This window comes from Glycine soja, chromosome 4 (genome assembly GCF_004193775.1).
Source record: "Glycine soja cultivar W05 chromosome 4, ASM419377v2, whole genome shotgun sequence".
NCBI lineage: Eukaryota > Viridiplantae > Streptophyta > Magnoliopsida > Fabales > Fabaceae > Glycine > Glycine soja.
The window spans coordinates 14,507,277-14,579,365 of record NC_041005.1 but is presented as its reverse complement, the minus strand read 5'-3'; the positions used below and the strand labels follow the sequence as shown (position 1 = coordinate 14,579,365).

The following is a 72,089-nucleotide window of genomic DNA, read 5'->3' as shown; positions in this document are numbered from 1 at the left end:
AATTTCACATAATAGACACAATTTTATTAATTTTGTGCAGGAGTTTTTTCTTCATTGTCTAATTATACCTACATTGAGGTACTTGTAATACACAATATCCATGTTCCATCATCAACCTTACTTTATCTAAAGTTTCAAATCAATCATAGTAAATAAAACATTAAGTTGACTGTTTCAACTTCCACACAAACACTATAATAGTATGTCTTTTGTGTGTTTGCATGAACACACTCCATTGAATACTATCGAATCATTTCATTTGATGATAATATTTTCTTACTTCTTGACGTTTCTTGATGGAGATTTGTTGTTGGTAGTTTGTATCAATGGATATTCCTGAGAATCAAAGGTGGATGTAACAGATGTTGGATGGTAATAAACGTTGGACAAATGAGTTTAGAGAAGGAGTGTTTGAATTTGTACAATTTGTTACTAGTCAGGACATGTTTCAAATGCAAGAAGAACAAACAAGGTGTCCTTGCAAGAAATGCAAATGTAAAGTTTTCAAGTTTGTGGATGATGTGATGAGGGATCTTTATGAGGAAGGGTTCATGCCAAATTATTATTGGTGGACAAACCACGGTGAAGAGTTACCACAATTTCCTCCCATAGTGTTGCAAGGTTCCTACTACGAAAGTGGTAGGAAAAGGAAAGAATTGAATCCTTATGAGCAAATGATCATGGATCATGCTGGACCATCAATTGGCCAATACATAGAACAACAGGGTGTAATTGAGACAAAATGCATGGAGGAGAATCCTAATCCTGAAGCTCAAAAGTTCTTTGATATGCTTGCAACTGCTCAAGCACCATTGTGGAAAGGATGCGAGCATCATTCAGAATTGTCAGCTTCTTTGGCCTGTCTTAGATTGAAATCTGATTATAATATGTCAGAAGGGTGTTTTAATTGTATTGTTCAACTTATGGGTGACACCATGCCAAAAAACAATACTATGGTTAGTAATTTTTATCAAGCTAAAAGGTCAGTGCAGAAATTGGGTCTCGGTTGTTTGAAAATTGATTGTAGCCCGAACGGATGCATGTTGTATTACAAAGAAAATTCAGATAAGAGTATAACCAATTGCTTTTTTTGTAAAAGTGATCGGTATTTGACGGTTAATAGGAGAGGGATTGAAAAGAAGTTTTCTGTTAAAAAAATGTGGCATTTTCCACTCATTCCAAGACTAAAAAGATTGTACTCTTTAATGGCCACTGCATCTCACATGAGATGGCATAGTGAAAATCAGAGGGACCCGAATGTCATGTGTCATCCATTTGATGGTGAAGCGTGGAAACATTTTGATAGAATGCATCCAGAATTTAGTCATGACCCTAGGAATGTCAGATTGGGATTATGTTTAGATGGATTTAGTCCTTTTGGTCAATTTGGGAAGACTTACTCTTGTTGGCCGATTATCTTAACTCCATACAATCTTCCTCCTGGTAGGTGCATGAAGAGAGAATTTATGTTTTTAACTGTCTTAATTCCAGGTCCATCAGATCCAAGGCACAAGATTGATGTGTACTTGCAACCACTCATAGATGACTTATGCACCTTATGGAATGATGGCATACCAACTTTTGATGTGTCATTGAAGCAAAATTTTTTGATGAAGGCTACTTTGATGTGGAAAATCAATGACTTCCCAGCTTATGGGATGTTGTCAGGTTGGACAACTGCTGGTAGACTTGGTTGTCCCATATGTATGGAATGATCAAAGGCATTCACAACTTTAAATTTTCACAAGGTTTGTTATTTTGATTGTCATCGCCAATTTCTTCCGCTTAATCATGCATATAGGAGGAATAAAAAGTCATTCAAGAAGGGTCGCGTTGAGACCTCACCCCCTCCTCCACGTTTGTCTAGTCTTGATGTTTGGAATAGAGTTGCACATTTATCGCTCTGCCTTGAGTCGCAAGAAGAAAAAGATTTTCCTAGTTATGATGTTGAACATAATTGGAAAAACAAAGTATATTTTGGTTGTTACCATATTTGAAAACCTAGCTTCTGCGTCATAACATTGATGTCATGCACACAGAAAGAAATGTGTTTATGAATGTCTTTAACATTGTGATGGACATCAATGGCAAAAGCAAGGATAAACACAATGCTCGAATGGATTTAGCAGAAATATGTAATCGGAAGGAGCTTGAGCTGGTAGATGTTGGTCGTGGAAAGTTCTTTACACCAAAGGCAGCTTATGCAATGACCAAATCCCAGAGACTCGCTGTTCTTAAATAGGTCAAAGAACTAAAGTTACCAGATGGCTATGCCTCCAATTTAGGTCGGTGTGTGGATCTTAACAAGGGAAAAATTCATGGAATGAAAAGTCATGATTGTCATGTTTTCATGCAACAGTTGCTTCCAATTGCATTTGACTCATTACCAAAATCTATTTGGAAGCCACTTGTTGAACTTAGCCAATTTTTTAGAGAACTAACTTCGACAACTTTAAATGTTGAGCAACTAAGAATTATGGAAAATAACATACATGTGTTGTTGTGTAAGTTAGAACAAATATTCCCTCCAAGCTTCTTTGATTCAATGGAGCATCTTCCAGTTCATTTACCTTATGAGGCAAGACTTGGTGGTCCAGTCCAATATCGTTGGATGTATCCTTTTGAGAGGTATAAAATGAGTAATCATTTATACACCATTGTATTATATACATATAGTCATTTAAAAAAAAATAATTATTCATATTAATTTTAGGTTTTTACACTCCCTCAAAAATAAAGTCAAGAATAAAGCTAGAGTTGAGGGATCGATTTGTGAAGCGTACTTAGTGGAGGAGACATCTACCTTTGCCTCGTTTTACTATCCTGATCAAATTGCAACAAGAAGGACAAGGATGCCTCGAAATGTTGATGTAGATGAAGGTTCTTCATCTTCTCCTCCTATATCAATTTTCAATTATCCAGGAAGAGCGAGTGGTAAATCCAAAACATATTTTTTGGACCAAGTTGATGTTCATGTTGCTCACTTGTACGTTCTTCAAAATTGTCCAGAGATTGAGCCATATTTAGAGTATGATGATTTTAATACTTTTATAACTCTAATTAATATTTTAAATGATGTTATGTTTTTTACGTTGACTAATTTGTTTTCTCTTTTCCAGTATTTATGAGAATTTTTTAAGGGAGTTGAATCCCACTACTTCAGATGCTCAACTTAACCAAGACATTTCATCCAACTTTCCTGCATGGTTCAAGCAATATGTAGGTTAACACCTTATATATTATTGAAATAACATTTCTTCCATAATGATATGGTGTTATATATGGTATTAATTTTTAAATTTTTTAGGTTCTAAATCTAGAAAATAATATTCAAGATTCAATATTGGTTAATTTGGCATGGGGACCTAAGAGAAAAGTTGAATCATGGCCTATCTACATTATAAATGGATACAAATTTGAAACAGTTAGTTGGAATGAAGACATGAATTCTTCTAATTATGGTGTTCACGTACGGGGAACTGATGACCAACTAGAATCTGATTTTTATGGAATGTTGTATGATATTATTCAATTGGAGTATACTGGCATCCCATTGATGAAGTTAGTTCTATTCAAGTGTGATTGGTTAGATAATACTCCTTATATAGGGACACGAGTAGATAAAAAGTATGACATTGTTGAAGTAAGACAATAAAAAAGATATACTAAAGCATATGACCCATTCATATTTGCACAACAAGCAGAACAAGTTTATTACACAACATATCCTGAGGGACATCGAGGATGGTTAGCCATAATGAAGACAAAAGCTCACAACAGAATCACTGACAATATAGTAAGTGAAATTGAACAAGAGGCTCCATACCAAGATGATGAGCTTGTAGGGCTTCAAGAAGTGTTGGAACTTGACCCTGATGTCATTAATGAATCTCTTGCGGATGTTGATGGAGGTGGAGAAGAGATAGATGTAGACTTACTCAAACAACTAGACTTGATTGAACCAAACGAGGATGAATGCATGTTAAGTGAGAATGACATTGAGAGTGATTTTGATGATACAGATACTTCTTAGGTAATTTATAGATTAAAGTTGATTTCATATTTTTTACTCTTGTAGTGAATATGAAAGAGAAGATAAGTGACATATTTTGGTGTAGAAAACATTTTTATGTGAGCTTTCATTAACAAGTTGGATTTATTTGTTTACTAAAGTGTATTGCTTGTGGCACTTCACTTTTTATTTATTGTTCTTAAATATATTGCATGCCTTATGTTCAGTGTGTGTGTGTGTAGTTTTACATTTGTATGACTGTGGTTTGTGATAATTATTACTTTTACTCTTGTAGCGAATATGAAAGAGAAGATAAGTGACATATTTTGGTGTAGAAAACATGTTTCTATGAGTTTTCATTAACAAGTTGGATTTATTTGTTTACTAAAGTGTATTGCTTGCGATACTTCATTTTTTATTTATTTGTTCTTAAAAAGATATATATATATATATATGTGTGTGTGTGTGTGTGTGTGTGTGTGTGTGTGTGTGTGTGCGTGTGTAAATCAAACATGTAGATGGCAGACAGAGGTAGAGGTGGTGGTCGTGGAACATTTAATCGTGGTACAAGACGTGGTACCCACAGTTTGAGAGCTCCAATTACCACCAACCCTTCCCCCTCATCCATTCACATATCAACCTCAGAGTTGGTGATTCATGTTGTTGCACAATGATGTGCCATTATTTTCTCCTATTTCTTAACCCTTTTTGCACCATTTTAATTATTGATTAGTCTTAATTGTCAAATTAATTAGGCAGTTTTATTACTTGGGCTCATTAAGCTAATTTGATGTTTTCAATCTAATTTCAGGAATTAATGAAGCATTGGGCTTAATCCGGATTTTGGTCGTGGACTTAAAGAGGACAAATAAAGCAACATTTACCTTAGTTAATTTTTAATTAGGAGATTGCAATTTTATTTTATGTTGTTCAATGTTTATTTCGTTTTGGGCCAGAATAATGTAATAGGGCCCAATGACTTTGAGTGACCCTTATAAATAGTAGCCTTGGGATTCGTGTAAAGGCTATTCTGTTAGGCTATTATTTAGAGCATAGGGTTTAGGGTTTTACGTTTTTGAGCTTATTGTTACTGTTCACGTAATGCACTTTTCGATTCTCTACTTCTAATTGCAATTTCATTTTTATTTCTTCTTCTGCATTTAGTTTCATTTACGTTCTGCTTTAGTTTCATTCTCATTTCTATTTCCAGTTTCATTTATGTTTCTGTCTTTAGTTTCAATTGCATTTTATGTTTTTGGTTGAAATTATGGAAGGCTAAATTTTTGGTGTTGTTTCCTTCTGAGGGCGAAGCTTAACTCTCTTCGAGGTTCTGTTTATAATGTAGCTTCCTGGCAGTTTTCCCTTCACCAATTAACCCACATGAATTCTGTTAATCTGTGCACGCTTCATGTTCAATTAATTGCTTCTGTGCTTAAATTGCGTTCGTGCTTAATGAACAAGGGGTTAATTGGTGTATGTGTTACTTAATCACATATTGACAACCCTAAATTGATTTTCGCTTAGTAAATTAAAATAGGGTTGGATTAAGTGGTTAATTGTTAGGGACGAATTCTTCATAACCTAAAACAAGAGAATGGCTTCTGAATCAGAGGAAATAACACGTTTTTACTATTATTAATTTCATATTCCAGTTTGCTTGTTCTTTAATTCACACAACAAACAACCCCCCCATTGTTACTGTTACTGCAAGTATATTATGAACATTTGGTTTATCATAGCTCGTTGGGAAACGACCTAGGATCACTTCCTAGTTACTGCATGTTAATGTTTATTTGATTTGGGTATGGCCTTGATCACACAGACTCCAAACACACTTCCTACAGCTCAAGACCAACCAAATCCTACCTTTGTAAGGGAGTCAATTCCCACTACCCCTGTTAGAGATGCTTCACCTTCAACACCAGATGATTCTGTTACACCTGAGTACCCAACAGATCCAAATTGTGAACATATTGTTGATGAAAGACCTTTCATTCGTGCATATAAAAGAGAGTAAGTGCATTTTATTTAACTAATAATTTTCTTAAAATGTTTTTTAAATATGGTATTGACAATGTCTTTGTACATAGGTTTCAACCAACATATGGGTGTTCTAATATCATATCAAATATCATTAGGGCAAAATTTGATGAACCAACTCCAAGTTGGTTGAAGGTGTCAGTTGACCTTCGTGATAGGTGGTTTGGAGAGTTTAAGGTAACTTGAATTATGGTGTAATTTAAAATTTATTGTTTCTTGTATGATTTCTAATTTAGTTCTTGTTTCATATTTTATGCAGAAAGAGTATAGGTGGCACCCACAAGAAGAGCGAGCCATTAGAGCTATTTTTGAGACAAAAGGTTCACGTATTTTAAAAAGTGCAATGAACAAGATTAGAAATGGTCAAGATAAAGGAAAGTGGATAACAACTAATGTTCGAGCAGCCTTGGACGAACATTGGGGTTCTACAAATTTCCTAAACAAGAGCTCCACTGCCAAGGCGAATCGATCTGTTGATAGAGGAGCCTCAGCATACTGTGGTGGTTCCATATCTATTGCAGCTCACTTTTAAAAGCTGGTAATTTTACTTCATATGTATGTATGTATGTATGTATGTATGTATATATGTATGCATGCATGCATGCATGCATGTATGTATGTATACCTCATTGATTTTCAATTCAATGAAATTAATTAAATGTTTTACAATTTTAATTTCTTAAATTTATCTAGTCAAAGGAGTTTCAAAGACCACCAACTGCTTGGGAGGTGATGGAGAAAACTAAGAAATTGAAGTCGGGAGAATGGGTCAATGACAAGTCCCGCGAATTTGCTGTAAGTTGTTTCTTCTAATCCTATCACTTTATTAGATATATAGTGCCTGGTATTATAAATGAAATCTTACCTTTGATGAACATCTCTTGAACCTATTTACACATCTTGATTTGCTTTTTTTTAGTTAGTGTTAAATGTTTGTGATTGGCTAGTATAAACTTTGAAGCCTACTATAGTAGATTAAAGTCAAATTTTTTTCTTGTATTAGTGATGGTTTTCTTGAATATTAATCCTTATATGTCTATATATTTAACAATTTATCTTCATACCTTACTTTATATTGAAGGAGAAATATCAACATCGTCGAGATGAAATCTTACAACGTTTGATAGAGGAAGACACATCTACACAGGATTCCCCTAACACTGCTACTTCTGTTAATGATAATGAAATATATTTGAATGTTGTTGGAGGTCCAAATTACAAGGGGAACATGTACGGCCTAGGTACTTTGAGCAAAAGGTTTAGTTGCTCAAAATCAGCTCCATCAACTTCTATTACTCCTGTGGAAGACCAAATAGAGGAAATGCGTGAGACAATTAATAAATGGAATGCTGAGCTTTTGGCAAAGGCAAATAAGGAGAAGATACTTGAGGAAAAGATGTTGCAGATGATGGAGAATCATGATCACCAAAGTCAGGAGATGCGACAATAGATGCAACAACAAAATGAGCAAATGCAACGTATACTACAACACTTGCATATTCAGCCTATCATACCAGCTCCTAGTCTATCACCTACCATAGCAAATGGAACAGATCACCATGTTAATGATGCTCAGGTTGATCGTCCTCATGAGATGGAAAATGATCATTGACTCTAGTTATTGTTTACTTTACTTTGATTAGGCCACGTTAGTTATGAATTTGAACTTTATTAACTTTTACGTTGCATTTGATTAAACTTTGAAAACTTTGAATTTGCACTTTATGAATCTTTAAAATAGAACTTTGTTATAAGATATATATTTACTCATTATGAATGTCTAATTTTATTTATAATTTTGATTATACAATTTAATTAAAATTTATGTTTATAGTTGATAATTATTAAGTAGGTCAAAACGTAACTGGAAAAACAAAACATACAACATAATTTTGCATTAAAAAATTAATATTAAATAGCGACCAAATTAGTAACCGATATCCATTAAATTATGAAATAAATTATATACTAGCGACCTCATTAGCGACCAAAATATATTTTATTGCAAATTCAGCCACCGAATTCGTGACCGAATGGCTTTTTTAAAAAAAATTATATATTAAAATTGATTATTCAACAGTGACCGAAATAGCGACCGAACTCCTTTTGAATTTAGTTTATATTTAAGTTTAATTATATGATAGCGACTGAAATAGCGACCGAATATTTTTTGATTTTATTTTAAATTTAAAATATAACTACATATTAGCGACCGAATTAGCGATAGACAATGTCGGTTACAAAACTGGTCCCAAGCAAAATAGCAACCAACTACACATTGACCAAAATTATTATTTTAGTGCGTCGCTAGTTCGGTCGCTAAATAGCAATCGAAAATAAATTCGATTACAACAGACTTAGTGACTTGGGTTTTTGCAACGTAATGGCTTCGGTTGCTATTTTGGTTACTAATACTAATAGCGACCGAATTTAATGATTTAGCGACGGAGTTTGTCGGTCGCTAAAGCGCTATTTTTTAGTAGTGAAGAAGACCGTTGGAGTGGGCTCCACATAGCTGACAAGCTTTTGGAGTAAGTAGAGGCACTTTCTAGCTGTCAAGATGTGATAGGAGACAAAACTATTATGAGGTTCCATTCTGAGGTTCTCATTTTGAAGATCCTTTCTAATGGACATTTTGAAGAACCATCAGAATAATCATTCTAATGTTTGCTGAGAATGAATCCATACTTTGATGAATTCCCTTGATGAAGTTCACATTGATATTTCATTTTGATGTAGTGCAGCTTCAACACTCTTAACACTTCTCACAACATCAAAGCATTCTAAAGTTGATTACTTCAGACAAATTTAATAGAAGTTATGTTGTTGGTGTGTTAGTATTATGTCCAAGGTCAGATTGAGTAGTATTCTTCAGTCTTCCATTTTGATGTTTGTCATCAGTGTTTCTCATGGACAACTTCATTCAATAATCTAGCACTTCTTATGCAGCTGGTTCTTCCTTTTTGATGTGCCTACAGTGATTGGCAACATATGGAAATTGACGAATTGTCAGACTTTAGTCTTTTGATTTTGTTCAAGTGATGCATTTTGAGTCTTCTTGAATCATTCTAATGTTTAGAAACTCAAAGTCAAAGTCTTCATCATTTTGATGTAGACTCTACATAGCTTCATTCTGATTGATGATGCTCTTCATGTAGCCTCTGATGAATCTTCTATGTAAAGCCTTGTTGTTTAGTATCTTGCCAAGAACTAAGTACTCAGAAGGAAAGCACACTCCATCATTCTGATGGGCTTCAATAACTCTTATGAGTTCTCAACTTTGTCAGTTGTTCTCTAAACCTTTATGAGTATCTTAGAATGAAAAAATATTTCTACTTCTTAAAGTAATAAACACCGAAACACTTAAGCAGAATGCTAATTCCATCTTCCTTTCAATTTACATTGCTAATGGTTTGTCATAATTAAAACCAAAGACGTGGATTCAACAAAGTATCCAATGCGACTTCAAATGTTAATTACAAGAAAGTTTTTCAAAATTTGAGATAAGTAAGGCTTAATTAATCTATTATATATCTGAGCTAACATTATCTCATATTGTTATTAAAAATCTTTTTATTGTTTTGAAATTCATTTTTTATCCATTCTCATATTGTCATGCTTAATTTTATAGATTTGTTTTTATGTTTATAGTGAAAATGTTAACCAAAACAAAGAAGCAATGTAACATCCTGTTTTTTAGGAGTTAGCTTATAAGTTCATATATGGTACAGTTTCATAATTGCATGTGCTTAATTTTTTTTTATTTCGTAAGTTTAATAAAATTAAAAGTTTTATTTTATTATTGTTATTAATGTAGGATGATAGTCATGATACATGACCACAGAGTAGTCAAGGTCTTAGTTGCACATGCTCAAAATGAGTGATTTAGTAATCACTAATATCTACCTTAGGACCAAATAATTTGATGCTCATCTAAAGCTAAAGTGGTTAAGTTAAGAGCACAACTTTTATTCCGTTGGTTATCCTAAAATGATCAAATTGAAATCCTTGTACCATCTCAATATTTGAAAGAATTATATTTATATTTATATTCATTTCAAACTAAATTTCAATGTCTTCAAGGTTGCTATAACAATATAAATGACATGTTTCCTTGATTTAATTCCTAAGTCAATTTCTATAGCTATTCATACCAATTTAAATTTCTATTCTCGTAGCTTTATTCATTGAACATATATCCCTTCTATTTTATTGATTATACTTGTTATTCTATTTGCATATATTTATATAACCCAAGTTTAAATTCATTTTAGTTTTTATAAAACCACCTTATATCTCCAACAGACTAAACGGTATTTGTCTGCCATTTTTTTTTCTTCTATTTTCATCCTCCAAAACTTTGATTGAATCAACCTAACGAGACCAGTTAGCAACAAAGCCACCCACTTGCTCTTTAATTATTTTCTTCTCAAACCCGCAAGCTAGTAACATGGAGGTCATATGCATCAATCGGAGAGAAAAGTTAAACCACTTGAAAGATGAAGGGCACTACGCGCAAGGAGATCAAAAGGATCCCTACAATCCGTAGGTAAGTGGGGAGTGAGGGGTAGCATAGAGATCGACATTAGGAGAGAGTTTGGGGTTCTCTACTTCTAAATTCTTTTGGGGTTCGATGCCAACGAGTCGATATGCGTTTCATAGTTTAGTGTTTTGGGATTTTCTTTAACTAATGCCCTGTGTATTGTTTTTGTGCTTAGTTATATATGTACCTAACGTCATCAAGAGATAGTGTGAATCTCTCATGAATCGGCGAACCCCAACTTAAAGCAATTAGTGTAATTGCTTAAGGAACACCTTAATTACCTTGATATGTGTGAATGTATGTGTATCGTAATGATTGATTCTGTATATGCTTTAATTCTCTTTATTCAGATCTGACTCGTGAATCTTTGATGATCTAAATGGTTTTATTTAAGTGTTAAGTGATTAAATTGAAGTTAGATATGTCAAGGATATAAATTATGCTTAAAAGTTATGTTTGAGATGAAAACTACTTGGGATTGTTCACGGATCGCGGATCTAAATTAAGGATCTGCAATTGTATGAATTACATGTCTTATACTCTTATTATAACCTGTTTTAAGTGAGGTTAGACTTATGTTTGGATTTTTAGAGGTTATACATTTGAAAAGAGAAAGTTAGAATGCAACATGATAAGTCATATATTGAAATTTGCCTAGAATCAAACATGTTTTCATAATTGATATATAAGCGATCTATTTTGAACCTGACTTGGCATTTTAAACCATTCAAGAGTTAAGCCTTAACTTTATAATCTAAGTGGTCTCACCCTAATCTGATTCCTATGAATTATAGCAATATTCATCTTGATAGTTTCAAAACAGTATTTGTAAAGATTGGATTGTGTGTAAAGTGTAATTAGCGGAATGGTGAATTGTGCAAATTAATCTTAGATATTTTTGAGTTTTTTTCCCATCCAACTATGTAATTGAAACTTATAAACAATTTTAAGCTAGAATATGTAATTGTTTAAGTTGAGTTTCTAAAGGCTAGAATCCAAAATCCTTGTGCCTTGGTACTTTTTAAAATGTAGTTAAGGTACACTTATTATTATTAGATGTACTCGTTTTGAATTCCAAAAACTTGTAACCAAAGTCCTAGTTATTCACTATACTAATAATAGTTGTGATTTTATGTCAAATGAGTTGAAACAATGCTATTACAAACCCTATATTTCTAACTTTATATTCATACTCCTTCAAAGGATAACCTAAATCTTCTTCTAAAGTAAATTCCAATGCTTGCCTAGAGCCTATGCCAAGTTATGTCTGAGTGGGTGAAGAAATTAATACTTGAAATGGTGTATGAGGGCATGATGCCTAAGTGTATTTAAGAGCATGCACTTGTATTTTTTGCAATGCTAGGACGTAATGATGTAGCTCCATGTGAAGCTTGTAGGTCTTGAATCTTCTTCATCAATGGAGTCATTTACTTCTTGAAGATCAATTGCAGCGGAATGGAAATGGAAGAAAGATGATTGGAGACGCCACTTCAAGGAGAAGATGAGTCAAGAAGAAGCTCACCACCATAGGAAGCCATGAATAAGAGCTTGAAGGTAGGAGAAGATGAGTGGAGGGAGAGGGAGAGAAGGAGCACGAAATTTTGTGCCTCAAATGAGGTCTGAACTTTGAAGTGTAATTCTCAAATGATCAAAGTTAAAAAAAATGCACACACATGGCCTCTATTTATAGCCTAAGTGTTACACAAAATTGGAGGGAAATTTGAATTTCTATTCAAATTTCACTTGAATTTGAAATTAAATTTGTGGAGCCAAAATTTCACTAACTATGATTAGTGAATTTTAGCTATGGTTCAGCCCACTAATCCAAGATCAAGTCCAAGATTCTCCACTAAGTGTGCTTAGGTGTCATGAGGCATGTAAAGCATGAAGGACATACACAAAGTGTGACTATATGATGTGACAATCGGGTGTATCAAGCAAATGCTCACCTCCCCCTTAGGATGATCCAAAATTTAATTGGATTGGGCTTCTCCCAATTCAATTAAATTTCTCTCCCAACACACACACATCAAATAGTGCACTTAATGCATGTGAAATTATGAAATTATCCCTAATACAAAAACTAGTCTAGGTACCCTAAAATACAAGGGCTGAAAAATCCTACATTACTAGGGTACCCTCCCTACACTATGGAGCCCTAAATACAAGGCCCAAAAATAATGAAATCTTAATCTAATATGTATAAAGATAAGTGGGCTCATACTTAGCCCATGGGCACAAAATCTACCCTAAGGCTCATGAGAATCCTAGGGCCTTCTCTTGCATCTCTGGCCCAATCTTCTTAGAATCTTCTATCCAATGCCCTTGGGGAGTAGGATTACATCATTCTCTCCCCCTTGAAAAGGATTTGACCTCAAATCCAGAGGTTCTTCAAACTCTGGGCTTCTTCCCTCAACACCTGTAAAAAGAATAAAAACATATATATTAGTGGTGTTTGGTATGTTAGATTTGCTTGGAAATTCTAATGAATGATATCCTGTAGTATATCCTATATGATTGATTCTATATACAATTACTATAATTATATGCTTTTCTTTTACTCCTAAATGTTGTAGTGCTTTCCCTATACTATTAGACTTGTAAATACATCCAAGGTTTAGGGCCACTTATATGGTTTTTGGAAAGGGTTAAGGCTTAGGAAGAGACAACAAACCCTTACAAAGGTGTTAGGTATTAGGTAAGGTAGGAATGGCTTGCTCTTTATGAGTTTCAAGAATGACTGACTCTTTATGAGTTTTGAGAATGGTTGGATCTTTATGAGTTGCAAGAATGGTAGACTTAATACGAGTTTTAGGAATGAATGCCTCTTTATAAGTTACAACAATGGCTGTCTCAATATGAGTTTCAAGAATGACTGGCTATTTATGTGTCGCAAGAATGGCTGGCTCAATATGAGTTTTTGGAATGGCTGACTCTGTATGAGTTTCAGGAATGACTGACTCTTCTTGAGTTGCAGGATTAGTTGGCTCAATATGAATTCCATAAATGTTTGATTCTTCATGAGTTACGAGATGGTTGATTCCTTCAGTAGTTACAAGATAATCTTTCGAATACAAATACATACATAAAATGCCTTAGCATGAAGCTATAACAATTCCTTGTTTATTATTGTAGGTACCAATGCTATGTTGTGAATATTGTCGATGACTATGATGAGAAAAAATTCTTAAGAATCCTTATGCATAATGTCATTGTCCCTGAATCTATAAACATGTGGTTGACCTATGAGTCACTTGTCTTTGAATTCTTAATTGTGCATTCCCACCGGTTATACTTGATCTTGTGTTAGTATGCGTGTAAGGCTAGTTGTATATATGTGTAATGATCTCATATTTGTATTCATGTGGTTTATCACTCCTCCTTCTTTTTTGTTGTTGCATGGATTACTTCTTGATGAACAACAGGAGGAGTAGACAAGGATCGAGAGTTATAGTCTAGTGTAGCAAGAGAATACTAGACCCGGAGACAAAATCAATTTCCTTGGGGACTATCCCCATTTATGTTGTTGTATCTATGTATACTACTTTTAGTAAGGGAGCCCTATCGGAGGCGGTTTAGTATAATAAGTATGTTTTATGTTAGTAATACTAATCTCCATGACTTGTGGTCTTTGAACAACTTGTTTTACGTTTTGGGATATATAACTTGAACCTTATGTTTATTAATATGCACTAGATATCCTCTTACCTCATATGCCTTCATGTTGACCGCGAATGACATATCTAGATTTAAGAGTATACCACAACTATGTGAGAGCCAGAGGTTGATGTTCTGTGCGAACTATATTTCAAATTATTGAAGTAATTTATTACTAGATTGTAGTTATATAGATTTAGCAATTGTTAAAACAGGTTTATGTTGATTCTCATCCGCTTCAATCCTTGCTGCAAAAGCTTCAAAAAAATATAATATCACTATTTTCTATAATATTTATCTTAAGTTGTTCAAAATTATTAATCCAATTTTACCAAAGTAAATCTCTGCTCCCACATGGTGGGTCCTTATAAGCAACTTATCGACTTTACTAATGAATTAATCAAGCAAGCTTTTGAGTTTCTTATATTGGAGAATCAATTTTCAAAAACTTGCTATATAGATATATAAAATAACGTCGTTGTATTTTGGTGTTGTAAATGAAGTATTTATCTTAAAATGCATTTCGACAATGTTGGTTTAATCAAATAGATTATTTAAATATGAGGAATTTGATTTATAGTCTTTACAATTTTTAATTTACAAAAAAAATATTATTTCATAAAAATACATCAAGTTATATTTTCATAAATTTATATCCTTTGCATGTATGAGTACATTATCACTGCAACAAAACAGTGATTTAGCGTTGATTATAGAGGTAACTTACGGGTGGTTTAAACCGACGCTAATCGGAATTTCAGCGATTGCAAAACTGTCGTTGAATATACAAACTCAAAGATTATTATTGTCAGTTTGCCACAAGCGTTGGCATAATTAACTATCACTAATTTCCTTAGCAGTGGTCAGAACTAACGTGAAATTAGTGCTTCAAATGCTACTAGCTAGTTACCTGTGCGTTCCCTTCACTCCGCTGTATTTTTTACTGAAATTGTGCCCAAATCAAAAAGTAAAATATTTTTTTTTGCATGTTTGAAAAATAAAAATTTGAGATAAATAAATAGACCTTAGTTCGGGTGCATGCAATTTAAATTTAAAACTAATTTTAAATATGATGAAATTGAATGTCATAAAATTACAATCTTAAGTCATTTAAAACTAATTTTAAATATAATTAAATTGTTATTGTAAATTGTAGTAAACAATATATATTTATAGGAAAAAATATAAAAAAAATATCTTTGATAGGGAGAACAAGTAATTTTCTGTATTTGAATTAAATGATAAAAATATCTTTACTTGAGCTATAGATCTACATAGATTCCTACCAAAAGCTAAAGAAGTAGCTCATGTCTTTGTTTCTACCTAGCAACAACATATCCCTCACCAAAGAAAAAACAATAGCTAAGAAAATTACACTTTACCCATGATATTATATGTAAGTAAACTTGACATTTAATCGTTATAGAACAAGTTCAATCATTTTGTTTGCTAAATACTTAGTAGCTTACTCTTTTTCGTTTTCTTGAAACATGTCTCACTACTAGAAAATAAGGTTTCAACATCGGTTATTTAAGACTTTCAACATCGGTTATTAATTGATGTTGAAAGTACCGATGTGGAAAGTAGTATCGTTAACATCAGTTTTTCAAAACCGATGTTAACTAATAAATACAACATTGATTATTTAAATAAGCGATGTTATATGATAAAAATTATAAAAAAAAGTTATAAATCTATATATCAAGTGACATTTAACATCGGTTTTTTAAATAACCGATGTTAAATATGACATGTGACATCGGTTTTTAAAAAACTGAAGTTGTAGGTGACATTTCACATCGGTTTTTTAAAAAGCTGATGTTGTAAATCATATTTAACATCGGTTATTTAAATAGGCGATGTTATATGATATGAATTATGAAAAAAAAAGTTATAAATCTATAAATCAACATCGGTTTTTTTAGAAACCGATGTTGTAAGTGACATTTAACATCGATTCTTAAAATAACCGATGTTAAATGTGACATTTGACATCGGTTTTTAAAATAATCGATGTTGTCGGTGACATTTCACATCAGTTTTTAAAAAATTGATGTTGTACGTGACATTTCACATCGGTTTTTAAAAAAACTGATATGAAATTAAAAATCGATGTGAAATGTTACTTACAACATCGGTTTTTTTAAAAACCGATGTTAAATGTTATTTACAACATCAGTTTTTTAAAAAACCGATGTTAAAAAATGTTGAGGTAGGTGACATTTAACATCAGTTTTTTAAAAAACTGATGTTGTAAGTAACATTTCACATCAGTTTTTTTAAAAACCGATGTTGTTTTAGAATTTTTTTTTAACATTATGTTTGTTTTTCCAATAAATCCCAAAAATAACTTGTAAATTTTAAAATCAGACCACACAACATATACTTTTCATTCCGTTTTGAAACAGTTTTTACCAAAAAATTTAATGAGAAATTTACTAATTACTATGAATTTAAAACATATTTAATGTTGAGACATGAATTGTAAATTAAGTAAGTAAATATAAACTACAATTACAAAATTGTCTAAACATCCTAAGTTTCATTTTTCACTTTCAAATAGTTCTTTGCCCATTGGTTGCGAAGCGCCTTTAATCTTTCTGGTTCCAATGGTCTAGGATCAGTGAAATACTGCATGATATAATAAAACATAAGTTAATAATATATTAGCAATCATAATAATATGAAATTTGGTGAATTAAAAATTACCATTTCCCAATTATTCTGGAAATTTCCTAAGATTATAGTTGACATCCAGTGCATGACGTAATACCCAATTATAGTTGTCTATTACACTAAATACATTATGAAATTTAGATATGCAACGATCAGTACAAATTAGTCTACACAGTACTAAAATATAAGTAAAAACATATTGTTTAAATAACTTACTTTAACAACAATCCACCTAGCAGGAGACTTGGATTTACTTTGTTGAGTATCGTCAAGTCCTTTCAAAGCACTATTGAATACAAACATAGATTCTTATTGTACATTCAAAATTTTGATTTACCTGACTAATGCTAATGCAAATATATTGAAAAACAACACTGACCTATTAATTATGCCTTTGAGGTAGTTGTCTGGCTTATTATGCAACGAACAAAACCAAATGACAACATTTTCCTTAGGCAAAATGACGGCCATTTGCCAATGTGCACTGCAGTGGAGACCAATATATGTTATTATACTATTATACATTATTTAAATTCATTTGTTGGGTTTAAGTTACCCATTCAGGTAGGCTCCAAGGTACACATCCCGTTTTGAATTTTGCATCCAGTTCTTCATGTAATTTTCTGATTCAAATTGTGATTGGCCAGATCTCTGGATAGACTGTGGCTCGAGGAATCCATACACATCGATATTCCCGGCTCGCATACTTGTCTCAGTCATATGCCTATTGTTGTTAACACAAAGTAAATTATGCATAAAGGTAAAACAATAAATTAGGTAATTAACAATAATCTAAATTGACTTACAGAATCCACAACTGTATAACAGATATGCTGAGACATTGACCACCGTGTGCAATTTCAGACAGATCTTCATGCTTTATGTACAAGGGGAAGTTTTCATTAAACAGGCCAAACAAGGTAGCATCCCACATAACCTGCAATGGCTTCAAAAAAAGCTGTGGGATGGTCAATGTCATTAGATATAGCGGATCATCGACCTCATCAATCTCAAGAATTGTCTGTAATTTATTCTAAAATACAATAAATAAGGTGGAATATACTTAATTTAACACATTAATTAGAGTGAAAATTAATAGTTAAAATAATAAATTAAGGAGATAAAAACTTTATCTTCTAAAAACCAAGCAAATGTAACGCTTAGAATTTTTCAAGAAATCCACATGCATTAGAATCTTGGAAAACATCAGAGCTTTAATTTATTATTTACCGTATTATTTATCATCAAAGACTTTAGGTCACAAAGCAGGAATTTTAAAATCAATTAAGTCAATGGCTTCAATTACTAAAAGAATATTGGATGACGTACAGAGACCTTTTCTTCTTCTTTTTTAACCCTTAGCTTGGTTCAATGGTTTTATGATCATCTTATTAATAAAAAAAAAGATATTGATTATGTAACAGTAAATTCTTATTGGATACTTACACTTGCATATAAATTAAATTCAGTTTTAAATTGAAGATTCCACGACATCTAGGAAATAAATATAATACGACATCTAGGAAATAAATATAAAAAATTAATCAATACATTCAACTTCATATAATAAAATAATAAATTAAAATACTAATTTTTCAAAAGTTGCACATGTGTCATGTGAAAAGAACAGCTGACATCCAAGGTTAGCGTCAGATTATTAAGGTCATATTAGGGGTGATTTTTCATTTATATTTAAAAAAAAAAATTAAAATCAAAATTATATTTTGTTAAAAGAAATAATGACAAAGGACTTAAAAAAAGACAGAATTAGAACTAATGATTTCAAAAGGCAAACACTATTTTTTATTAGGTCCTATCACGCATTTAGTGACTCCGAACCAGCAAAAAACTCACTAGAATAGCATGTAAGGCTAGGAGTACATAATATTTAAAAATCACAAAATTAAAAAAGGTGTTGTTTTATTTGTCATGAAATTAAATAGGAGTTCAAATCACAACCACGACCAAGATTCAAAGTCCTAATTCAAAGCATGAAAATAAAAACAAAAAGGAAAATATGAGAACAAGGTACACGGATAATAGCGACAGTGAAACCAAAAGAAAATAGAGCATTGAAAATAAAAAAACAAAAATAGCATACCAGAAATACCAAACGATTCCAGCCACAGGTTCCGCTGACGAGGCCACGAACCAGTGCGACGGTGACGGCGGTGGCCACAGCGCGATGACGACAAGGGTTTACGCAAATGAGGGACTGATGACTAGGCTGAGGTCGTTTTATTTTGGGGAAATGCTACTTACGTATACGTACCTCTGACGCTTCACAATATAAATGGGCCCTTGGACAAAATGCATTTGGCAAAATGGAAATGCATTTTAGTTTTGATAAAATGGAAATGCATTTTAGTGGGCCCTTGGACAAAATGCATTTGGCAAAATGGAAATGCATTTTAGTTCTGACGCTTCACAATATAATATTATTTGGAAAAATGGAAATACAATATTATTTTTGTTTTGATAGGAAATGCTTCACAATATAAATTATAATATTATCTTAAAAAAGTGGGCCCTTGGACAAAATGTATCACGTTTTGCAAATAAAGATACATGAAGCTTAAAAAATGCATTTGGCATAATTTAATTTTTATAAAGATACACTGTTCTTATTTTTATAAATCCATAATTTAATTTTTATTTTTTAATTAAGATATTTTATTTTTAAAAAATTTGTAATTTTAATCATTGATCATTTCATTTAATTAAGATAGTTCGTCTTTTACTTCTAAAAAATTAAAATTAAAATTAAATTTTTTTAATAAAATAAAAAATGAAATATCTCAATTAAATAATAAAAGAGTTAAAATTATGAATTTTTAAAAATAAAAGATAAAATATTTTAATTAAATATCGTAAATTTCTGTAATAATTATATTAAAAATTATATCAAAATATTTTTTAATTAATTGATATTATAAAAAAATTGTAACAATTTTTGTTTGCTACTAAGTATATAAATCAATTGATAAGATTGTTTTAATTTAACTAGTGATTTTAAATTTAAGTTTTAATACAATATTAAATATTAATAAGGATGACTTTTTTTATAATAAGAACTCGGTGATAATCATTTTATAAATGATAATCATACTAAATTTAACTATGACTTTTTTGACCGTAAGTTATAGTATCGTAAATTTCTGTAATAATTATATTAAAAATTATATCAAAATATTTTTCAATTAATTGATATTATAAAAAAATTGTAACAATTTTTGTTTGCTACTAAGTATATAAATCAATTGATAAGATTGTTTTAATTTAACTAGTGATTTTAAATTTAAGTTTTAATACAATATTAAATATTAATAAGGATGACTTTTTTATAATAAGAACTCGGTGATAATCATACTAAATTTGGGTGTGTCCTGGTTACCAGACCTAATATGCTATTCTTGTTCTCAAACTTAGTTCGTGAATTAAAATTTAAAGTTTTATTAAGTAAATCTAAAAAAAATATTTAATTGAGTAATAAAATAACTTTGACAAAAAATATTCATCACTATTTAAATATAATTCTTTTTCTTTGTTTCTTCTTTCCTAAATAATTTTTTTATTAAATTTATTAACAAAAAATTCACATAATTAACAAATGAGGTCAAAAATAATAAAAAAATGACAAATATAATAAAAATAAATTACATGTGGATTATAATTAACTCTATATTTAAAGACTTAAAACATAATTTTTGTGTCTCATGAAAATATTTTTATTTTTGTTCTGAATTTTTTTTTTAAAAATAATAAAAATATAATTTTTTTTCAAATATAATAATTAAATAAAAATATATTAATAATAAATTTTAATTTTTTACAATATAGTTATTTTTACCAACATTCTATAAAAATTCTATAAAAGTTAAACTCTATTATTAAAAACAGTTTCTTTTTTCAAATTAACTAATATCAAATAATTTATATAAATGTGTGTTATATTTAAATGATAATCAAGAAATAATAAAATTTAAATTACGAAATTCATTTTAAAAATTTAGTTTAATTTTTAAATGCTTACCTTTTGAATTTATTATTGTTTATTAATTATTATTATTTTTTAATTAAAATATAATTAATAACGCAATATATGTTTTTTTTAAAATATATAAATAATTAAAAAAAAGTTTATATTAACATCGGTTATTTGAAAACCGATGTTGTTAAGCACTTACAACATCGGTTTTCAAATAACCGATGTCAAAATCACACTAAATTCAGTTTTAACATCTGTTATTTGAAAATTGATGTTGTAAGTGCTTAACGACATCGGTTTTCCAATAACCGATGTTAATTTAACATCGGTTATTGAAAAACCGATGTCGCTAAGCACTTACAACATCGGTTTTCAAATAACCGATGTCAAAATCACACTAAATTCAGTTTTAACATCTGTTATTTGAAAACTGATGTTGTAAGTGCTTAACAACATCGGTTTTCAAATAACCGATGTTAATAGGGCGATGTTAAAACTCATTTTTTTAGTAGTGTCTGCACTTCAATTTAAGCACCATCTGAAATAGTTGCTTGTGTTGTGATGAATGAACATACACCCAATTCCAAATGAGTCTGAAATTTTTATGGAAAAGGTACCTGGCATTTTCGAATGATGATTCAATGCATAGTCAAATTCATGCATAGATCTCCAAACATCGTGCGTAGAAACATTATAATTTAAAATTCTAATGTTAAAGAATGGAACTTCGCATTTTGACCAAAATGGAACCGAGGAGATGCATGTTGAATTTACCATACCAAAGAGAACCAAAATGGGCCAATGTTAGGCCTAATAGGAACTCTAATTTTATGTATTACAAATAAAGGTTATTATGGAGAATACTGATATATGTATCCCTTCTATACATAGTGATGTAGCTCCATGTGGAGCTTGTAGGCCTTGGATCTTCTTCATCAATTGAGTTCTTTGTTTTTTGAAGTTTAATGACAACTAAATGGAGGAGGAGGAAAGATGATTGGGGATGTCACTTTAAGGAGAAGATGAGTCAAAAGCAAGTTCACCACCATAGGAAACCATGGATAAGAGCTTGAAGGTAGGAGAACATGAGTGGAGGGAGAAGGAGAGAAGGAGCAAGAAATTTTGTGCCTCAAATGAGGTCTAAATGTTAAATAATAATTCTCAAATAATCAAAGTTGAAAAAATGCACACACAATGCCTCTATTTATAACCTAAGTGTCACACAAAATTGGAGGGAAATTTGAATTTCTATTCAAATTTCACTCGAATTTGAATTTGAATTGGTGGAGCCAAATTTGGAGCCAAAATTTCACTAATTATGATTAGTGAATTTTAGCTATGGTTTAGCCCACTAATCCAAGATCAAGTCCAAGATTCTCCACTAAGTGTGCTTAGGTGTCATGAGACTTGTAAAGCATGAAGGACATGCACATAATGTGACCAAATGATGTGGCAACAGGATGTATTAAGCAAATGCTCACCTCCCCCTTAGGATGGTCCAAAATTTAATTGGATTAGGTTTCTCCCAATTCAATTAAATTTCTCTCCCAACACACACACATCAAATAGTACACTTAATTCATGTGAAATTACAAAACTACCCCTAATACAAAAACTAGTCCAGGTGCCCTAAAATACAAGGGCTGAAAAATCTTACATTACTAGGGTACCCTTCCTACACTATGAAACCCTAAATACAAGGCCCAAAAATAATGAAACCTAAATCTAATATGTACAAAGATAAGTGGGCTCATACTTAGCCCATGGGCTCAAAATCTACCATAAGACTTATGAGAACCCTAGGGCCTCTTGCATCTTTGGCCCAATTTTCTTGGAGTCTTCTATCCAATTCCCTTGGGGGGTAGGATTGCATCATTCCCTCCCCCTTGAAAAGGATTTGACCTCAAATCTAGAGGTTCTTGAAGCTCTGGGCTTCTTCTCTCAACACCTGTAAAAAGAATAAAAATATATATATTAATGGTATTTGGTATGTTAGAGTAGGATAAGGTCTGAAAACCCCTTTCCTGGGCATTTTCCCATGAGGGAACATGGTTCCTCCCCAAATCAATGAGTGGTGCTACAAGTATAGAAAAATATAGGACAAACCTTTTGTAAAAGTTTGCTAAGTTATGGAAGCCCCAAATTTTCCTTATACTTGGTGGAGTGGGCCACTCAGGAATGACCTTTATTCTTTTAGGGTCTGTTAGACCCCCTTGATATTTATTTAAAAAATTAAGGGAAGTAATGCAATAAAACACACCTTTTTTTGTATTTTCATGTTAATTATTACTACCAAAAAGTGCAACAAACCTATGGTGTCCCATATGAGCCCCTAAGTTTGTATTGAAACTAAAAATAAGAACAAACCTACCTAATGAGTCCCTATATATGTGAATCATGAAGATGTTGGATGCATGGGTGATTTTACAAAAGAGGTTTGCACCACTCAACACATTCATCATACCACCTATCATAGGGATTTGGTGTCTCATAATAGCTATTTTGGACACTAATAAAGCACAAGGATTTAAGCTCTTACGAACCAAACCCTCATCCAACAACTCCTTTACTTGAGGAATAACCTTAAGCTTAAGAGGTATGGCAGTGCTAAGGGATGTTTCCCTTGATAGGAGAAGGTAGAAGGATTGTTTAAGAAGGAGTGCTCTTTTGATATCACCTTTTGTTGCAAAATGGTTTTCCTTCTTAACAATCTTCTTGGAGGAATCCTTTTCCTTTTTTCCTTCCCCTTGGCCTTTAAAGACAAGGCCTTACTATCCTTCTTTTTCTTTTGTTTTTCTAGTTTTTCTTCCTCATCCCTCTTATCTTTCATAGTTAGTTGATCTTTGGCCACCTATGAAGGTGTTTGAGGATGTAATACAAACTTTGTTCCAAGGTGGGTGAGGGTTATCTCATTGGTTAGGCCATTATAGATGATTTTCCTATCATATTGTCATGGCCTACCTATGAGAAGGTGTCCTGCCTCCATAGGAACTACATCACAAATCACTTCATCCTTATATGTTCCAATGGAGAAGGGCATTTTCACTTGTTGATTGACTATCATCTCCCCTTGCTCATTGAGCCATTGAAGTTTGTAAGGCTTTGGATGGGGAGTGATAGCAAGGCTCAACTTAGAGACTAATCTTGTGCTGCAACAATTGTAACATGAACCACTATCTATAATGAGAGAGCATGTGTTATAAAAAATTTTACACCTTGTGTGAAAAATATTCTCTCTTTGAGATTGGGTCAAGTCACAAGATTGGCCTTCTAGAAGCCTTCTGACCATTAAAAGGTCCCCTTCTTCTTGGGGGTAGATTTCTTGACTAGATTCTTCCCCTTTTGCTTCTTCACTTTCACTAGAGGAAGATGAAGTAGTAACCTTATCTTGGCTACTATAAATGTCTTTGCCTCTCTTAATCATGATTTTCTTGGTGGGGCATTGAGAAGCAATGTGTCCTCTTCTGAGACATTTAAAACACTTTATAAAGCTAGTCTTCTCTTGCATACTAGCCTTAGGGGGTTGCTTTTCTATTGTCTTCCCCTTATCATCTTTGGGATTAGAAGGTGCAGCCCCTAAGATGCCTTGACCTTGGTCTTTCTTTGGATAAGGTGAGAGCCATAAGATTTTGAAGTAGGCTTCCTTTTAAGTTGTTACTCTATCCTTATACAAAGTTGGACTAGGTCATCCAGGTCCCTATATGGAAGGAGCTCAACCTTGTCCCTCACTTCCATATTAAGCCCACTAAGGAACCTAGCAATACTTATTCTTTCCTCCTCCCTAAGCCCAGCTCTCAAAAGGAGTAGTTCCATTTTTTGCCTATACTCTTCAACACTCATACTCCCTTGTCTAAGCCTTTGGAGCTTGTCTATGAGCTCCCTTTCATAGTAAGAGGGGATGTGCCTCTTCCTAAGGGCATTTTTCAAGTCATTCCAATACTTTACTAGAGGATCCCCATGAATCCTTCTCTCCCTAACAAGGGAAGTCCACCAATAAGTGCATACCCTTGGAAGATAAGGGTAGCCAAAGGAACCTTCCTTTCCTCACTTGTATGATGGCAAGCAAAAAGTTGCTCAACCTTCATTTCCCAATCTAAATAAGCCTCTAAATTTTTCTTCCCATGGAAGTATGGGAGGTTAAAGTTAGCCTCTTGAGGTTTTTTTTCCTTTTCTCTCCTATGAGAGTGAGGTCTAGGATGTGACCTATGCCTTCCTTTATAATAGTCACTAAGTTCTTCACTTAGGCTCTTGCAAGAGTCATGACTACTCTAGGAGGCATATTTTTCTTTTTCCATTTCTTTCATTATTTTTCTTCTTTCTTCCTCTATTGTATGTTCTCTCTCATCTTGATTTATTTCTATCGTCTCTTTTCCTTTTTCTTTTCTTTCTAGTTTGTCTTTCCATAACTTGAGGAAACTCAACTCCTCTAAGATTCTAGATAGAGGGTCCTTATGACTAGTACCCTCACCATTAACACTAGATGAATTATGACTCATGTTGGTTCCTAAGTTGTGGTTCTTTCTTATTGGGGTTTACAAAAGGTAAAAGCTAGGGTTCAAAAGAACTCAAGATAAGTGTGATAAGAAAGAAGAAACTATTATGTAATTACAAGATAAACTAGGTGTGACTATTAAAGAAAATAAGCTATGAAAGTAAGCAAGAAATTAAAGTGCAAGAAATGTAAACTAGGTGAATCCTAAGAGTGTTTGGATGACCACATTTAAGGTTCCCAATAAAACACTCACTATTCTAAGGGAAAATTGTTTAAAATTAAAACACACAAATGGAAGGTTGGTAACCTATTGGAGGCTCCCAACACACTTCCAATGAAAGGCTTTTTTGTTACAAAATTTGAAAGCAATGAAGATAAGTAAATTGCCAATTACAAAATTACAAAATAGTCCTCAATTATGGTGGTTGTGCTCTCTTTAGTGTTTCACTCAATTTGAAGTGCTTCTTAGTCCAATAGCTCTTAAGGTGTTTGACCTCTTGCTTCTTGCAAGCAATAACCAAAGACCAAAAAATGAAATGAAAGCCAAACCAATAGAGTTTTAATAAGACAAATTTTTAAGGATTATTCAACAATTAAAGTAATGAAAAGCACATAAAAGCAAGCTAGGACTCAAAGAGAAACCTAGAATGGCTCTAGAGTAGAGTAAAAAAAACTTTAAAAAAAGACTCAAGAAACCTCTAGTTTTGGCACTTTTTTTCACACTGCTTTTCAATTCAAATTTCAGAACTAATATTGGTATAAAATATGCACCAATTATAGAACAAATTTTGAGCCAAACAACAAGTACACTTCCCTTTCACTTTTTTTTCTGGACACTGATTTTTCCTACCAATGTGTATGATTTTTATTATTTTTTCCATTTATCCAAATAACTTGGTTCTTTTTGTTGGACAAGTGGCCTCAATAACTTAAGACAGGGGGAGAATTAAGTCTTACAATTCCCACTAACAAACTTTTAACCCCCTTCTAAATGATAGACTCAGAATGCAGAAGAAGAAGCAACAATCAATTTAATAATGTTCTTTAAACATGCAAGACAAAATTGATTGCAATAACATAAATGAGATAAGGGAAGAGAGAAATACAAACTCGATTTATACTAGTTCGGCCACTTCCCGTGCCTACGTTCAGTCCTCAAGCAACCCACTTGAGATTTTCCACTTTCTTTGTAAAAATCTTTTTCACAACTTCTGAACACCCAAGGAATCCCTTTCCATTGTGTTCAGGAAACTCACAATTCAAGAGACAAACAGTTTCTTGATTACAATTGACTTTCTGAGAAGAACAAAATGATTTCGCTCCTTTAGAGTGGATAATACAATTTGAAGTTCTTGGATGAACTCTCAATAGATTTGCAAGTGTTTGCCCAAGAGTTGTTGAGAGACCATTTGATAATGAAGTTCTCTTGGAATATCTCTCTCTTGCTTTTTGAAATCAGACACACACACACATATATATATAGGCCCTTCATGCCTTTTCAAAATGGTTTGAAGAGATGTGTTTTTTCAAAAAAACCTTTTCTGAATTTTTTTCATTGGTAATCGATTACAGATTTCTGGTAATCGATTACACGGTTATATTTTGAAGGGTCATGACTTTTGAATTTGAATTTCAAGAGCTCCGTTGCTGGTAATCGATTACAAACATCTGGTAATCGATTACAGGTTCAAAATTCAAATTTAAAACCCTTTTAAACAATTATTTTTCAAAATTGTCTTTTGGTAATCGATTATACTGTCTGGTAATCGATTACCAGAGCCTTGGATGTCTTGGAAACACTTTGTTTTGAGGCAAGACTTGATCTTGAGTTAATCTTGAAGCAATACTTTGTTTGTTGAAGCAACCTTGTATTAATCTTGAAGCAATGCTTATCCTTTGAAGCAACCTTGTTTGATTCTTCTTTGGCATCATCAAAATCATGTATTCATACATTCATATTCTCCCCCTTTTTGATGATGACAATCATTATCAAGTGATTTCTTTTCAGCATCATCAAAACATGCATGATTCACATTTTCAGAAATGAGATAAGGGAAGAGGGAAATGCCAACTCGATTTATACTGGTTCGGCCACTTCCCGTGCCTACGTCTAGTCCTTAAACAACCCACTTGAGATTATCCAAATAACTTGGTTTTTTTTCTTCTAATTTTGGTACAAATTTCTATAAACTTCAATAAAATTTTCAGATAAAAATTCATAGTGACAAATTCCCAGTAATTTTTACAAGTTTGTATGTTCAAGCTGTCAGCACTAGCGATTTCAACCTAGAAATCAAGAGTAGTGTTTATGTTGCTTAAGGCTTGGATAGTTACAATTTGTGTTTGCTTATACTCAATTGTCTTGAATAACACAATTCAAGAGAGTTTACGATTTATTTTGATTCACAAATCCAGCCACAACTCAGCACCACAACTCAACTTCTTCATAGGCATCATGTAGGAAACTTAGGAAAAAAAAGTTCAACAAGACTACTTCTCGGAATTAATTTAGAACATGTTATGAACTAAATAACATGCATGAATTAGACTCAAAATTGAAAAGATAGGCTAAAAATGACAAGAATACATGAACAAATGTATCTAGAATTCAATCAACAAAATCAAAATTAAGCACAAACTTAGAATATAATGTGACAATTATTATGACTAAACATGACTCTAAGACAACATGGATTAAGTGATTTACACTTATATTTTTGTTTTCTTTTCTAATCAATATTTTGGAAAAAAAAATATAGATTTAAAGGTTCTGCACAAGAATATTATGACTGAAAAATGATAGAACCTAAAATCATCACAAAAACATGATTCAAGAGTAGATCTATAAAATTTGAACCATAGAAATGCAAGAACAAGTGTAGATCTAAGATTTAATTGGTTTGTGTTTTTGAATCTACTCTAAAAAACACAAAATCACAAGGAAATGGAGGATATACGTGGAGAATAAGATGAAGAATAGGAAATTAAAGTGAATTGACCGAACAAAAAGATAGAGGAAGCAAAAGAACATCACCTAGACGAAGATGCTCTGATACCACATGACGTAGCTCCATGTGGAGCTTGTAGACCTTGGATCTTCTTCGTCAATGGAGTCCTTTGCTTCTTGAAGTTCAATGGAAGCGAAATGAAGGAGGAGTAAGGATGATTGGGGATACCACTTCAAGGAGAAGTGAGTCAAGAATAAGCTCACCACTATCAGAAGTCATGGATAAGAGCTTGAATGTAGGAGAAGATGAGTAGATGGAGAATGAGAGAAGGAGCACAAAATTTTGTGCCTCAAATGAGGTCTAAACTTTGAAGTGTAATTCTAAAATAATCTAATTTGAAAAAATGCACACACAAGGCCTCTATTTATAGCCTGTGTCACACAAAATTGGAAGGAAATTTGAATTTCTATTCAAATTTCACTTGAATTTGAATTTGAATTGGTGAAGCCAAATTTGGAGCCAAAATTTCACTAATTATGATTAGTGAATTTTAGCTATGTTTCAGCCCACTAATCCAAGATCAAGTCCAAGATTCTCCACTAAGTGTACTTAGGTGTTATGACGCATGTAAAACATGAAGGATATGCACAAAGTGTGACTGTATGATGTGGCAATGGGGTGTAGCAAGCAAATGCTCACCTCCCCCTTAGGATGGTCCAAAATTTAATTGGATTGGGCTTCTCCCAATTCAATTAAATTTCTCTCCCACCACACACACATCAAATAGTGCAGTTAATGCATATGAAATTACGAAACTACCCCTAATACAAAAACTAGTCTAGGTGCCCTAAAATACAAGGACTGAAAAATCCTACATTACTAGGGTACCCTCCCTACACTATGGAGCCCTAAATACAAGACCCAAAAATAATGAAACTTTAGTCTAATATGTACAAAGATAAGTGGGCTTATACTTAGCCCATGGGCACAAAATCTACCCTAAGGCTCATGAGAATCCTAGGGTCTTCTCTTGCATCTCTGGCTCAATCTTCTTAGAGTCTTCTATTCAATGCTCTTGGGGGTAGGATTGCATCACATAGTCCTAGAAACTATGCCAATTATGTTTTATAACAGTTTGAGCCATTGATGTTTGACACACTACATATAAGAATGTCAAGCCCCGTTGTAACGACTTGATATTTCAAAATCAAAAATTCTTTTCTCTGTTTTTGGGCAAGTATTCTTTCAACAACTTAATTTATGTCAAAAGATTTTATATAAGAATTAACATGGCATCCCATGTATGATAACAATTACATCTCTGTTAAGCCTAATCTAAAAACTCATGAATATCCTAAAGTTGTATTTACGTCCCTAAGATCCTAAAAACATTATTCAAATTGAGTTTTAAATAAAATGCACGTCGGCATCCAAGAAATTTTGACTATCAAAGAAAATAAAACCAATATTTCCTAATGCAATCAATTGTTTCCCTTGCAATTTAATCCGTTAGAGAACAAAAAGGAAGAATATGTAGTGAGCTCCACTTGTTCCTATACACAATGAATGTATTTTCCTTAGAGAATCCAAGATTAAAAAAAATCCCAACATTTTGGTCACTACCTTCAATTAAAGTAGCTAGCTAAGGATTATGGTGTTCTCTATGGTTAAAGCATTGTATACGATCAATTAGGCCATAAACACCTGGAATTCACTCATTATTACTTGATTGCTCCCTTGAATCCAGGTAGACCGATAACAATTCCCTTTATTAAAATGGTCCAATAATATTGCACAAATTAAATATTTCTAATTCTAGATTCTTAATCAAAGATTTACTATAAAAATAGTATATAAAATTAAACTTGTCACTCAAAAGTAATAATCTAAGACTTTTTTTACCGCAACTTAAGTAAGACTTGATTCGGTAATTTTATCCATTTTTATGTTAGGAAAAAAAATATTACCATTGTTACCGATTATGCAAGATAAAAACAAATAGAGGGCGGTAAGAAAAAGGAAAATTTAGAAGAGCATTATACTGAATAAATTTAGAAATTAATTAAGTTATGAGCATTAGTGCCAGAAAATCAAATTTGATTAGTCCATTTCCTATTTGAAGAGTGATGTTTATTATAGTTTAGACAACAACATGATGATTAATGTATTCTTCTAATGAAATCGCAATAGCTTCCATGTGAAACATTTTCTATTATTTAAAATGAAAGTGATATAGGTGATAAAATAAAAAAATGATATGGGTTTTGGTTAAGAAAATGGAAACAGTTTGAGTCAAACTACATACCTATTCCTTAAGTGCAAAAAACAAAGTTTAGCATCAGATAATGACTTTTCAAAAGAGTATTTGTTATGCTTCACAGTATAGTTGGGAGTTTAGAGTGTTACCATGACATTTTTTTTAGTTATCAACAAAAATATAGTAGTATTATATACTATATGAAGATCAGTACTAGTGGTATTGTTATATATACAACCTAGCACCATACTATGCAAAGCTAAGGTGACCTAATATAAGCATTACATAGATCTGACCAAAATTTAGGCACCCAAACACAAAATATCTATATGCTAATCCCCTTCTAAGCATAGAACCTTTCCTTGATATTGTTGGATCATAAGTGGAATGGAGTATGAAATCCTTTTTTCCAAATTCGTAAGCCATGTCCAATAGAGGAATAAAGCATCCTTCATCAATTTGTATGCATTGAGGCTGTCATTTGAGAAAATGATCCTATTTCTAGGGTGCCAAATACACCATGTTAGGGATATCCACCAAATTTTCCAGCGTTGTATCTTAATACACTCCAAATTACAATATGAGTGTTGGAGGAAAAGGTCCCTTGAAGTGTTTGGGAATACACCCACAACGTTTAACCATGACATGGATTCCCACCATAATGGCAGAATTTTGACACAATTAAAAAAAAAGGGTGAGATGCATCCTCGCCATAATTCTTGCAAAAAGGGCAGCTGGCGTTGTTGATTTTCATATTTCTCCTTCTCAGATTACTCTTTGTTGGTAGTCTATCCCGGATTAATCTCCAAGCAAAGATTGAGTCCTTACTGGGGATTCTAAGCTTCCATATTATATTAAACACTCCATCCTGATTTTCATTAGGCGATCCCTTATCAAGAAACCTATATGCATTCCACACTATATATCTTCCACTTGACTCCCTCTTCCAACTCCATGTGTCTTTTCACTGCAACTGTAGTACCAAACCCTTTATATCCTCCATAAATTTTACTGTGATGTCTATTTCACCTTAAAAAAAGAACCTCCTCCACTAGAACTACCACTCCCACCCGACGTCTGATATTGCCCCCATCTGCTGAATGTATTTGTGTTGTTGTTGAGAGATATGATATAATCTTTGGTACTTCACCATCAACGATACCCCATCATCCTTCCACTCATCTTCCCAGAAAAGCATCTTTGATCCACACCCAACATTCCATTTACACCCACTCTTGAACCAGCTCCCTTCCTCGGCCGAATTGTAGAAGAAGCTTAGGTCCCGCCACCAGAGGGACTCTCTGTTAGTCCTTTGTGTCCTATCCAAATTCCTCCATCCACCATATTTTGACTCCAACACTTGTGCCCACAGCTCTCCTTGTTGGTGAAACAAATTCCATTGCCATTTTCCATGTAGAGCATAGTTAAATTTCATGAAATCCCTGACACCCAAACCCCCTTTCTCCTTTGGTAAACAAACTGATTCCTAATTCACCCATGCAATCTTCTTCTAGTCTGGTACATAAACCATCATTGCAGCCTCACCAACCTATCCACCATCTTCTTTGGAGCCCTTAAAAAAGAAAAGAAATAAATAGAGGTCGAGTTCAGGACTGACTTTATCAAAATCACCCTTCCCCCGAAAAAGAGATATTTTTGTTTCCATTTTGCTAGCTTTCTCTCACACTTCCTAACTATAGCTTTCTCTCACATCTTCCTGACTATAGGCCTTCTGCTACAATGTTGAATAGGAATGGGGCTAGTGGATCCCCTTGCCTGAGTCCTCTTTGAGGGGTGAACTTCGCTGATGGACTCCGATTAACCAGTATGGAAATGGAAGCTGATTTCAGGCAGCCAGCAATCCATGTTATCCATTTAGTATAGAATCTCATCCACCTCACCATATCTAATAGAAAATCCTAACATACTGAGTCATACACCTTTTCATAATCAAATTTGAACACAAGGCATGTTTTGTTGCATCTTTTTGCTTCTTCAACCACTTCATTAACGATTTCCACGTTGTGTAGCAAATGCCTACCTTCTATGAAAGCGGTTTAGCATTCATCTATGATAGTTGGTAGCACCTTCTTCAACCTTCTAGATAGCAATTTAGTCATAATTTTATACATACAACCTATTAATGAAATAGGTCTGTATTCATTTAGACTTTAGGGATCAAGGACCTTATGGATTAGAGCCAGGAATGATGCATTGCTCTTTTTCAGAAAAACACCATTAACATAGAATTCATCCAGAAAACGGAGCAGATTTGGTTTGATGACACCCCAAAATTCCTTGATAAACTTGAAGTTTAGTCTGCCTGGCTCTGGACTCTTTCACACTACCACAATCCCACACGACAGCTCTAACTTCTTCCTCTTCAAAGCGAGCCACCAGGAGGTCATTTTCATGTTGGCCAATGGATCAAAATTTGACCCTATCTAGTCTAGGTCTTTCCTTCTCAAGCACCTTAACTCTCCTCTTAAAAAACTGTCTAATTTCCTCTTTAACCCTGCGAGGCTCTTTAATCCAACATCCATCAGCAAACACTCCTCTAATCATATTGAATCTTTGCTTCCTATTTACAATCAAATGGAAAAACCAAGAGTTACAATCCCCATCCTTAATCCATCTAGTCCTTGCTTTTTGCCTTATAATGGATTCATTTGAGTGTGTTGCTACCCATAATTCCTCCTGCCAATGCTTTCGCATTTTTATTTCTTGTTCACTCAGCTGCCTATCATTCACTTCTTTTTCCAGCTTGTTCAGCTCTAATTCTGCTCTTGTTAATCTCTAATGAATGTCGCCAAACTGAGTTTTGTTCCACTCTTTTAGCCTCTGCTTTAAGCCCTTAATCTTTTCTTTTAACATAAATATCCCTCAACCATTAACAGGATTCATTGCTTAGCAATCACAAACTACATTTCTAAAGGATTTATCTTCAAACCAACAATGTAGAACTGGGCAATGGTCTTAGAAATTACGATCCAAGATAAACTAAGAGCTTCCTTACCATTTGGTAGTCCATTCTGCTGATACAAGAAATTTGTCCAGTTTGGTTTTGGCTGTCCCATTTGGTTTATACCAGGTGAATATTTGCCCCACACAAGGCACATCCTGAACCTCTAGGTCTACAATCCATTCATTAAATTCCTTCATAATTTTCTCTTCTTGCACCCTCTAATATACATCTAGTCTTTCTGATGGTCGTCTAATGGTATTAAAATCTCCTACCACACACCATAGACCACCTAAGTTTGTGATCCTAATCTGTCTAATTTGTTCCCATAAACTTCTTTTTAAAGCTAGATCACATGGTGAGTATATGTTCCTTACTGTCACTTTGAGACCATCAGTAACACATGGTGTCTTTTGTTTGTTTTTAGGCCTAGTTGTTTCGTGAAGACCCAAGTCCTTTTTACACCACCTCTTTTTGGAATAGACCTTCCATATATGGTCAGACCCATTTTTTTAAAGCCCAAATGCTTATTTTCCCCTTCTTTTCTTTCAGCAGGACTATTATTAGTGTGGCCCAAGATTACTCTATTTGCTTCCTTTTCTTTTGGATAGGCACGTGCTTCCTTCTCCTTTAATTCAAACTCATGAGATAGATATGGGTCCCTTTAATCCCCATTGTTACCTTTCTTTTTGCTATTCCTTGTGTTAGAGATAGGGGGGCAACATGGTGAACAATCCAAAGGCTAAAGCTTGAAGCTCAAGGAAAAACTTGAATAAGTTTTGGCTTTTACATGCCCAACTCCCTTGAGTGGAATTTGCATTGGTTGTTATATTGCTTGTTGCATCTTAGTACGTTTGATATCTGTATTGCATCATGCATCATCATGGTTTGTGTGAAGAAAAGTTTCTAAGTTAGAAAAATTTCTTCAAAGGCAAAAACTTTCTGTTTTAATCGATTATAGCCTCATTGTAATGGATTACAACAAGCTGACTGAAGCTTGTAGAGTTGAGTCTTGTCTCGGTGTAATTGACGCATAGTGAAAATCTCATTCTGGTTGTGCATTAGATAATTGCATTAGCTTCTCTAGTAATAGAGAGTGAACAAGTATAAAAAGATTGTGTATTTCTTCTCTTGTTTTGATCTTTTCTCTCATTCAAGTATTAATCAAGTTTTTCATAAAGGTTCAAGTTTTATAATTGTGAAAGAAAGGATGTTAGTGAAGGATCATGTTTAAGGAATTATTGATTAAGTATTGACTATGTTTGATTCATATATTTGTTTGTGATACGATCCATACAAAAGTTTTTTTGTAACTCTGTTTTTTCAAAAATACATTTTGTTTGAAAACCGATTCACCCCCTCTCTTAGTTTATTGAGTTCCATAATGTTTTCCACCTTGTCCTTTCTTCAAAAGCCACAACATTATACACCTTTTCTGCCACTTCCCCCATTGGCCCTACACTCTAATAGTTACCTTCTTTGTTCTTTTCAACCTTAGCTTCATCTTGTCACACCAGGTGAGCTCCTTGTCTTCCGCCAAACATAGTCCCGTTAGCCTCCCCTTGTTCAGGGCTTTTTTCACTAAACCTACTATGATTAGGTCCTTGTGTCAATAAGTCCTAGTTATTACCTAGGGTTACTAACATGACGCAGTGACTAGCGGATAATTTTGTGTCCCTAACGCTCATGTTTTGCTCATCTCTATCTTTGGCCGCTAACATGGCTACTGTCAGAACTTCACCGTCAGACGAAGCTATCTCTAACGATAGGGCCAACCCCAGTTCACTTTCATCGGAAAAAATTTCCTCTAAGGACCCTAACATACTCCCCCTACTATTTCTACACCTACAAGGTGACGTAGCTCCATGTGGAGCTTGTAGGCCTTGGATCTTCTTCATCAATGGAGTCCTTTGATTCTTAAAGATCATGGCAACGGAATGGAGAAGGAAGAAAGATTATTGGAGACGCCACTTCAAGGAGAAGATGAGTCAAGAAGAAGCTCACCACCATAAGAAGCCATGGATAAGAGCTTGAAGGTAGGAGAAAATGAGTGGAGGGAGAGGGAGAGAAGGGGCACGAAATTTTGTACCTCAAATGAGGTCTAAACTTTGAATTGTAATTCTCAAATGATCAAAGTTCAAACCTCATTTGAGGCTTGCTTATGAAGCTTCTATGGAAGCAGGATCTTTGAGCTTCAATGAGGTCCTTCAATGGTGATTTTCCACCATGGAGATGCAGCAGAAGATAAAGGAGAAGAGGTAAGAGGAGGCACCATCCACTAGGGAATAAGCCATGGAAGAAGGAGCTTCACCACCAAGAGAGACTGCCTTGGATAAGAAGCTTAGAGAGGAAGCTTCAATGGAGGAAAAGAAAGAGAGAGAGAGGGGGGAGCACAAAATTGAAAGAGGAAAAGAAGGAGAGAAGTTGAACTTTGAAGTGTGTCACACAAGACTCTCATTCATCAAAGTTACAACAAGTGTTACACATGCTTCTATTTATAGCCTAGGTAGCTTCCTTGAGAAACTTTCTTGAGAAAATTCTTTGAGAAGCTTGAGCTTAGCTACACACACCCCTCTAATAACTAAGCTTACCTCCTTGAGAAGCTTCCTTGAGAAACTTCCTTGATAAGATTCCTAGAGAAGCTAGAGTTTGGCTACACATGTCCCTCTAATAACTAAGCTCACCTCCTTTAGATGAGAAGCTAGAGCTTATGATGCAATCCTACCCCACAAGCACATTGGATAGAAAACTCCAAGAAGATTGGGCCAGAGATGCAAGAGAAGGCCCTAGGGTTCTCATGAGCCTTAGGGTAGATTTCGGATCCATGGACTAAGTATGAGCCCGTTTATCTTTGTACATATTAGATTAATGTTTCATTATTTTTGGACCTTGTATTTAGGGCTCCATAATATAGGTAAGGTACCCTAGAAATGTAGGATTTTTCAGTCCTTGTATTTTAGGGCACCTAGACTAGTTTTTCTATTAGGGGTAGTTTTGTAATTCCACATGCATTAAGTGAATATTTGATGTGTGTGGTTGGAAATAAATTTAATTGCATTGGGAGAAGCCCAATCCAATTAAATTTAAGAGGGGGAGGTGAGCATTTGCTTGCTACACCCCATTGCCACATCATATAGTCACACTTTGTGCATGTCCTTCATGCTTTACATGCCTCATGACACCTAAGTACACTTAGTGGAGAATCTTGGACTTAATCTTGGATTAGTGGGCTGAACCATAACTAAAATTCACTAATCATAATTAGTGAAATTTTGGCTCCAAAATTTGGCTCCACAAATTCAATTTCAAATTCAAGTGAAATTTGAATAGAAATTCAAATTTCCCTCCAATTTTGTGTGACACTTAGGCTATAGATAGAGACCATGTGTGTGCATTTTTTCAACTTTAATCATTTGAAAATTAAACTTTAATCCCTCTCCCTCCATTCATTTTCTCCTACCTTCAAGCTCTTATCCATGGCTTCCTATGGTGGTAAACTTCTTCTTGACTCATCTTCTCCTTGAAGTGGCGTCTCCTCTCAACTCTTCTTCTTCTCCATTCTGCTGCCATTAAAATTCAAGAAACAAAGGACTCCATTGATGAAGAAGATCCAAGACCTACAAGCTCCAATGGAGCTACATCAGCTTAGCTACACACAACCCCTATAATAGCTAAGCTCACTCCATGCCAAAATACATGAAAATACAAAAAAGTCCCTACTACAAATACTACTCAAAATGTCCTGAAATACAAAGCTAAAACCCTATACTACTAAAATGGCCAAAATAAATGGCCCATAAAAAGGAAAAACTTATTCTAATATTTATAAAGAAGAGTGGACCCAACCTTGGCCCAGGGGCTCAAAAATCTACCCTGAGGTTCATAAGAATCCTAGGGCCTTCTATAGCAGCTCTAGCCTAATCCTCTTGGAATCTTCTATCCAATACTCTTGGGGGTAGGATTGCATCACAAGGGATGTAGCACGCCTCCTCTACTATGTTGATCACATAATCACCCCCATTAATGGTTGTTGTTACATTGTGGTTGATTAAGGGTTGCTCTGGTGTTTTGATGAGCACTCGTGCTCTGTCCGAGGGTGAATGTCTTCAACATCATCATCAATGTCCACCACTTCCCCAATCCCTGTCACGATCTTCTTGATGCTCTCCACATCCCATGCATGTAATGTGATTCCCTAGTAGAGAATCCAAACCAACCTGAAGACAGGTTTCAGGTTTAGGTTCCATTTCTCCAGTGAATGAAACATTGACGATCTATTTTCAGCTTCTTCCTTGCATATTTCTTCTACTCTAGTATTAGTGAGGCTCATAAGTAACACCATGTCATCACCAAGGTACCTTGGCTTGATATCTTCACCTCCATCCCACATAAGTTCTTATTCTAGTCTATCAAATGCTGCCAAATTCCTCAGTCTACATACCCAAGCATTGTAGAACCATGTCCTCTGTTCCATGGGTATAGCTAGTTGGATTGGCGAGTGGGAGGTCATTCTTAGCATCTGCGCATGTCTCGGTATCCACCTCTTCATCGAAGTATTACTGTTTGTCGCCACAATTTTGCCATACTAACTAGGAACTGTTTGTCATTGGTGGTGTTATTCATGTAGTCCTCCATACAATGACATTTGTTCTTTTCCTTCCCTGGCTTTGTCTTTGACTTTGTTTACTAGGTTCTCCTTGAGTGGCCACTTCTTGTGCTGATAATTGTTACTGGTCTTCTCTTTCATCTTCCACTCCCTTCCATGTTTTGGGAGATTCGCATGTAGTTTTAGTCCTCCGATGATCAAATTATCCAGTTGTCTCTAGTTTTTTGACGTCGTCAACCCCTTTGAAGGATACAAAAGCATATCTCTTACCATTCCTGTTCTTGTTCTTTGCAATGAACACCTCCCTGACATCACCCCACTTCTTGAACTCCAACCATAAGTCCTTTTCCTTCATGTCTTCCAAGAAATATGTGAAGTAGAATGAATAAACATCTGAGGCGTCCCTCCAATTTCTACTCCTTCCTTCCTCTTGTTGTGTCGCCACTGTATCAGCAAAGTGTTGGCCGTATCCATTTCTGGCATAGCTGAGTCGGAATCTCTCTCCCACCCCCTCTCTATTTAACTCTCTTACCCACTCTATATTTCTCTCTCTACCTTTCTTTCCCATCTCTACATTACCATGACATGCCTAATGTAAGAAATATCATTATAAGGATTTAATTTCTAACAAAGAGTTCTAAATCCAAGTTATTGCTAAACTCGTACATACTCTCATAATACTACACTCAAATAAATTTAGAATATATTGATTGCATGTTATACATAACAAACTGATTAAAAACATTACCTAGTAGAAGGTTTCAAAGCTTACATGCTTTGCTTTTCAACTTGAAATCTCTAATCATTATTTTTTTAAACTAAATCATTTTAAAGGCTTCAAATTTTCAAAAATATTCAAGAAAGAAGAAGAGTGAAAAATGATGAAAGGCCTCATTAGAAAATCTAGAAGGACAATAACACCAATAGGTTGCTAGAGAAAAAAAAAAAGAATATAAAAATGAGTTAAAAGCAATTAGGAACCTCAAACATGAAGAACGAAAAGATATGCATTGAATGAAGGAAAAGAAGAAGCTTAACCACAAATGTTCAAAGGTCAACATTCTTTGTTTTTAGAATTTCTTTTTCTCCCTATTGGAGCTTTAATTGGAAGGAGGAAAATTTATTGATAGATGAACATCAACATAGGATTATCCTTTTGTTTTAAAGTTGAGTAATTGATCTTGATAATTTATTTTGAACTATTGAACATAACTGAGATGTGTGACTAAATTAATTTTGGCCACAAATTTTACATTAAAAATTATTTCACGAGAGGAATTGATTCTAAAGATGCAAAATAATATCTCAAGTGCAACATAATTTATGATTGTACTTGGAAGAATGATAACAGATTCCTCCTTAGCAAGCTTGAAACAGAAATCAATATCATCCCTAATATCCTCCAGAAGTGAAAGGTTTAGTCTTACCTATATTTCATTCAAGAATAAATAAAAATGGCCTATAAAGAAATTAATTGAATAAATAATATTAGAATTCCTTTATTAAGATATTTTATTCTCTTCTCAAAGAACCTCAATTGTGATATATCCTTAGTTCCTCACCATCATAGCCATGAACTCTTGTGGTTTATAAGGACAAATAAAGTATGGAATATCCTTTAACTCTTTACCGCATATATATGCAACATGCCTCAAATTATGAATGGTTTTCTTGAAGAAAACCTCTTCAGTATGCGCAATTATCTGAGATACAACTGCTTGCCAATCCAGAAAAGCCATCAATTAGATCAAAGAAATTAGTAACAGATGCAAGAAAATTCTTCTTAACCCATAATTTTGGATGAAATTGTAAAATATATTGGGACCAAACCAAAATAACTTGGATTTGACAATAGACCTAGCATAGATCGATGATTTAGATCTTGCACATATATAGAAAGTTAAAGAGTTTTCTATCCATTTGATAATAGACATTCAGTGCATCTTTCTCTTAATGTTTCTATTAATTTTTCTCGAACAAAATTGATACCCACTCAACTAAGTAATTAATAAATGTACATTATTTAAGGCTAGCTACAATCACCCTCATGAAAAAGGACACTATTACCTTAAAGACATTGTTGGCTTATTCACACTAAATATAATGACCAAAATTAGTGTTCAAACTATAATGACCTTAAATTTATGGACGAAATGATTTAACCCTGTTGTTGGAGCCCTATTACCGATCATATTAAGAATGGTGATGGTGAGTGTCTACTATTGAGATTTTGTTAGTCTTCTCTGCCCCTGTCAACCCCTCTCTCAAATAGAAATGGTCATGAGTTTCAACAATCATCAGAGAGATGCTGTGAGGTTGTTTCCTAGGGTATTTATCTTTGGTTTGTTTCCTTTCAATTTGGAGGAGAGGCAGCGTGCTAGAAAGAGAAGCTGAGAGGAGAAAGGGCATAACTTCATGCCAAGATGGTTTGATTTAACTGAAGAAGTGACAAGAACTCCTTGGGGTGATTTGGAAATCTATCAAAGAGAAAAATCAAGTTGGTTTTTGTTTTTGTAATTTGTAGAATTCTATTTTCTAGAAAAGAACAACTAGTTTTTGAATTATTATAGAATTCCAATTTCTGAAATGGAACAATTAGTTTATGAATTAATAAAAATTCATTTTACAAGTGTTTAGCACAAAAGACTCAGGTTCAATTTGGTGTTTTGGGTAGTTTGAGAAACAGAAATCACTATCATCCCTAATATCCTCTAGGAGGAAGCCCATCATTATCCAGATTGAAAGTTTGATAACAAAGACAGCTAAACAAAGTCTTTATTTGTTAATTACACCTGATTTTACGCATTAAGAGAACAATAACTCGATCGGAAAATGGTACTCAATGAAACACCAGCAAGGAAATATCAAACTTACCTACATAAATAAACTACACTAATTTGAATCATCTTCCACTTTAAGTTGCTTCCCAAACTTTCTTAATGCAAGTGAATATACTTTTTTTCTACTCACTAATGTTCTGCTAGGAACCAATTTGATAGCCTAAATACACACCAACAATTGAACTTAACAAACAAATGCATTGGACTTTACACAATAAATGAATGCTGAAAGGAAAAAGAAAAAAAATGAACTGACTCAAGTAAAAGTGAGTAAATCAACTTTGAGGTAAATTAGGAAATTTCAAGCTAATTTTCAGGATAACTAAAATTCAAGTCTAACAAATAAGATAATTAACAACTTTGAGGTAAATCAACTTTGAAATGTAGTTGCAAAATCAACAACTTCAAAATAATCATAACAGAAATAAGATAATTAACCAATTGAAAGTAATCTTTTCTAGATATGATCTTTCTGTATTGAATTTTCTGCTAAGGTTCCTCATTTTTCTTTGATTAATTGCTCTCTGGTCTCAATCCTTTGAAACTTCTCCTACCTCTTTCTTTCCAAGTGAGTGTTAATTAAACTGAACCAATGAAACATAATGATAGAGTTCCTCACCAATGAGAGTTAATTAAACTCATTCTAGTCATTATTTATTCAAACACCTTCTCCAACATACAAAGCAACTACAATTATTTTCAATATTGAGTCAACATCTCAAATGCAAAGTTCACAAAGTTGCAGTTTCAGGCAACAAAGTTTAAACTTACAACAATAACAACAACAACCAAACGGTTTCATCTTTTAGGTTTAGCTCTTAATGACCCCTCAAACCCTAACACTAAAAAAAATTAGGGAAATAAAAGAGACTTACCAAAGTTCTAGAAACCTCTAATGGTACTTCCAAAAAGGCAACCTCTAATTTCCCATTTAAACCCTCAAGTCCTAACCAAAATCGAAAAAAAAGCACAAAGATGAAAAGAGATGTTAAATACTAAAACCCAGCCTCAAACTCTAACCAAAATTAAAAAAAAAATGGAAATGAGAAGAGAACCGTATCAAAAATAGAAAGTATAACACCAACCGAGAAAGCGTTGAGTCACTCGTTCATAGAACCCCTTTCCCAAAATCAAATTAACTTAACAGAAGTTGAACCCCTAAAAATCCTGAGCTAAAAATTGAAAATTTAATAATTAAAAAAAACTTTTTTTTTAATTATCCCACACATTTTGTGGCTCCCCAATAGGATAAATTGAGAAAAAAGTAATACCTTGAACAAAGCGGGTCTCGAGTGAATGTTGTTCCCTTTGCTCAGAATATAACCAAAGAGAAGAATCATTGTATAGCACAATGCCCACCACAACACATTTGGAACCCACCTACACACCAGCCTCTGAAAATCCGTCACTTCTTTCCCCGGAAAATCATTTTCCGGGAATGTAATGTTCAAAGGAAAGCAGAGGAAAAAAAATTTAAGATCACCAGCTATAGCCGAGATCTAGGGTTTCCGGATTTTTTAGTTATAAAGGGTGAAAAGATTCAGACATTGGAAAAAAAAAAATTGATTTTGCTTTGGTGGGCATGCGCTGGTGAAGTGAAGCGTGAGTGGTTTTGCTTTGGTGGGCATGCATTGATGAAGTGCAGTGTCAGTGGTGTAAGTATCCGTGAATGAAGTCTGAGTGTGTGAATGTATAAATTTCAAAATTTCCATTTTTCCAACTATGGGTGGACAGGTGTCGAACACAGGAATGAGGGCAAAAGCATAATTTCCAGGGCGTAAACTCTTCTTAACGCACAAAACAACAACACAGACGGGAAACGAAGAAAAGAAAGGAAACGAAGCGCACTTGGGTGGCATTATGACGGTAATAACCGTAGCAAAGTGCATGATCTTTTTACTTATTTTTAACATAATTGTAACCGCCACCATAATTTTTACAATTTTTAAAAAAATATTTGATATATAATATTCAACGGCTTCATAAATTTAATATACTAAAAATTTCTGGAGGAAACATATTACTCATTCCTAATTAATTTAAACTAATTAAAATATCAATAAAATGTTGTATTAACTCTCTCGTCCGAATTTTTAGTTCCCTTTGTTATTCACACTAGAGGTATCTGAGCTATTTTATTAAATCCATTTTAACACAAAATAAGTCTGGCGAATTTCAACTTTCACGGCTACTAATAATAAGTATGACAAGAGCAAGTGTAACTTAATACTACTCTTTTCATCTTGGTCAAATGAGGATTACGATGCAGTTGCTGCAACTTAATGTACTACTTTAATACTAGATACCAGTATATTTTCAAACGTGGACCAACCATATTTTAGGTCTTTTATATCTCCCTTTCTGAACAAGTAACCGCCGTTCACATCACAACTTATTGTGACACGCAACAGTTACAATATATAATTGCTGGTTCTAAAGTGGAAAATTTCCCATGAGCCCCACAAAGCTGAAAGAAATAAAAGTTTGTTGTTTCCTCTACTCTATCCAAATTCTGCATAATGTTTAGCTCCTCATTAACCTTTCATTCGAAGAAAGTTTCAGTTGGCTGAGGTGTTGGCTTTTTTATTTCTTTTCTCGTGATGAATATTCGGTAATTAGGATGTAATGCATTAAATTCCTAAAATATTGCATTCTAATTTTCAATTCCTACCAATTCCCGTCATTTATTTATTAGTAAGAATGGAAGACATGTATCATATTATAACAACTCACGCATGCATTTTAATTAACCAATGCCGTAAATTTAAAACCATAATTCCCGAACCTTAATTTATTTTTTAGTTACAAGAGGAAAGTTCCAGAACCTTTTACATCAAAAAATGAATTCAATTTAAGTATTAAAAAATAACAAAAAAAAATATAACGATGACTAAAAATAACTACGGATTTTAACTTGTTGTCCTCTAGTTATGTATTACTAGTAAATAGTAATCTTCAACTATACACAAAAATTTAAGTCTCTTAGATCTTTCTTTTCGTTTCATAACAAAGAAAAGTACAGATTATAAAGAAAAATTTACGTCCACACACAAAATGCTTCGAGCTTCACAGAACTAATTTTTAGATTCAACTACTCTCAGGTTTTTCATTTAACAGAATTTTTGTGAGTTTTAATTTTTATACACGTGCATTTTATTTAAAAGAAAATAGGATATATATTAATAGTGTAAAGTTTTATTACATTATTATTTAATCATAAATTATCAAATATGAAAATTTATTAATTTTGATAATAGTTCTAAACACAGTTTCTAATTCGTGGACAATGTAATTAACTAATATTTACATACTTATTAAACTCCAAAGTTTATGGTCAAATTAAAAGTTATTCAACTGTTACATGGCCATTAAACATATTCAGTAAGAAAATAAATCGTTTAAATAACATATAGTACTACTAATCTACAGTTATACCATAGCTCTCAATTTTAGCAATAAAGTATAGTATAATGAAGTTTCTATCACAAGGCACTCAAATTGAAAACCAGAATCCCAATGCAATGCTTTCTTTTATTAAAAAAAATCTTGCTAACAAGTATTCTACAGATATTAATTAAAAAATTAATAAATAAAAAAAATTATTTATTATATACATTATAAAAAGTCTAAAGTATCCTAATTTTTCATCTTGTAATAAAAATATTTCTAATTTTTTAACCAATATTTTTAAGACACTAATTAGAATTTCTCTAAAAAAAATTTACAAAACGACAGCCAATTTTTTTTTTTTATCGTCGGCAATTTTTCGTGAAAAAGAGACAACAAAAAAATAATAATAAAAATAATTGTTACAAGGCACCAAAGACAGGAATCAACTAATTATATCACCTGGCGTGGAAAGCCAGAGGAACAATCTCCGACAGCGGCGTGGCGGCCGCCGCGGGCAGCGGCGAGGGCGCGGGGGAGTTCCGGCAGAGGGGACACGTGGCGCTCGTCTTGAGCCACTCGTCGACGCACTCCGCGTGGAAGCAGTGGCGGCACTCCGGAACGCACCGTATCGTCTCCTTGGGAAGATACTCGCTCAAGCAAATCGCGCACGGGCCCTGGTCGTTGGGCCTGGGCAGGCGCTTGCTCTCTCCGATCACGATCTTGGGCCCGTAGCAGGCCTCGATGGCGGGCTTCTCCAAGCCCAGGACCACAACACCAGGCCCATCCGACGCGTCACGAAAACTGCTGTTATTATTGTTGTTGTTTCTTTGGTGAGTGTTGATGTTGTGGTTGTGGCGGCGAGTGATGATGCTGCCGTTGGCTTTGATTCGGACGCAGGCGTAGGAGGCGAGCATGATGGTGGAGATCAGGACCAGGATGCTCACGGCGATGGCAATGCCGTAGCCGAGGCCCCCGCCAGCGGTGGCGGTGGGGGCGGAGGGTGGCAGAGCCGCCGTGGACATGAAGGGAAGAGAGAGAGAGGGAATTGAAGATGGAAAATATGATTTGGTTTGGTTGGAGTAATGGAGGAATGGAGGGTTTAATTGGGAGGGAGAGAGACAGTTGGAGTTGGATTGCGTGATCAGAAGCGCATTCCGCGGGAAAAAATTAAATGTCTTCGGACACTGTGACGTTGACATTCGACTCTATTAAACGTTACTCCTAGTGATCGACTATTTTTTTTTTTTCATTATCATCAAGTATCAACTAATCTGAAATTGTTTAAACAATTATCTCTCCATTTTGATTAGTTTTGGGTATGTAGTTATGTTAAATTTTTGGAGGATAGGTTTGTCACGTAAGGTGGTCCTAAGATTGCCTCTAGTAGAATATACTGGTGGTATATCAAAAAATGATTTCTAAAAATATAACAAGAAAATAAGGTATATTCATATTCATATTTGTTATTTTCTTTGTCTCAACATAAGTGTCGTTTTATAAAACTAACTTTATTAAATACATGAAAATAATGGTATTAATATTAAATTCAAAACTAAATTATAATTTGATCATCTACTTTCTCCAATCAAAATTTTAATCCTCTACTTTCTCACATCAAGATTTTGATCCTCTTGATTTTTAGTTGTTAACATTTAGTCTTTCTAGTTTTACAAATTGGTGATTTTGGTACCCTAATAGATTATTAACTAATAATTATAATTAATAGAGTTATTAAGTTAATTAAAAATTACAAATTATTAAAAAAACTTTAATTAAAATTATTAATTATCAATAAAATATTATTAATCTTAATTTTTCACTGCAATATACCTCACATATAAGTTGTTCTACAATGGTCAGCTTATAACTTATAGTGCAGTGAAAGATTAGAGTTAATAATTTTTAATTGTCTTAAAGTTTTTTAATAATTAATGATTTTTAATTAACTTAATAACTTTATTAATCACAATACTTAGTTATTAATCTTTTAGGGGACCAAAATCGTTAATTTATAAAATTAGGAAGACCAAATGTTACAATTAAAAACCAGGAAGACTAAAATCGTGGATTTGAAAAAGTGGAGGGACCAAAAATTATAGTTTAGCCTAGATTCGAAAACCAAAGTAACATTTATTAGGAATATTGGTGGAAAAAACAATTAATGTTATATTGAAAAGTTAAATGCGACACTTATTTTGGAGGTAGTCAAAGTTTTGAAAATTATTCTCAAACATTATTGATTTTCAGGAATGTTATAACTTTCAATTTTACCATATTTTTCACACTTTTATTCCCGTGAGGGATGAGAAAGTGATATTTTCATGAAAATAGGGAAAATTATTTCCTAAAATACCATTAACTTTATTTTGTATATAAGTTATTTCAAATTTTATAGATATTTCAAAAAAATATGAAAAAGTAACCAAACAGATTTTTAAATATACTAGAAATAAGATTCCTTATAATTAATTCCTAATAGTATAATATGATACCTTGAAACAAATGTTACTTGGAGTAAGTAAATAGCCAAATTGGTGTAGCGAGTGGCCAACCTATGTTAGATCAGGGTGGGCAGCCCTATTTGTGAAATCATATCTATACATCTTAAATGTCTACTATTTCCATCCCAAATTAGATCAGGGTGGGCAGCCCTATTTGTGAAATCATATCTATACATCTTAAATGTCTACTATTTCCATCCCAAATTTATATGGTTGAATCCACTGCTCCAAAACTTCACTATTGTCATGTGTCACTATTGTCATGTGTTATATATTCACTGCTCCAACTTTTCAACCTCTATCATGCGTTATTCAATTTCTATTTTTCATCTAGTGTTTATCTATTAGGTTTAAATATATTTTTGTATTTTCTCAAATCAACTCGATAGTCTAATATGTTTTATTTTTTACAGTTTCAACTCTCATATAATATTTATCTATCTTGTCTTTGCTTCTTCCAGTGCTATTAATATATCTTATTTGGCTTACAAAAAAAAAACTTTAAACTCTTTATTTTATTCTCTCACGATTCCCCTCTTCTCACATTTCCTTTTTTCTAGTCTAACTTACACACTGAAGTGTACTCCTTTCCATAACTTTTATAAGAAAAAAAATCATCATTGTATCTTGGTCTCAAATATAAATAAATTTGAACTACTCTTGTCTTATTTAATGTGATTAAAATCTTTAAATTACTCTTCATTGTTATTGCATATTGCAAAAGAATGAAAATTACAATCAATTGGTCTTAACACTCTCATGTCTAAAACCCTTCTAACCAATTCCTTTATATAGGAGTGAAACTAATTGAAAATAAAATAATAGAAATGGTTATAATTGATTTGTTATATGAACCAACTAACTAAACTGAACAGACTAGACGATACATGCAGTAGACATGATTTGACGCTTCACTGGACAATAGTAAAGTTCCAACATAGAGTGTCGCAACCTATCTCACGACGAGACGATGAAGGCCAAAATAGATGAGCCAAAGCGTTCGTCTCCTAGGGAGGAAACGAGTGGAGTCGCCACCAACGTTTATTTGAGGAAAATGTTAGAAAAACCAAAAAGAGGTTTGTGAATTTTGAAAATAAGAATTTGGGAGTTGTCTACACATGGGCAAGGTATTAGCACCCCACGCACCCGTCACAAGGGACGACAACCTTTAATCGAGTGTGCGTAATGTGACTTCAAAATTATGCATTTTCCCTTTTATGTTTCTTTATTTTTTGGGGTAGACAAGGGTGTTGCCCTTGCTCCTACGTATCCTCAGGTGCAATGAGGAATTCAGACCTACGTAGTTCTTTAAGTCTGAAAGCTTGTGTGTTGAGTTGGTTTTATGCTTTTGAAAGGTTCATTTTAGTTGTGAACAAAGAGTCATTTAAGACGTTGGACCTTGAAACGATGTTTAAAATTTTGAAAAACGGAGAGAATCATTAAGGCGTTGGACCTTGGAACGATCTCAAGTGATATTTGATGAAATGAAGTTAGTTATGAATTGGTTTTATCTTGGTTTTATTTATTAACTTTCAATCTTTTTAACGACAATTTTACTGCACTAGTGATTGGTTAAGATTGAACTTTACAAAGAAAAAGAGATTGACGATGATAGATAGAGAAGATGAATGTGCACAAAACAACAAAGGGGGACCCCTAAAGGTGCATAGATCACATTCAAATCTTAAAAACAAAACTAACCGACGGTCGCATAAAGGACACCAAACAAGGAATGATGTAGGGATTGGTCACAGTCATGATTCGGTAATGTCTCGGCTTCGTTTCCTCTTCTTTCTTCTTTTTCTTTCTCTCTTCTTTTAATTCTCTCCACTTCTGAGCCTTGAAACCCTTTAAAACACCATTAGGACGCCTATTTATAGGCAAAAGGTCACTTTGGGGCAGTTGCAGCTCACCCAGGCGAGCTCAAACTTAACCCTGCAGTAGTAAGCTCGCCTAGGTGAGCTGGTTTCTTCACCATGAAGCTATTCGGTGGCCCAGGCAAGCCAGATGCTAGCCTGGGCGAGCTGGGTCAAGAAAAATCAAGCAAAGACCCTTTTGCCCCCTTCCTTGGTATCCTTTTGTATTATTGATCAAAACACTGAGTGATTCTTGGCTTCGTGCTACAACTGGTGTCAAACACAGTAATTCAACTAGCAAGAATCCAAAGATCTATGAATGATAGTCCCCAAATGAAATTAGGGTCTGACAGTTGCTCCTCTTTACTTATCTTTTATTGGAAATGAAAAGGTAAGTAAAGATAAGGACACTAATTTCGTTCAAGCAATCTTGCTATTCGTCCGGGCAACTGGCGAAAACCAAGGAAGTGAAACATGTAAACAAAAGGACTTCAAGTCCTATAAAACGTAAAATGTAGGACATTGAAGTCCTGTAGAGCAAAAGACATTTGAAGATTTTTTTTCAAAGCATAGAAATAGAGGACGTTGAGTCCTAAGAAGCACAAAGACAAGGACATCGAGTCCTATAAAAGACAGAAGATGTTGAAGTCTTATAAAGTGTAAAAGACAGAAGCCATTGAAGTCTTGTTAAATGTAAAAGATAGAAGACATTGAAGTCTTGTAAATGTAAAAGATGAAAAACAATGAAGTCTTGTAAAATGTAAATGAAGATATTGTAGTCTTTGAAAACATAAATGGATGAAGACATTGAAGTCTTTGAAAGCATAAATGACTGAAGACATTGAAGTCTTTGAAATGTAAATGAAGACTTTGTAGTCTTTGAAAGCGTAAATGACTAAAGACATTGAAGTCTTCGAAATATAAATGAAGAAATTGTAGTCTTTGAAAGCATAAATGATTGAAGACATTGAAGTCTTTGAAATGTAAATGAAAACATTGTAGTCTTTGAAAGCATAAATGACTGAAGACATTGAAGTCTTTGAAATGTAAATGAAGACATTATAGTCTTTGAAAGCATAAATGACTGAAGACATTGAAGTTTTTTAAATGTAAATGAAGATACTATAGTCTTTTGAAAGTGTAAATGACTGAAGACATTGAAGTCTTTGAAATGTAAATGAAGACATTGTAGTCTTTGAAAGCGTAAATGACTGAAGACATTGAAGTCTTTGAAATGTAAAAGACAATGGACATTGAGTCCTATGAAAGCATAAAGATAGAGGACTTTGAGTCCTATGAAAGATAAAGGCGAGGACTTTGAGTCCTATGAAAGATAAAAGTGAGGACTTTGAGTCCTGTGAAAGATAAAAGTGAGGAATTTGAGTCTTATGAAAGATAAAAACGAGGACTTTGAGTCCTATGAAAGATAAAGGTGAGGATTTTAAGTCCTATGAAATCATAAAGCAAAGGACGTTGAGTCCTATGAAACAAGCCAATAGGTACTAGTACCAAATGGCTCAACCTTATAAGAAAATAAGAGGTTGACTCTTTGAGAGGGCCTCTCATCCTAAACTCAAAAGATAGGACATTAGATTTGGGAAATTGGTATATAAAGAGAAATCTATGAACTTATAGCCTAATATGAACATGATTTTTGGGATGCAGATGCATGCAACCTTCATCTTGAAATGTAGTAAATGTAGGCTTTGCAAAAGGTTTTGAATCATGAAAATTGTGTAATGCTCATGACATTCGTTCCTATTTTTGGTAACCTTGATTGTTTTCTTTTTTCTCCCCCCCCCCCTTTTTCTTTGTGTGAAAAAAACACAGATTAACTGTCTCTTTCTAAAATATGTGATAACTCATGCAACCTCATCCTATTTTTTTGCAAATCTCTTTGGGGACACCCTTAGAGTGTATGTTTTGATTTAATCACTTGACAATTTTTGGGTGACGACAGTAGAGCCATTTGACATTTAATCAATCAACTGAAATATTGATCCTAGGGTTTTTCCGTTTCTTTCTTGTTTAAAAACTTTGATTATTTTGGACTACAAGAAAATATGTGGCTTTGGGATCGATCGTGCACCCCATTGAAGGATGGCAATGGATTGTCACACTTTGGTATGTGACCAAATGAAACTTTCCTAATTTAATATCATAGAGTGATGTCATGGGTCAGTTGATCTCGTTGAAACTTGATGACATGGGCTGATCCCGAAATAATTTACACAACAAATTCCACCCTTCGATTCAAAAGGAATCCTAAGGAGTTTATATAAGCGACTAACATCAGATGTACCCTACTATCATAATTGTCTTTGGGCATTTGGCAAGCTGCTGGTTGAATGAATTTTCTTCTCAAATGTGCAAGTGCGAAACCTCGAGGATTCTCCCTTTTTTTACACATTTTTTCAACAATCACAAGCGTGTGTGGGTTCCATTCTAGAATCCCAACTTAAAAGCAAAATTAGTCATTCCTTGATCCACATGGGCTTTATTGGGCTTGTAACATGGTCAGGGGTAAAAGGGCTATGAAAGATAGGATCAAAGAGGCTCAAAGAGTGTTTAAGGGTTACATTGAGTAAGAACCTTGAGAGTCTTGCTTGAGCTTTTGTTCCTTTCAACTCTTGGGTTGGGCTCTATTCCTTTTGTCTTATACATTAATCCTTATGGCACTTTTGTGCCTTCCTTGTAAAATCCAGAGATCTTTTGTCTCTCTTTTTCTTCACTCGCCTTTGGCGAATTTTATTATCTTTTTCTTTCATTGTTGCCTAACTTCATGCATGTGTTGTTTGCATTTCTCTTCCTGCTGGTTTAGCGGTGGTTCCTACTCAGGATTCCTATTTTGTTTTTGTTGTTTTTAGAAAACAAATATGCTTTGGCTCGGAGGGGGTAGCAAGAGATAAATTAGTGTTTGGGATGTTGAAACATGGTTATGTGTCATTTCAAATCTTAACTATACTTTTGTAATTTGGATTTTGGGACAAAACATTTGATAAAAACACTTTTTATTCTTTCCTTTTTATATTTTTATATTACCCTAATTTTTGCCTAGGCCACCCTTTCGGGTTTTCGACCTACCGGGTGAGAACTTCTGATCTGCCGCTAGGTTTGCTTGAGGCTCATGCATGGTGCCTCTCATTGCCCCAATGTAGGGCTCTGAGGTATCTATTGTTGTCTTTGGTCATGACCTTGTAGCAAGGAAAAAGGAAAGAAACTGTGCAGGTTCCTGAAAATGAATTTTCAAGGACGAAAAATATTTAAAGGATTTTCAATTGACAGATTAAGTCGAATGACTCTTGTTCTTGAAAACTCATTTTTCTCTCAATAAGACAACTTTTGAATGATAAAATGAGGTCACACGAATGTCTGTACTTCTTATTTTTGATTTGAAACACAGTCAATCAAACTTTTTTCTCTTTTTTTTTTAACTTTACTTGTCGTTTATGACACCCTTACCAAATGTGTAGAACGAGCAATTTCTGATTGAACAGACTTGGAGATCAACTCGAGAGCGCAAGTCACTTGAGCGAACAAGCCAATGACATACATTCACATCCCAGTGAATGTTAAATCAATATGCAAAGATGTAATTATGAGAGAATGAGAGACAAGGACATCAAATTTATCCATATTATTAGCATTGTGACTGTTGTTTACAATAATGGCATAAACTTGAAAATCCTAATGAGTCATTGAAGACATCTAAAAACAACCTTCAAATTGCCCCATGTATAGTGTCGCTTGACAACTTCAGAATTAACAAGCGATTGTCCTCCTCGAACTTTAGTCAGCCCACATCAATTAGACTTTGCACCTTATGTTTCAGGGTCATACAATGCTCCATGGAATGCCCCGGAACTCCTCCATGATAAGCACATATTGCATTCGAGTTGTATCCTCAGGAAAATGGAGGTTAGGGAATCTTTGTTGGGTTTATGGCTACCATTGCATTATTGAGTATATATGGGAGTAAGTTAGCATACAACACTAGAATTGGGGTGAATTCTACAAGCTTATTTTCTGGAAAATTCCTCCTCTCGTTGGTGTTTTTGTTCGTATTAAGGGTGGTGTCTGGCCTCGGATGTGCAGCAGGCAGGTTTTGTGGCTGATTTAGGGGCGGCCTTTATGGATGATTGGGTGTTCTTGGCTGGTAGGGTGGTGGGTAATAAGAAGGACTGATATTGGCTGAGTATTGATATTGTTGAGCCAGTGGGAAATTTGGCCATGTAGGAATGACAGTCACAACACAGGTTTCTACCCCCTTCTTATTCTCTCCATTTTCCCTAGGCTTCCTATTTATCAAAGCAGGATAATCAAATTTGCCTCTTCTCAGACCCACTTCGATCCTTTCACTGGCGAAAACTAAATCGGCAAAGCTTGAAGGCATGTAACCCACCATCTTCTCATAGTAGAACACCAGTAACGTGTCTGCTATCATTGTTATCATCTCCCTCTCCATCATCAGGGGCGCTACTTGAGCTGCCAGATCCCTCGACCTTTGGCATATTCTTTGAAATATTCATGCTGCTTCTTACACATGTTTTGTTGTTGCATTCTATTCAGAGCCATATCAGAATTGTACTGATACTGCCTAATGAAGGAAACCATTAGGTCTTTCCAAGAATGGACTCGGGAAGGTTCCAGATTAGTATACCAGGTGACGGCTGCCCCAGTAAGACTTTCCTGGAAGAAATGCATCAATAATTTTTCATTTTTCACATATGCTCCCATTTTCCTGCAGTACATGTTCAGGTGATTCTTGTGGCAAGTAGTCCCCTTGTACTTATTGAAATTCGACACCTTGAACTTCGGAGGAATGATCACGTCGAGCACTAGGCACAACTCTGCCATGTCAGCAAAGCCATAATTTACGCCTCCTTCAATGACCTTTAGCCTTTCTTCTATATGATCAAATTTCTCCCTTTCCACCATAGCAGGAGGGACTCTTCCCATCGCAAAATGCAAGGGTTGTGGTTGTGGATGATACTGAAGGCCCCCTAAAGTGTTTGGCAGGGGTACGCCGCAAAACGCCTGGCCTTCAGCGGCATATCCGTGGTGAGGCTTGAAGTCAGCTAGATTGTGGTCTCGAGGTGCTTCATGTGTCTCCCCCATGGGTTGAAAGACATATGCATGATCAGATTGGGGTTGTTGTCTCTCAATGGGTATGGGTGCGGAGTTATCGACATTCTCATCAAGAGTGTGTGCAACATTGGGTGGTGTATAGTTGGAAGGCAAGTCATATGGTGGGAGGGGATGCTTGCTCTAAACCTGCACAAAATGGGGGCCACCCATACTTCCCAATGCTTCGTCTCCCTGGCCTACCATATCCAAGACTGGACGATTTACTTGATTGAGGCTAGATGGGTGAGTCGGGTCCACCTCAGTGGCGATACTTGCGGCAACAATTGTAGCCGTGTTGACCTCCATTATTTTTCTCATACTCATCATGGCTTCCATCATTGTGGTCATTTGCTCTTTTATGGCCTCCATGTCGGCCTTCATCTATTCCTGTACCTCCTCTATTTTACTCATCACTCTAGCTTTGGCACGCATTCGGTATGAGCGCTGTAAAGCACATTCTTTCCTTTTGATTACAATGATTACAGTTCTAATTTCAAGGAAAGAATGCAATGAGCAATGCAACCAACGTGAAAAAAATATGGATGTATGTGAATGATACATTGTTGAAGTATTGCAAATTTTACACAGGACATTCAGCAGAACATAGTGTCGAATCAATTCAAATTTTCATTAAAATAATATTGTTCGTTACATCTTGTCAGAATCAAAGTGCAATCGGAAATAAAACATGGACATCAACAGTCCTTAATTTTGTAAATTATTTAGCTTTATCATGTGTTGGCAGTAGCCAAAGAAGTTATGTAAACTCAATCCATCGTCTGCCCAAACTTTTGCAAACTGGTTACTTCCATACTTGACCTTGACTTGATGAAAACCTTTTCTTAAAAGCATGTGCTTGGTTCAACCCTATGTTTGCAATAATAGAAATTTTGATTGCCAATACTTCAACAACCTATCATAGAGATGAATGATTAGGGCACACTTATGCTATGCATGACAAATGTAATTATGAGATCGACATGAGACACCCGAAGAACCACCATTTTCCTAGTTAACAAGGCATTAGGCACCATGTTCACATGATTTTCAATCATTTTTCAAGAGAAATGAGTGTATAATCCCAACATGGTTTGTTTATAGCTATCGTCATGGCACCCAACACATGTAACTAAGAATGCGGTGTAAATTTCATGCTTCATTGTGACTTTCTCTCAATTCCTTTTTTTTGGTTTTTTGTGCTTTTTTTTTGTGGAAAATGCAAGACATGAGAAACTATGTGTCAGGGTCATGCATGAGTGAACATAACATGCGGATGATGAAAATAGAATCTATGTAATTGGCAGAACAAAAGCATGCCAAATGAAGATGTATGATAATGCAATGACTTATGCAAATGCAATGCATGAATATGATAAATGATAAATGCAGGAATGATATGTCCATTATGATGCCATGAAGATATACATGATACGATCAAGGAACAAGCCAGAGTAAGTTTACTTTGTGCCCCTAATTCAGGAACCTAATGGAAAGGAACCAATAGTCCACTTCTAGTGACAACTCCCAAGGGTGGTTGCACATAACTTTACTGTCTTCTAGAGATATCATCCTCTTAGGTAATACATTGTGGCGATAGGGACTATTAATGACAATGCATCACTAAAAGAGGAAAACTCTAGATAAGGCTTTACTGTTAACAAGCGAGTTGGAGGCCCAGCATGACCATAGATCGACCTCCACTCCTTATGGCTTACATAGACCCTGGTATAGGGCCTAATATCTCAACGTGTGTGCAAAGGTGTAGATGCCATGTGTGCATAGAACAAAAATATTTCTAACTAGGAATGTAATAGATAGACAGACACATAACAAACACAATAACATAGCAAAGTTTATACACAAATATGGACAAAACAAAAGAAAAATGAGAAAAGGGAGGATAAATAATGAAGAAGTAATGATAAAAACATTGCACACCGATCGAATGACTTAATTCTCTAACAGTCCCCAGGGGAGTCGCCATCTGTCGCAACCTATCTCACAAAAGCGTTCGTCTCCTAGGGAGGAAACAAATGGAGTCACCACCAACGTTTATTTGAGGAAAACGTTAGAAAAACCAAAAAGAGGTCTGCGAATTTTAAAAATAAGGGTTTGCGAGTTGTCTACTAATGCAATCCTTCCTAGGAAGGGACCAGTCACTAGAGCCATGAGCATGAGGCTCTAAGAGGATTGGGTTAGAGCTGCTGAAGAAGGCCCTAGGGTTCTCATGAACCTTAAGGTAGATTTCTAAGCCCATGGGCCAAGGTTGGGTCCAATTATCTTTGTACATATTAGATTAGGATGTCATTATATTTGGTCCTTGTATTTAGGGCTCCATAATGTAGGTAGGGTACCCTAGAAATATAGGATTTTTCAACCCTTGTATTTTAGGGCACCTAGACTAGTTTTTGTATTAGGAGTAGTTTTGTAATTTCACATGCACTAAGTGAATATTTGATGTGTGTGTTGGGAAATAAATTTAATTGAATTGGTAGAAGCCCAATCCAATTAAATTTTAGAGGGGCAGGTGAACATTTGCTTACTACACCCCATTGCCACATCATATAGTCATACTTTGTGCATGCCCTTCATGCTTTACATGCCTCATGACACCTAAGCACACCTAGTGGAGAATCTTGGAATTGATCTTAGATTAGTGGGCTGAACCATAACTGAAATTCACTAATCATAATTACTGAAATTTTGGCTCCAAAATTTGGCTCCACAAATTCAATTTAAAATTCAAGTGAAATTTGAATTGAAATTCAAATTTCCCTCATGCTCTTCTCTTTCTCTCCCTTCATTCATCTTCTTCTACCTTCAAGCTCTTATCCATGGCTTCCTATGGTGGTGAGCTTCTTCTAGACTCATCTTCTACTTGAAGTAGCGTCTCCATTCATCTTTCTCCTTCTCCATTCTGCTGCAATCAGACCTCAAGAAGCAAAGGAATCCATTGATGAAGAAGATCCAAGGCCTACAAGCTCCACATGGAGCTACATCATGTGGTATCAAGAGCCTCTTCATCTAGGTGATGTTCTTTTGCTTCCTCTATCTTTTTGTCCAGTCAATTCACTTTAATTCCTTGTTATTCATCTTATTCTCCATGTATATCCTCCATTGTCTTGTGGTTTGGTGTTGTTTAGAGTAGATTATAAAAAATAAACCGATTAAATCTTAGATCTACACTTGTTCTTGCATTTCTATGGTTCAAATTTTATAGATCTACTCTTGAATCATGTTTTTGTGTTGATTTTAGGTTGTATCATTTTTCAGTCATAATCTTCTTATGCTGAACCTTTAGATCTAATTTTTTTTCCAAAATATTGATTAGAAAAAAAAAACAAAAATCTAAGTGTAAATCACTTAATCCATGTTGTCTTAGAGTCATGTTTAGTCATAATAATTGTCACATTATGTTCTAAGTTTGTGTTGAATTTTTATTTTGTTCATTGAATTCAAGATACATTTGTTCATGTATTCTTGTCATTCTTAGCCTATCTTTTTGAATTTTGAGTCTAATTCATGCATGTTATTTAGTTCATAACATGTTTTAAATCAATTCCTAGAAGTAGTCTTGTTGTTGAACTTTTTTTTTGTTTTCTAAGTTTCCTACATGATGCCTATGATGAAGTTGAGTTGTGGTGCTGAGTTGGGGCTGGATTTGTGAATCAAAATAAGTCTTAAGCTCTCTTGAATTGTGTTATTCAAGATAATTGAGCATAAACAAACACAAATTGTAACTATCCAAGCCTTAAGCAACATAAACACTACTCTTGATTTCTAGGTTGAAATCGCTGGTGCTGGCAGCTTGAACATACGAAATTGTATAAATTTTTGGGAGTTGGTCACTATGATTTTTGAGCTGAAAGTTTTACTGAATTTTCTGGACATCTGGACCAAAATAATAAAAAAAGAATCAAGCTATTTGGATAAAAGGAAAAAAATAAGAAAAATCACACAATTTGGCAGAAAAATTAGTGTCCAGGAAAAAAAAAGTGAAAGGGAAGTGTGCTTGTTGTTTTGGCTCAAAATTTGGTCTATAATTGGTGCCTATTTTATACCAATCTTAGTTCTGAAATTTCAATTGAAAATTTCTTTGAAAACAAATTCCAAAACTAGAGGTTTCTTGAGTCTCTTTTTTTTTATAGTTTTTTTTACTCTACTCTAGAGCCATTCTAAGTTTCTCTTTGAGTCCTAGCTTGCTTTTATGTGTTTTTCATTGCTTTAATTGTTGAATAATACTTGAAATTTTGTCTTGTTAAAACTCTATTGGTTTAGCTTTCATTTCATTTGTTTGGTCTTTGGTTATTGCTTGTCTCTTTGTTTCCTTGTTTGTGAATTGCCATATAGGGAATTAGAAAGGAGGATTGGTGCCATCCCTTGAAGAATTTGAGTCAAGAAGCAAGGGGAAAACCACCTTAAGAGCTATTGGACTAAGAAGCACTCCAAATTGAGTGAATCACCAAAGAGAGAACAACCACCAAAATTGAGAACCTTGTTGTAATTTTGTAATTGACAATTTACTTACTTTCATTGCTTTCAAATTTTGTAACAAAAAGGCCTTTAATTGGAAGTAAGTTGGGAGCCTCCAATAGGTCACCCTACTTCCATTTGTGTGTAATAATTTTAGGCAATTTTCCCTTAGGATTGTGAGTGTTTTGTTGGGAACCTTAAATGTGGTCATCCAAACACTCTTAGGATTCGCCTAGTTTACATTTCTTGCTTACTTTCATAGCTTATTTCCTTTACCGTCCATTGTCAAGCCACCTAGATAGTTTGCCTTCTACCAATTAGTTTTTACCTTATCTTTCACACCTCTTTTAGTGTTTATTTTGGCTAGTTTCAACCATAGTTTCTTTTACCTTTTGTTTTCAAACCCCCAACAAGAAAGAACCATAACTTAAGGAACCAACATGAGTCTTCATTTTTCATCTAGTGTTAATGGTGAGGGTTCTACTCCTAAGGATCCCTTGTATAAGATATTAGATGAGTTGAGATCCCTTAAGTTGTGGAAAGAAAAACAAGAGAGAAATGAAAAAGGTAAAAAAAGAGTGGAAGAAATAAGTCAGGATGAAAGAGAGAAAATAAGAGGGGAAGAAAGAAGAAAAATAATGAAAGAAATGAAAAGAGAAAAACATGTCTCCTATAGTAGTCATGACTCTTGCAAGAGTTTAAGTGAAGAACTTAGCGACTATTATAGAGGGCACCATAGTTCACATACTAAACATCACTCCCAAAGAAGAGAAAAGGATAGAAGGCTTCAAGAGGTTAACATTAGCCTCCCATATTTCCATGGAAAAGATAATGTTGGGGCCTACTTAGATTGAGAAATGAAGGTTGAACAACTCTTTGCTTGCCATCATATTAGCAAAGAGAGAAAAGTTCCATTGGCTACCCTTAGCTTTCAAGGGTATGCCCTCTATTGGTGGACTTCCCTTGTTAGGGAATGAAGGATTCATGAGGATCCTCCAGTAGAGTATTGGAATGATCTTAAGAGTACCCTTAGGAAGAGACACATTCCCTCCTACTATGAAAGAGAGCTTATGGACAAGCTCCAAAGGCTTAAACAAGGGAGTATGAGTGTTGAAGAATATAGACAACAAATGGAACTACTCTTTTTAAGAGCTAGACTTAGGAAGGAGGAAAGAACAAGAATAGCTAGGTTCCTTAGTGGGCTTAATATGGAAGTGAGGGACAAGGTTGAACTCCTTCCATATAGGGACCTAGATGAGCTAGTCCAACTGTGTATAAGAGTGGAGCAAAAACTTAAAAGAAAGCCTTCTTCAAAATCTTATGGCTTTCACTCTTATCCAAGGAAGGACCAAGCCCATGAAATTTTGGGGGCTGCACCTTCAAAATCCAAGGAAGATAAAGGTAAGACCATAGAGAAATACACCCCTAAGACTAGTTCCCAAGAAAGGACTAGCAACATTAAATGCCTCAAATGTCTTGGGAGAGGTCACATTGCCTCTCAATGCCCCACAAAGAAAACCATGATCATGAGGGGTCAAGACATTTATAGTAGTCAAGAGGAGACTACTTCTTGCCCTTCCTCTAGTGGAAGTGAAGATGAAGTAAGGGGTGAAGAGTCTAGTGAGGAAGTCTACCCCATGAAGAAGGTGACCTCTTAATGGTTAGAAGGCTCCTTGGAGGTCAATCTTGTGATCTATCTCAATCCTAAAGAGAGAAAATCTTTCATACAAGATGCAAAACTTTAGATAAAACTTGTTCTCTCATTGTGGATAGTGGATCTTGTTGTAATTGTTGTAGCACAAGATTAGTTTCCAAGTTGAACCTCACTATCATTCCTCACCCAAAACCTTATAAACTTCAATGGCTCAATGAGCAAGGGGAAATGATAGTTAACCAACAAGTGAAGGTACCTTTCTCCATTAGGACATATAAAGATGAAGTTAATTGTGATATAATTCCCATGGAGGCAGGACATATTCTTTTAGGAAGGCCGTGGCAATTTGATAGGAAAATCATTTACAATGGCCTAACTAATGAGATTACCCTCACCCATCTTGGCACTAAATTTGTGTTGCATCCTCAAACACCTTCACAAGTGGCCAAAGATCAACTAACTATGAAAGATAAGAGGGATGAGGAAGAAAAACTAGAAAAACAAAAGAAAAAGAAGGATAGTAAGGCTTTGTCTTCAAAGGCCAAGGGGAAGGAAAAAGATTCCTCCAAGAAGATTGTTAAGAAGGAAAATCATTTTGCAACAAAAGGTGATATTAAAAGAGCACTCCTTCTTAAACAATCTTTCTACCTTCTCCTATCAAAGGAAACATCCCTTAGCATTGCCGCAATTCCTACATTTGAGAACTTACCCCCAAGGTCCAAGAACTCTTACATGAATTTGGTGATATATTTCCCAAAGAGATACCTCCTGGGCTACCTCCTTTAAGGGGAATAGAACACCAAATAGATTTAGTCCCAGGAGCAAGCCTTCCTTATAGGCCAGCCTATAGGACTAACCCTCAGGAGACTAAGGAGATAGAGTTCCAGGTTAAAGAATTGTTGGAAAAGGGTTGGTTCCAAGAGAGCCTAAGCCCATGTGCTGTGCCAGTGTTGTTGGTGCCCAAAAAGGATGGTACGTGGAAAATGTGTACAAATTGCAGGGCCATCAACAACATCACTGTAAAGTATAGGCACCCCATTCCTAGACTTGATGAGTTGCATGATGCCAATATCTTTTCAAAAATTGATCTTAAAAGTGGTTATCACCAAATCAGGATGAAAAAGGGTGATAAGTGGAAAACCGCTTTCAAGACCAAGTTTGGTTTGTATGAATGGCTAGTGATGCCTTTTGGGCTCACTAATGCACCAAGAACCTTTATGAGGCTTATGCATCATGTCTTAAGGGATTTCATAGGTATATTTGTAGTTGTTTATTTTGATGATATTTTAGTGTACAGTAGGAGCTTAGATGATCACTTAGGACATCTCAGGCAAGTTCTTTCAGTCCTTAGGAAAAACACCCTCTATGCAAATATAGAGAAGTGTACCTTTTGTGTAGATAATATAGTTTTCTTAGGGTTTGTAGTTGGTAGAAATCGGGTCCAAGTGGACCCTGAGAAAATCAAGACCATCCAAGAATGGCCCACCCCAAAATGTGTGGGAGATATTAGGAGCTTCCATGGGTTAGCAAACTTCTATAGAAGGTTCGTTCCTAATTTCTCTACAATTGCATCACCTCTCGATGAGCTGGTGAAGAAGAATGTGGCATTTACCTAGGGTGAAAAATAAGAGCAAGCCTATGCTTTGCTCAAAGAAAAACTTACTAAGGCACATGTTCTAGCTCTTCCTGACTTTTCTAAAACTTTTGAGCTAGAATGTGATGCCTCTGGAGTGGGAGTTGGAGCCGTATTGTTACAAGGTGGGTACCCTATTGCTTATTTTAGTGAAAAACTTCATAGTGCCACCCTCAACTACCCCACCTATGATGAAGAGCTTTATGCCTTAATAAGAGCCCTCCAAACTTGGGAACATAACCTAGTTTCCAAGGAGTTTGTCATTCATAGTGATCATCAATCACTTAAGTACATTAGAGGGAAAAGCAAGTTAAACAAAAGGCATGCAAAATGGGTAGAGTATCTAGAGCAATTTCCATATGTTATCAAATACAAAAAAAGGAAAAACAAATGTGGTAGCTGATGCCCTCTCTAGGAGACACACATTGTTTTGCTCCCTAGGAGCTCAAATTTTAGGATTTGATAATATTAGGGACTTGTATGCTTTAGATGAACATTTCTCTCCCATTTACGAGAGTTGTTGGAAAAAGACCCAAGATGGATTCTATTTGGCTGAGGGGTATTTGTTTGAAGAGGGAAAACTTTGTATACCCCAAGGATCCATTAGGAAATTACTTGTGAAAAAGAGCCATAAGGGTGGGCTCATATGCCACTTTGGGATAGACAAGACCTTTGTCTTACTCAAAGAAAAGTTTTATTGGCCCCATATGAAGAAAGATATCCATAAGCATTACACTAGGTGTGTGACTTGTTTACAAGCCAAGTCTAGGGTGATGCCTCATGGGCTATACACACCCTTACCCATCTCCTCTGCACCTTGGGTAGACATTAGTATGGACTTTGTCCTTGGGCTTCCTAGAACCCAAAGAGGTGTAGACTCTATCTTTGTGGTGGTAGATAGGTTTAGCAAGATGGCACACTTTATACCATGCCACAAGGTGGATGATGCTTCCCACATCTCAAAACTCTTTTTCAGGGAAGTTGTGAGACTCCATGGTTTGCCTAGGACCATTATGTCAGATAGAGATGCTAAGTTCCTTAGCCACTTTTGGAAAACCTTATGGGCTAAGCTAGGAACTAAACTTCTTTTCTTTACCATTTGTCATCCACAAACTAATGGGCAAACAGAGGTAGTGAATAGGTCTTTATCCACCCTTTTAAGGGCTCTTCTGAAAGGCAACCATAAGTCTTGGGATGAGTATCTTCCTCATGTAGAATTTGCCTACAACAGGGGGGTTCATAGAACCACCAAGCAGTCCCCTTTTAAGGTTGTCTATAGGTTCAATCCCCTAACACCGTTAGACCTCATTCCCTTCCTACTGGACACTTCTTTTATACATAAAGAAGGGGAATCTAGGTTAGAGTTTGTAAAGAAGTTGCATGAGAGGGTTAAGAACCAAATAGAGAACCAAACAAAGGTGTATTCAACTAAAGGCAATAGAGGAAGAAAAAAGCTAGTTCTTAATGAGGGTGACTGGGTTTGGCTCCTTCTTAGGAAGGATAAATTCCCTACTAAAAGGAAATCCAAGCTTAGCCCTAGAGGGGATGTACCTTTTAAGGTTTTGGAGAGGATCAATAACAATGCCTATAGGTTGGACCTCCTAGAAGAGTATGGAGTCAGCACCACTTTTAACATTTCTGATTTAATTCCTTTTGCAGGTGGAGCTGATATTGAGGAGGAGGAACTAACAGATTTAAGGTCAAATCCTCTTCAAGGGGGAGGGGATGTTGCAATCCTCCTTAGGAAGGGACCAGTCACTAGAGTCATGAGTAGGAGGCTCCAAGAGGATTGGGTTAGAGCTGTTGAAGAAGGCCCTAGGGTTCTCATGAACCTCAGGGTAGATTTCTGAGCCTATGGGCCAAGGTTGGGTCCAATTATCTTTGTACATATTAGATTAGGATGTCATTATATTTGGTACTTGTATTTAGGGATCCATAATGTAGGTAGGGTACCCTAGAAATATAGGATTTTTCAGCCCTTGTTAGGGCACCTAGACTAGTTTTTGTATTAGGGATAGTTTTGTAATTTCACATGCACTAAATGAATATTTGATGTGTGTGTTGTAAAATAAATTTAATTGAACTGGTAGAAGCCCAATCCAATTAAATTTTATAGGGGCAGGTGAGCATTTGCTTACTACACCCCATTGCCACATCATATAGTCACACTTTGTCCATGTCCTTCATGCTTTACATGTCTCATGACACCTAAGCACACTTAGTGGAGAATCTTGGAATTGATCTTAGATTAGTGGGCTGGACCATAACTGAAATTCACTAATCATAATTAGTGAAATTTTGGCTCCAAAATTTGGCTCCACAAATTCAATTTCAAATTCAAGTGAAATTTGAATTGAAATTCAAATTTCCCTCCAATTTTGTGTGTCACTTAGGCTATAAATAGAGGTCAGACTTCTTTAGAGGAACTAAATTTCGTGCTCTTCTCTTTCTCTCCCTTCATTCATATTCTTCTACCTTCAAGCTCTTATCCATGGCTTCCTATGGTGGTGAGCTTCTTCTAGACTCATCTTCTACTTGAAGTGGTGTCTCCATTCATCTTTCTCCTTCTCCATTCCATTGCAATCAGACCTCAAGAAACAAAGGAATCCATTGATAAAGAAGATCCAAGGCCTACAAGCTCCACATGAAGCTACATCATCTACGCATGGGGAAGGTATTAGCACCCCACACGCCCATCACAAGGGATGGCAACCTTTAATCGAGTGTGCATAACGTGACTTCAAAATTATGTATTTTCCTTTTTTATGTTTCTTTATTTTTTGGGGTCGACAAGGGTGTTGCCCTTGCTCCTACATATCCTCAGGGGCGATAAAGAATTCAGACCTACGAAGTTCTTTAAGTCTGAAAGCTTGTGTGTTGAGTTGTTTTTATGCTTTTGAAAGGTTCATTTTAGTTGCGAACAAAGAGTCGTTTAAGGCGTTGGACCTTGAAATGATGTTTTAAATTTTGAAAAGTGGAGAGAATCGTTAAGGCGTTGGACCTTGGAACGATCTCAAGTGATATTTGATGAAATGAAGTTAGTTATGAGTTGGTTTTATCTTGGTTTTGTTTATTAACTTTCAATCTTTTTTACGACAATTTTACTGCACTAGTGATCGGTTAAGATTGAACTTTACAAAGAAAAAGAGATTGATGATGATAGATGGAGAAGATGAATATGAACAAAACAACAAAGGGGGACCCCTAAGGGTGCATAGATCACATTCAAATCTTAAAAACAAAACTAACTGACGGTCGCACGAAGAACACCAAACAAGGAATGATGTAGGGATTGGTCATAGTCGTGATTCGACAGTGCCTCAGCTTCGTTTCCTCTTCTTTCTTCTTCTTCTTTCTCTCTTCTCTTAATTCTCTCCACTTCTGAGCCTTGGAACCCTTTGAAACACCCCTAGGTTGCCTATTTATAGGCAAAGGGTCACTTTGGGGCAGTTGCAGCTTGCCCAGGCAAGCTAAAACTTAACCCTGCAGTAGTGAGCTTGCCCAAGCGTTTCTTCACCATGAAGCTATTTGGTGGCCTAGGTGAGCCAGATGCTAGCCTGGGCGAGCTGGGGTCCAAAAAAATCAAGAAAAGACCCTTTTGCCCCCTTCCTTGGTATCCTTTTGTATTCTTGATCAAAACATTGAGTGATTCTTGGCTTCGTGCTACAACTGGTGTCAAACACCATAATTCGACTAGCAAGAATCAAAAGATCTACAAACGATAGTCCCCAGAAGAAATTAGGGTCTGACATAGAGGACTTGACTCGATGATCCAAGTAGTGTCATCCAGTCACCTCTTTCGTCCAACAATCTCCACCTTGGTTCAATAACAATTTTAAAATAGTTATACAAAGTTATTTCCAATAACCTACATTAAGTATATTCAAATAATGCATAAATTTTCTTCTAGGAATAGGCTTTGTGAACATATCAGCTGAGTTTTCCTTTGTATCAACTTTCTGGATTGCAGCCTCTTAGTACAAATGAAGTGATATTTGATGTCAATGTGCTTAGCCTTTCATGATGGACGTAATCCTTGGCTAAATAGATTGCACTTAGACTGTTGCAAAAAATGATAGCTTTATCCTAAGAAAACCAATGATTGCTGATAAGACTCTTTAACCAGATACCTTCCTTTGCTGCTTTTGTCAAAGCCATATACTATGACTCTATTGTTGACAAAACAACTGTAGGATGAAGTGTAGTTTTCCAATTAACAAGGGAATTTCTAATTGTGAAAGAATAATCTATCACAAATCACCTTACATATGTAGCATAGTCAGAATCTAAATATCCAGCAAGGGCACAAGATGTGTCACCTTGGTAGATGAGTCCAATATCAATTGTACCCTTAAGGTACCTGAATATTCATTTAACTGCTTGCCAATGTTCCTTCCTAGGTTTACCCATATATCTACTCACCACGCTGCCAACTTATGCTAGATCTGGCCTTGTGCATACTATGACATACATAAGACTTCTAACTGCACTAGCATAAGAAACACGAGACAAATATTCCTTTTTTGTTTCTAATGGAGCAGCATTGAGTTTAGAGAGACAAATGAACATTGTCATAAGAGTACACGCTGGTTTTATTGTTGTCATCCCAAAGTGATTCAACACTATGCAACCTTTGCTTGACCGCTTCGAGGTACTTAACACCCATCATTAGGCAATCCGTGAAGTTTCATGGCATGCCAAAAGTCGAAAGGAAGTATTGTTGCGCAATCCATAAAGTTTCGCAACATTCCCGAGGTCAAAAAAGGCATTGTTGCGTAATCCGCAAGGTTTCGCGACATTCCGGAAAGAAAATAAGTGTCGTTACGTAATCCGTAAAGTTCCATAACGTTACGGAAAAGGAATCAGCAAAAAAAGCAAAAGGGGGTGTATTTAGTAAAAAAAGGTGTGCAAATAGCAACCAGGCCCACTTGGGCCTTCCAGGGGTTCCAATAGAAGGCGTTGCCTTCTGGTGGAAGCAACCCAGCTCGCCTGGGCGAGCTGGGCGGCAACCACCTCCCTCTTTTTCCCTATAAATAGGGGAAAGAGGGTAGAGTAGTTTCGTTCAGCCCTTATGGTATTTAGGATTCTCTTGAAATTAGTGAGAAAAATTGTTTTCGAGTAGAAAATCCAAGCCGAGGCGCTTCCGTAATGCTTCCGAAACATTTTCGTGCGCGATTTCGTGAAGATTCTTCATCTTTCTTCATCGTTCTTCGTCGTTCTTCGGTCTTCAACCGGTAAGTTCACGAAATCAAATCTTTCAATTCATTCTATGCACCCTTAGTGGTCCCCACTTGTTTCGCATGCTTTTATTTTTATTTTGTTTGTTTTCCGTACCCCCTTTTGACATGCTTTAACCATTTATTTAAGCTGTTTTCTCGCCTAATAAACAATAAAATGAATTTCCACCTATCATTTGAGTTGTAATATCGTTTAATCCCTGTTAAAATAAAATCCAATCGATCTTTCACGCCGTAACCACGTTTAAAACCAAAAGAGGCAAAATAATAATAAAATAATCGAAGTATCTTTGAATAAAATAATTAAAAAATCAATTGGACGTTTTTCTTTGGGATTTTCCTTAATTGAATTGACCAATAACCAAAGTGAAACTAAGGCTAAAATCAACTCACAAATCAAGCTTTGTCCATAAAAATCACTTAAAAACCGTTTTAAGGTCCAACGCCTTAAACAGTCCTCTTTGCTTTTTATTGGTTAAACGTGGACTTTCGAAAGCATAAAATCAACATGTAAACTTGTCACTACTTTAAAAAAAAAACAAGAGATCATTAATGGTCAAACACCTTAAATGTTTCTCTCCTTTCAAAAGAATCAAAAGATCGTTTAAATGGTCCAACGCCTTAAACGACTTTTGTTCGGTAAAGACATATCTAGCAAAAAAAGGATAAAAACAACTTTACCAACATTCAGTTCTCAAAGAACTACGTAGGTCTGATTTCCTTATCACAATTGAGGAATATGTAGGAGCAAGGGAAACACCCTTGTTGACCACAAAAAGATAAAAAATACAAAAGGCATAAAAGACACAAAAACGTAAAAAAGGGAAAATAAAACAAATCGAAGACATGAATTTGCACACTTGATTAAAGGTTGTCGTCCCTTGTGATGGACGCGTGGGGTGCTAATACCTTCCCCGTGCGTAAATACAACTCCCGAACCTTTCACACTTAAAGTTCGTAGACCACACCTTTCCGGTTTTTACAACGTTTTCCTCGAATAAGTGTTGGTGGCGACTCCGCGCATTTTCCTTTCTTGGAAGACGCACCCGTGAGTCTCGCGTCGCCCTCCCGCCGAAGGATAGGTTGCGACAGTTGGCGACTCCACTGGGGATTATTTTTAGGGAGTTAGGCCTTCTAAACTCATGCAATATCATGACTTCCTCTTTTGTCTATTTCCTTTTATTTCCCTTACGTTCTTGTATATAACTCTATGATGCTTTTTAGTGTGTTTTGAAATGTATGCATGAGATAGATATTTATTCATTTGATGCACACAACACCAACACCTTTTTGCATACACGATGAGTTGAAAAGGGGCCCTATACCCGGGTCAATGGGAACATAAGGAGTGGAGGTGAATCTGTGGTCATGCTGGGTCTCCGACTTGCTTGATGACAGTGAACCCTCACCTAGAGTTTTTCTCTTTGATAACATATTGTTGCTGGTAGTCCCTACTGCCACAATATGTTTGTCGAAGGGGATGATACCTCTAGAAACCATCAAGAGAGATATGACCACCTTGGGATTTATCATTAAAATACTTTTAGGTTCCTCCCGTTTAGGTCCCTAAAATAGGGGCACGAAGCAAACACACTGCGTGCCTTTTAAACACTGCCATGCATGTAGTCTAAAATGTCATGTACTCCTTTGCTATATGATTATTTGTGGATATTGTCATACTATGTACATCCCCGTGTTGTGCCCTTTTTCGCATCTGCATCATGCACGGGTTGCGTCTTGATCCCCTCACTTTGTCACGAACCAACGGAGGGTCCGTGCCGCCTTCTTAATGCATACATCGGGCGCTATGCTGCCCGAATGTTGTATCTAAGAAGGGGAAAATCTTCCGGGCTCCTGTATTCGTAAAACGCATCTATGCCATATGCATTTCTTCATGCATTCATCCATTCCACCCATGATAAATGTCGGAGTCTTGATTCGCACTAGGTTTTGTTTCACTTTAGTAAAACATGGGATCGAGTCAGGCGCCTTCGCTTAAAAAGAGGTTCTATCAAGTCAAGGTCAAGAGCCTAGGAGTTTCCAGTCTGAAAGAGTTAGGACAGCTGATGGGTCAGCCCCAGCGACAAGCTTTTCACAAAGCTTACGGTAAGATCTGGGACCTAGCCATGGCAGAGGTCTCCACAGAGGCCATTGCCTCCCTCGCCCAATATTATGACCAGCCTTTGAGATGCTTCACCTTTGGGGACTTCCAGTTATCACCCACGGTGGAAGAGTTTGAAGAAATCCTGGGATGCCCTCTGGGAGGAAGGAAACCATACCTCTTCTCGGGATTCTATCCCTCTTTAGCTAGAATTTCTAAGATAGTCCAAATCTCGACGCAGGAATTAGACCGCGGAATGCAAGTCGAAAATGGGGTGGTTGGAGTACCAAGGAAATGTTTAGAAGCAAAAGCAAGAGTCTTGGAAGGTAAAGGCGAATGGGCCCCGTTCATGGACATCCTGGCACTTTTGATCTTCGGGGGGGGGGGGTCCTCTTTCCAAATGTGGATGGGTTGGTGGACCAAGCAGCGATTGACGCTTTTCTCGCCTTTCATGACCGCAAGGAAAGCCCGGTTGTCGCTATCTTAGCCGATCTATATGACGCCTTCGACCGAAGATGTGAAAAGAACAGTGCAAGGATCGTTTGTTGTACTCTGGCCCTCTACGTATGGTTGGTTTTGCACCTTTTTCGCCAAGAGGTGAGACATGCTTGCCCGCTAGAAGGCCACCGTTGATGCACAGAGAAAAAAGAGGCAAGTTGGGACTGACTCTTAGCAAGCAAAGAAGGAGCGTCTGTCAACTGGTTCCCCCGATGGAAAGAAGGAAAAACCGGGATTCTTATTTCGTGCGAAGGATTTCCAAATGTTCCCTTGATGGGGACAAGGGGTTGCATTAATTACAATCCCATCCTCGCCATAAGACAACTTGGCTACCCTATGAGAGGGGCACCATTAGAGGAAGGCCTCACACCTATTATTGCACGAGGTTTCAATAGCACCAACGCGGGGGTGCTTCAGAAGGTCTGCAAGGCATGGGAGATGATGCAAAAGAAGGACAAGGAACTTAGAGGCAGTAGCAACGGGCCCATCGGCGGCAACCATGGTTGGTTGAAAGCCTACACACAAGATCTGGATTGGCTCCCGAATTTGAGAACCACTAAGGGGGTAGAGGTTGAAGCTCCGGAAGAGGACGAAGAGGTACATGCCCTTAAGACAAAACTCGAGAAAGCCTGAACAGTCAAAGAAAAGTTCAAGTTAGCAGCTATTAGGATCCGAAAGGAGAACGCCAAACTGAGAGATGTAAATATAGCCACCACCAAGGCCTTAGAACAAGAGACCAAGAGGGCCCGTAGTGAAGAACATGGCCGAAACAAATTCCGAGGGGCTCTGTGGAGCAGTAACAGCGAGCTTAAGCTCCGAAGAGAGGAAAGGGACCAATCACGAGTAGACAGTTTGATCTTGAAGAATGAATTGAGGATTTTCCTAAGGTCCAAGAGGAGCTTGTCTCAGCGGTTATGCGAGACCGAGACCAACATGTTAGCCATCATCAGCAAGTACCAAGAAGAATTAAATCTAGCCACGGCCCACGACCACAAAATGGCGGACGAATATGCCCGAGTGTATGCGAAAAAGGAGGCTAGAGGAAGGGTGATGGATGTGGCGTCCCTAAATTAATGACTGGTTTAATAGTAATAATTTAAATAACAAAAACCATGGTAAATTTTTTTTTCTTCTTTTCCCTTTTCATATCTTTCTCTTTTTCACAATAACTAGGTGTAGAAGGAAAATCCTCACTATAAAGTCCTGAATGGCCAGTTCACAACTCTATTCGGAGTCAGTTCTTTCTTACCGTTCATAATTCTCTAAATTATTTTGCTGTTTCAAAAGGAAGAATATACCAGCCATTACTTTAGGTCGTCACGTGAAAATAAAAGGATAAAATACAGTCGATAAACTCTTTTACAAATAAAGTTGCTAATGCTTTCTTTTCAAATAACAAGATTGATCATAAATACATTCATCATTTTAAAGCTGTCCAGAATATGGGAGTTTTACAAAATATAGTGTCATCCAGAGCAAAGGTGTCCACAGTGGTGGCTTCAGCCACATGTATACAATCATTAAATTCCTATACATCAGGTCTACCCATACAAAAACAAAAGAGTAAACCTAACAGTCAGTCCTAGATACACCCACCCTCAAAAGTATATAAAACTAATCCATGGAACTGTCCACTACGATGAAGAGCCTCCGCTGATCGCCATCTCCCCCGGGCCACTATCCTCCGTAGAATCTGCCTCAGATGCCGACATGACTTCCTCGGGAGAATCCACCTCAGGAAGTGGGTCCTCATCGCCCTCTAGAAAGTCAAGAGCATCCACAGCAGGCTCAAGAGGTAGCTCCTCGGGATCCTCCTAAGGGTCTTCCTCGGACGACGTTACCTCAATCAATTGGACTGGCTCCACTAGACGATATGGTGTAGGCGTGGGTAGTATCCACTCCACCGTGCGCTGAAGCGTCCGTGCAGGTTCATCTGGATGCACCAAAGAAGTAGCCGTGAATCGAATGGTGCCCCGAAATCGGCACCTCGTGTTGCCTTCGAGGGTCTCCCAAGCTCCCTCTAGGCACTCCATCTCCACTCGATCATGGATTAGCTGTGCCGCCATCACGATCTACAAGAAGGAAAAGAAAGGGGTAGACTCTTTCACAAGAATCTAACTATGCCGCAACACAATGCGTCTCATAACCACTACATGCAATTAAAAGGGGTATCTTAAGGCTTTTCATCTCTGGTAATCGATTACACAGACTTGGTAATCGATTACCAGAGGCTAAACTCGAATTACACAGCCTCAGAACATGAAATCTGCAAAAATGCACTGTGTAATCGATTACACATACCTGTTAATCGATTACCAGTGACCCATTCCTCTGTGTAATCGATTACATAGACTGGTAATCGATTACCAGAGGCCTCCACCATCTCCCAGTTCCCTTTTTAAGCCTGGTAATCGATTACATCCCCTGGTAATCGATTACCAGAAGCTCCCTTAACTTCCTGACCTCGTTTTCAAGCCTGGTAATCGATTACACCCCGTGGTAATCGATTACCAGAGACCATCTTAGCCTCTTGTCTTCATTTTTAAGCCTTGTAATCGATTACCCACCCTTGGTAATCGATTACCAGAGGCCATAACC

General features: G+C 35.5%; 2 protein-coding genes and 1 long non-coding RNA gene across 3 annotated transcripts; all 3 read right to left on the bottom strand.

Moving 5' to 3' along the window:
* Positions 1-16,794: 16,794 nt before the first annotated feature.
* On the bottom strand, positions 16,795-17,648 carry LOC114410591. Its single transcript, XM_028374554.1, has 4 exons — positions 17,485-17,648; positions 17,308-17,412; positions 17,166-17,214; positions 16,795-16,866 (listed from the first exon to the last, which is right to left on the bottom strand). The coding sequence occupies exons 1-4, from the start codon at positions 17,646-17,648 to the stop codon at positions 16,795-16,797; spliced, it is 390 nt and encodes a 129-aa protein (XP_028230355.1).
* A 21,838-nt stretch (positions 17,649-39,486) lies between these two features.
* Positions 39,487-42,683, bottom strand: LOC114409395. Its single transcript, XR_003666069.1, has 2 exons — positions 42,293-42,683; positions 39,487-39,895 (listed from the first exon to the last, which is right to left on the bottom strand). It is a non-coding gene; the product is annotated as an uncharacterized LOC114409395 (long non-coding RNA).
* Positions 42,684-44,746: 2,063 nt separating this feature from the next.
* On the bottom strand, positions 44,747-45,568 carry LOC114408127 (putative RING-H2 finger protein ATL69). The gene has a single exon (XM_028371231.1). It carries the CDS (start codon positions 45,431-45,433, stop codon positions 44,867-44,869), a length of 567 nt encoding a protein of 188 aa, XP_028227032.1. The 5' UTR covers positions 45,434-45,568; the 3' UTR covers positions 44,747-44,866.
* Positions 45,569-72,089: the final 26,521 nt, after the last annotated feature.

Coding starts and splice junctions, on each gene's coding strand:
- LOC114410591 (XM_028374554.1), bottom strand. CDS start 17,648: ATGACTGAGACAAGTATGCGAGCCGGGAATATCGATGTGTATGGATTC. Junction 17,413..17,484: donor CTTGGAGCCTACCTGAATGG/GTAACTTAAACC, acceptor TCTCCACTGCAG/TGCACATTGGCAAATGGCCG. Junction 16,867..17,165: donor AAAGTAAATCCAAGTCTCCT/GCTAGGTGGATT, acceptor CACTGATCCTAG/ACCATTGGAACCAGAAAGAT.
- LOC114408127 (XM_028371231.1), bottom strand. CDS start 45,433: ATGTCCACGGCGGCTCTGCCACCCTCCGCCCCCACCGCCACCGCTGGC.